Source organism: Oryx dammah, unplaced genomic scaffold (assembly GCF_014754425.2).
Source record: "Oryx dammah isolate SB20612 unplaced genomic scaffold, SCBI_Odam_1.1 HiC_scaffold_23, whole genome shotgun sequence".
NCBI lineage: Eukaryota > Metazoa > Chordata > Mammalia > Artiodactyla > Bovidae > Oryx > Oryx dammah.
Genome location: NW_024070207.1, coordinates 71,478,370 through 71,549,639, shown reverse-complemented (window position 1 = coordinate 71,549,639; position 71,270 = coordinate 71,478,370). Strand labels below are relative to the sequence as shown.

Below are 71,270 nucleotides of genomic sequence, written 5' to 3'. Positions count from 1 at the left end.
CAGTGTGTTTGGCCTCACGTGAAGATGGTAAGCTCCTTGAGGACAGGTACTATGGTTCTGGTGTCCCTCATCATACAGCACTGGCCTAAGCCCTTGGCATGTACTCACCACAAAACCTTTGGTTGACTGAGTAGCTGTCTTCCTTGATAAATGTCTTCTCAGAACACTGCTGACTTTCCCTCTGTCCCTTTAGTGTGCAGAGAAATGTTGAAAATGTACTCCCGGTCCTCCAGGGACTTATATTCTGGCTGGAAAAAACAAAATTAGGTGTTCTTGGTGAGTCCATCAAATGTAGCTTCCCCCTTGTCCATTGTCTACTTACGTTACCTTGAAGAAGAAACCTCCCTGCCCCTCAGTTTCCTCATCAATGAAATGAAAATAGCAATGATCATACCTGCTTTGCCTCCCTCATAGAATGGATGGGAGGCTCCAATGAAGTGATAGTCATGTAAGTGCTTTGTAAATAAGAACATGATATCTATATTTTAGTTGAATATTTCCATAAAGTTTCCATAACAATACAAGATGGCCAAATAAAAAATGCCATAAGGCAGTTTTCCAAGCTCCACAGGAGTCCCTCTGGTACTCGCTTAATAATGGGCAGAATGGTTCCAGAAGGCTTCTTGAGATGGGCCATGAAGCAAGAGCAGAAGGTCAGTAAGGAGTGGAGGTAAGGAAGGGGAGCAGAGATAGGTGTGGAGCATGAGGGAAGCCAATTGAATAAGGAAGAAAACCAGACACCTGCTTGGGGCTGATGAGGAGTGAGGAAGCCAGTTGGGATACACAGAGTAAAGTGTGAAGGGGCAGTGGGAGAATCAGGGAGGTGAGCCAGACCCGGAGGCCTCCAGTGCCAGGCTAAGGTGCTGGGCCTTCCGGCCATGAGGTCACTGGGCAGCTTTTGAACAGAGGAACAATCTAAATCAAGCTTTAGAATGCAGCTTTCTCTAAGATCAGATTTCTTGTTTTCCTCATGATTTATTTACCATTTATATGTTTTTATTATGAGATAAAATATAGTCATTATGCCAAAAAAATCACAAGTAAATCAACAAGTATTTAGGGGGTAAAAAAAAGTTCCCCTCATCTCTCCTCCCTCTCCCCCTAGCCACTCCCAGTCACTTTCAGAGACTACATCTGTTCTTTGCATGTTGTGAGTCATTCTAGATCTTTTCCTATGAATACGCCTGTGGATGTGTATCTTTTTACATAAGGGGGGTTCTTTTATACATCTTTTACAGAGCCTTGATATTTTTAGCCTAATATGTCTATGGACAATTTCTGTGGCAGAATCTCTTCTGAATGGCTGTGTAGCATTCCTTAGTAAGACTATATTGCAACTTGTTTAACCAACCCCTGTTGATGAAGACTTCTGCAATTAATGTTGCTTTTTCTTTTTACTTTCATGTCTTTAAGTAACATATGCATGTGGCAAAAGAAACTCAACAGTAAAAAGCAGGAAAAGTAGTTATCCTGACTATCCCTAACCCCCACCCCCACTTTAATAGCTCCCCTCTCAAGAGGCAACCACAGAGACCAGTAGTTTGTGTGTCCTTCCAGAAGTGATCTATGTACCTGGAGATGATTTATGCATATACATAGATCACTTCTATGTATGAGTGTGTGTGTGTGTGTGTAGAGAAGGAGGGACTTTCCAGGTGGCACTAGTTGTAAAGAATCTGTCTGCCAATGCAGGAAATGTAATAGATGTGGGTTTGATCTTTGGATCAGAAAGATCCCCTAGAGGAGGAAATGGCACCCCACCCCAGTATTCTTGCTTGGAGAATCCCGTGGACTGAGGAGCCTGGCGGGCCACAGTCCATAGGGTTGCAAAGAGTCGGACACGACTGAAGTGACTTAGCACATGGAGAAGGAGAGAGGGAGGGGGGCAGAGGAGAGAACATTCTATATCAGCACATATTTTAGCTGCATGATTCTTCTTAATGGCTGCAGAGTGTTTTATCATGTGGCTAAACCACTGTTTATCTAGCGTATCTTCTATTGAAGGGGTTATTGCTAGTAGTTTGCTATTGTACATAGTTTTATTTGTTTGTTCAGTCGTTAAGTCATGTCCGACTCTTCACAACCACATGGACTGCAGCACACCAGGCTCCTCTGCCCTCGATTGTCTCCCAAAGTCTGCTCAAAGTCATGTCCATCGAGTCCATGATGCTATCTAACCATCTCATCCTCTGCCGCCCCTTTCTCCTTTTGCTTTCAGTATTTACCTGTATCAGGGTCTTTTCCAATGAATCAGCCCTTCACATCAGCTGGTCAAAGTATTGGATCTTTAGCATCAGTCCTTCCAATGAATATTCAGGGTTGATTTCCTTTAGGATTGGATGGTTTGATCTCCTTGCTGTCCAAGGGACTCTCAAGACTCCTCCAGCAGCACAATTTGAAAGCATCAATTCTTTGGTGTTCAGTCTTGATTTTTGTCCAACTCTCACATCCATACATGACTACTGGAAAAACCATAGTTTTGACTATATGGACCTTTGTTGGCTAAGTAATGTCTCTGCTTTTTAATATGCTGTCGAGGTTTATCATAGCTTTCCTTCCAAGGAGCAAACGTCTTTTAATTTCATGGCTATAGTCACTGTCTGCAGTGATTTTGGAGCACCCCCCAAAAAAAAATCTGTACATAGTAGTATAATGTATGTCTTTGTTCACTTGCCTTCATGTGTACTTTGCCTCTAGTGTAAATTCCTAGAAGTGACATTGTTGGGTAAAGTTCAGTTCAGTTCAGTTCAGTCACTCAGTCATGTCCGACTCTGCGACCTAATGGACTGCAGCACACCAGGCTTCCCTGTCCATCACCAACTCCCAGAGGTTGCTCAAACTCATGTCCATTGAGTTAGTGATGCCATCCAACCATCTCATCCTCTGTTGTCCCCTTCTCCTTCCACCTTCAATCTTTGGGTACAAGGAACATGTATTTACACTTTTGACAGATAATGCCAAACTGTCCTCCCAAGAAGTTGTTCCAGTTAACCCTTCCACTAGCTGTTTGACTCCTGTCCCCATGTACCCTCTCCCCATCACAGTGGGTAATAAAAATTTCTTCATCTGTGCCAGAGGAACAGGACGAGAGCCTGAGATGGTGGGGTGGGAGTGTCATCAGGGAAGGCAGAGATGGCCCGGTTGTTCCCCATGTTCCCCATGGGTATGACTGAGACTCATAACAGCTCAACGGTGCTTGTAACTCAAATACATTGTGTCCCCAAGACCTTAGGTGTCTAGTGGCACCCAGAAATTACCCATGATCCACAAATCCATGTAATGCAGCCTTGGATTGCCCAAAGAGATCCTTTTTGGTTCTTGCCACCCTCTTACAGCTTCACACAGAACCTCTTCTGAACTTCTTCATGTGCGTCACCAGCCAGGACCGAGAAGCCCAGATGACATTCTGCTAGTGAGCAGAATTTTTCACCCCCTGTTCCCAAATTCACACACACACACACACAAGGACTAACTATAGAACTCAACACTCAGGTTCAGAATGCAAGCCTAGGCCTTGGGAAGCACAGCTCACGTGCGGTCTGGGTTCCAGACACTTGAGGTTAATCAGTTGCAAGAACAAGGGTGTGCCTCAGTTTCCTTGGGCAGCAGGCCATGAGTGTGAGGATTCATGCATAAGTGAAGGAGAGGAAGTCATCTCCAGCAGCCACTATTCTTCACACCTAACGCATCAGCAGTGCTTTGCAAGACAAGCAGCGTCTGCCACTTCTCCCACTCAGTTGCTCTCTGCCATTCCCTCTCCTGCTGCTCCCTGTGGCTTCTGCTTACTGCTGTCCTTGGGCTTCTGGACCACCCCCACAGCTTGTGCTCTCCTGTCTGAGTGTGTCACATCACATTCCCCAGGGAAGGAGTCTCATAGGGTCAGTGGTCACTCTGCATTCCGGAGTACCTGTCTGTCTGGGTCCTCACTGCAGAACCCTCACAGCCCAGTGTGTGCCCTCAGAGCCAGCTGGCAGATGACTTCCCTTGACTCAAGCACAGACTTCCTAAATTATTCAGTCACAACCAAAAGAACAGTGCCTGGCACAGAGTAGCCACTCAATAAAATATTTCTTGAAAGAATAAACAATAATCCAGAATCAAGAAATCACTACTGTACACTTTGTTCAGAAGGGGCTCTGGGTGAGGCAGGCACACAAAGCATTGTGGGACCCTTCTCTAAGGTCACATTCAGCAAATTAGTTACCTGGATTTCTGATATACTTCTGTCTCAAGTGTAGAGGTGCAATACTATAAGGAGAAGAATGCAGACAGACCTGAACTCAAATCCTGACTATCACCAACTCTGCAGCTTTGGGCAGGTTCCTTGACCTCTTCATGTCCTTACCAAGAAAATGAGCCTCATAATATATCTGGGGCTTCTCTGGTGGCTCAAATGGTAAAGAATCTGCTTTTAGTGCAGGAGACGTGGGTTTGATCCCTGAGTCAGAAGATCCCCTGGAGAAGGGATTGGCAACCCTTTCAGTATTTTTGCCTGGAGAATCCCATGGACAGAGGAGCCTGATGGGCTACAGTCCATGGGTCACAAAGAGTCGGACACGACTGAGCGACTAACACTTTCACTTTCATAATACATTTATCTTATGGTGTTATTAGGAAAACTAGTCTAGACAAAGAATGCAGTGCCTAGTACTTAAAGGTGTTTAAGAGGCATCATCTTTTGTGGTTATTAAAGTCATTTTAAAAAGTTAAACCTTCTGGCTTTATCCATTAAGCTCCCAGTAAATGAGAGCATGCTTGCAATTTTAGAGATATGTTTGAATGTCTCAAGTCAAATACTCCCAGGCACCACAAACATTTCCTCTTATTGATGTTTGTTACCAAAAGAAAAAGCCTTTTCTTCCTTTTCTTTCTGTTCGGCATTTAGCTTTGAAACAAGGCAAGTCATCTCATCAATTTGCAAATGTTCCTTTCAAATACTTATGAGTTCTGTCTCCTTCTGATAGTTCCACAACCTGAGTTCTAATTTATTCCTTGGACTACTTCCCTATTTATTTTAAATTGATTTCCAAGAAAGGCACCTTCCCAGCAGACTGGAACTCTAGTCAGGTCTCCATATGGCAGGAGTGAGGGTATCTCCATCTAATACATCAGCAGTTATGTCACCTCCCTGGTACCTGGCCCTGTGCTGTGAGCAACATTATTTCTTCAGTCCAGGAGTCAAGTAGTAGGTGAGAAAGGGACTGCTTAACATTGGTTTCTTGCAAACTCTATTCCCTTCCCACAAATTGTTAATCTGTACCGCCCTACACTGATGGACGCTGAGAATGTTTCTAGTTTCACCCAAGTACTAACAACGGGGTGATGAGCGTTCTCGTACATATATCTGTGTATATCCTGGGGTTTCCCAGGTGGCACCGTGGTAAAGAACCTGGCTGCCAATGCAGGAGATACAAGAGACTCGGGTTCGATCCCTGGGTCAGGAAGATCCCCTGAAGAAGGAAATGGCAACCCACTCCAGTATTCTTGCCTGGAAAATCCCATGGACAGAGGAGCCTGGCAGTATACAGTCCATGGGGTTGTAAACAATCAGAAATGACTGAGCAATTGAGCACGCACATGTGTGAATACTTACCTAGTCTAGCTTTATGAAAGTGCAGTTACTGGGTCAAATACAGTATGAATAGTTACTTTGGATAAATATCAGAATATTGCCTCAAAAAAAGCTTTTAAAATTTACACTTCCATAATTTACCTCAACTATTGCATTCCTAGGTGTATATCCTAGAGACACTCTCATACAGGTGGAAAATGACACATATGCCATGAATGTTCATGACAGTGTTGTTTACAAGAGTAAAGGCTTGAGAAACAACAGGAGGACAGATAAATAAAATCATTGATTATTGTGGATTCAAACAGTGGAATACTACACAGCATAAAAATGTCTGAACCAACATCAGTGTGACTATTTCTCACATATCTAATGTTGAACAAAGAAAGCACATTGTAGAAGGATATGTACAGTTCAGTAATAATTTGTATAAAGTTTAAGGATGTGCAAAACAATACTGTATATTGTGTATTGTTTATGAGCATATGCAGAGTATATTTTTAAACGTGCATGTGAATCATAGCCTGTCAATTCAGGGGATGGCTGCCTTTGGGAGGAGGGACACAAGAGGCTTCAACTGACCCTGTAATATTTTATTTCGTTAAAGAAAATATTCTAGGACAAATACTGGGAAATGTGTTGTTCCTAATACTTTTCTGTATGTTTGAAATAGTTCAACATCTTCAAAACAGAAGGAAAGAAAAGCAGGGTAAAGACTCCCTCTACTCTTTTTGTGAAGATGAGAAAACTGAGGCTGAGACAGGTTCGCAGCCCCTCTGGAGTTCACCCTTTTGTTCAGGGGCAACCAATACACCAGAGAGACCAGTAACCCCTATGAGAATGGAGCTCGCACCCTGATTCACTGAGAACCTCCTTCTGTTTCAGACTCCAGTACAAATCCTTGAAGTAGATTGCTTGGGTGATAACATTATGATGCTTGACTTGCCAACCTAAGAGGGTGACCACTGAATTTTTGCTGTTGTCACCCAAATGCTGGAGTCTGCCTGCCCACCCATCTAGGGATTCTAAGTGTACTCAAATCAAGTGTTTGGGGCAAATGTTAGATCCAATCCTGATTTGGTAACACCCTTTACCAACACCCTTTACCCTACCACTGCACCACAGATGCAAGGAAGCAGGAATATTGCCAAGCTTTTCCTAGAACTGAAGTTTTGCCACAATGCCTCCTGCAAGCAGCATTGCCCTGATTAGGTGACACAATGGAACCATTAGGCCTTATCAGCAGCACTTGGTCTAAAACAGAAACTAGGAGGAATAGGAAGGGCAGTCCTCGGTGCTTGGCCCTGTTGCCATGGCCACTGTTGCCATGGTTCCCAAGCACTTTTGCTTACTATTTCTTTCAACCATTCATGGCATCCATCAGCAAGCAGGACCTAGAAGCTCTCTGAGGCAGACCAGAGAGAAAGTGATTAACAGAAAAGGTAAGAGTGAGTAGAGAAGTAATTAAACAAATGAAAAGAATTTGGCGTATAGAAACATGAGGCCGAGAAAACAGTTTCTTTTAAGGACTCTTCTTGAGATGTGATGGATCGAGGTGGCTGGGTCAGAATTAGCTGAGAAGTGCCCATTATGCAGCTGCTTTGGGTTTCAAGTATAGCAACTCTGCGCCCTAGATTTTCCAGAAAAGTCCCAGTTTAAAGTATTGGGTTCTGTTTATCAGACCAAGGATCCTGATTTGAGATTCAGAAAAATAAGGTCACTGTAGTTATAGTAGCTCTCTAAATTATCCAGGAAAAGCTGACTTAGAATTCACTCTACCCCCACTGGGTGGCAGGGAATCCCCACAGTGCCTGCCCTGGGCACTAAAGACCTGAGTAAGGTGGCCTTTTATACTGCCAACAAGCATCAGAGTGCCTCCTTGCCCTCCACACCCCTGTAGCTCTCTATGGGGTGTGTAGCCAGAAAGGGATAGGTTTTGACCCCCATAAACCTAGGTTTCAATATTCTCTGCATTAATTCTGTCAGTTTGGGCAGTGCTCTGAGCCCCAATTTCCTCATCTGTAAAATGAGAACAACAATACCAGGTTTATTCCAAGCAAACATCAAATGAGATGTTTACCTTTAAAGCTCAAACAAAAGTTAGTTATTAAAATTAATCCCTTCATTCATCCAATAAGTGTCTACTACATGTCAGGCTCATATGAGGCCAGTCCTGGGGGTACAGACATGAGCAAAACAGACAAGATCCCTGCTGGCATGGAACTTTCAGCCCAGGGGAGATGGCAGACATTAGCCAAAGAATCACCTATTCAAAGTTCACACAGAGGAGAGATGAGGTAGAGCTGTTCTTTCTAAAAGCTGGCTCTGGCTGCTTTGTAGAGTGAGGCAGTGAGAGAAGGGGCTGGAGGCCACTTAGGAGGCTTCTGCCAGCCACAGTAGTGTGGGCTAGGGTGGTGGCAATGGTGGCAGTAATGGTGAAAAGGGGTCAGATTCTGGATCTATTTTGAAGGTAGAAGCAGCAGAACTGGATGATGGACTGACGTTTTGGAGCAAGGAAGAAGCAAGGAGGTATCTTAGCTAGCTGTGTCCCCAGGGCTGGGGCCACTGGAGCTGCAGAGACAGTCCCAAAGCTGCCGAGGGAGCCCATGTGTAGCTTGGGTTTCCTCTCTTCTCTGTAGCTCTGACGGTAAAGAATCCACCTGTAATGCGGGAGACATGGTTTTGATCCCTGGGATGGAAGATCCCCTGAAGGAGGGCATGGCAACCCACTCCAGTATTCTTGCCTGGAGAATCCCCATGGATAGAGGAACTTGGCGGGCTACAGTCCATGAGGTTGCAAAGAGTCGGGGCAACCACAATTGAGCATCTAAGCACAATCACCCTTCTGTAGAATGGTGCAGTTCCCATCAAATCTGTTTGCTAGACTTGATCTTAATCATTTAGTATTTAAAATTTTGCTTTATAGTTGATAATAAAGGCAAATATATGGCATTCTGTCTTTATAATAAAGGCAGACTTCCTCTTATTGGGAAATCCTTTGCTTCCAAATTTCAAATGGAAATTTTATTTCCAAATAAATTTTTTATTTATTTTTAATTGAAGGATAATTGCTTTACAATACTGTGTTGGTTTCTGCCATACATCAACATGAATCAGTCATAGTTATACATATGTCTGCTCCCTCTTGAACATCCCTTCCACCTCCCACTCCATCCCAGCCCTCTAGGTTGTCACAGAGCACTGGTTTGAGCTCCCTGAGTCATACAGCAAGTTCCCACTGGCTGTTTTACAAATGGTAATGTATATGTTTCCACGCTACTCTCTCCATTCGTCCCACTCTCTCCCTACCCTTTGCATCTGCAAGTCTTTTCTCTATGTCTCCATCAAATGGAATGTTACTTTAAAAACAACATAGTTTCCATTCATTTAGGATGCTGAAAAACTTCTTCAGTCTAGGTGATCTCAGGGCCAGCATATGTTCTTTAAATTGCATTCCTTTCAAAGCTCTGGCTTGGTATTTTTTGTTCTGAGAGGCTGGGAAAGGAGACGGCCTGAAAGGAGAGGGGGAAACAGGAAGGCCCAAAGACAAGGTTGAGTTTCATAACAATAATGGACCATACTTTATGGTTTTCAAAGGAATTTCATGCCAATTATTTGTTGTCATGTTTTGCAAATTCACCTATGTCCTGACTCCCAGTCTGGTGATTTTGCTACTTATAGCACTGCCAAATCCTTAACTTTGGGGGCTAGGTGGGGGAGGAGCAGAGCTCTCCATGAAAAACAAAAATGTTTCAGTAGATGTACAAGGCCCTTCTTGATCGAAGCAATTTATTTCATTTGCATTGAGAATGATTGTTAAAAGAAAATTTGGTATTTTCCCACACCACTTGTCCCCTGCACATATCAACAGGGCTTTCATTTCTCAATCCTTGCAGGCCCACCCTTCAGAAGCTATTATCTGCTTTACAACTGGCTGAGACCTCTTGTCTCTTTTCCTCTCTCAATTAAACACTAAGGATTAAGGTTCCCATCTGCCCTGGAGCAGACAAATCTTTTGTTATACCTGTTTCCAAGAAGCTGAATAGCTTTATTGCTTTCTCCAACTTCTGTAGTTCTCTTTTCAAAACACTTGACCCTCAACTGCAGATGGTACATGAAATTGGTTTCCCAAACTTTGAGCAAGGCTCTCCAAAGCCTCCTGCTTCAACTCTGCCTCCACCCATCCCTGAACCAGGAAAGAAAAAAACCACACACGTTTTCCTAAGTTGTTTTTTTTTTTTTTTTTTTTTTTTTAACAATCATATTTTTAAAAGGAGGTGGCAAACTCCTAGGGAGAAACGGTAGGATGTATCTCCACTGAGTAGGTTTTTCTCTCCGTAGTGGATGGGGCTGACCTGGCCATCTTTGATAATGCTGTGGGTAATTGTGCTTTATCCAGGATGGTGCCTTCCTCTTCTATGGGAAGACAGAGGGAGCCTCAGGTTCAAGCTGAGCAAGGAGCCAACAGATGTGGAATGGCTCCCCATGCACAGGGTTTTGAGGGTGAGAGGAAAGGGAAGGTGAGGAAAGAAAAGGGCAGAAAAGGAGGAATGAGAAAGAGTAAGGTGAGAGGGGTATTTGCAAGTAGAAATAAAGCTATGAGAAGAATAATAGAACCTCTAATTTTTTTGGTTGAAAAATATTAATACTTTTATATAAACTATTATAATAAATTATTTTCCAACATATAAAATTTAAATGAATGTAATGGTTTCATTTTTGTAAGAATATCACATTTGTCGTTAAAACTTCAAATAGCACTGAAGAGTTTAAAGTGAAAAATCTGGGTCAGAGTCCTTCCCCTTCCCTCTCAAAGCCTCCTCATGGCCCCCAGAGGCCTGTTAGTGGTAACAGTTTTTGTGTGTCCTTGGCAGACAGACTAGCTCTGTTCATATGCAAACTTAAGCGTGCTTTCTAGATGCATAAATGAGATCATACTATTTATTATGGCCCATTCCTAGCCCCTTTTTCCTTAAAATTAATAATAACTATCTGGAATTTTCCCATTTCATTTCTAATTTAATTTTTTTGGTAGTTTAACAAAGGTGTTTTTTTTTTAATTGAAGTGTAGTTGATTTACAATATCGTGTTAGTTTCTGATGTACAGTAAAGTGATTCCATTATACATATATATATTCTTTTTCATATTTTTTCATTATAGTTTATTACAAGATATTGAATATGGTTCCCTGTGTTATACAGTAGGACCTTGTTGTTTATCTATTTTATATATCCCAAACTCCTAATATATCCCTCCCCTACCATTTCCTCTTTGGTAATGTAAGTTTCTTTTCTATGTTTGTGAGTCTGTTTCTGTTTCATAAATAAGTTCATTTATATCATTTTTTACATTCCATGTATAAGTGATATACGATATTTCTTTTTCTGACTTACTTCACTTTTTATGATAATCTCTAGATCCATCCATGCTGCTGCAGATGGCATTATTTCATCCTTTTATGGCTGAGTCGGAGAAGGCAATGGCACCCCACTCCAGTACTCTTGCCTGGAAAATCCCATGGATGGAGGAGCCTGGTAGGCTGCAGTCCATGGGGTCGCTAAGAGTTGGACACGACTGAGTGACTTCCCTTTCACTTTTCCCTTTTCACTTTCATGCATTGGAGAAGGAAATGGCAACCCACTCCAGCGTTCTTGCCTGGAGAATCCCGGGAACGGGGAAGCCTGGTGGGCTTCCATCTATGGGGTTGCACAGAGTCAGACACGACTGAAGCGACTTAGCAGCAGCAGCAGCAGCATGGCTGAGTAGTATTCCATTGTACATATGTACCACATCTTCTCATTTATTTTCATTGAAGTATGGTTCATTTACCATATTTGACGTATTCCCATTTCTTCTCATAGAGATCTACTTCATTCTTATTAATGGTTGCATGACATCCCATTGTATATGTACCCTGTGCTGTGTGGGACCCTGCTGATGGACATTTAAATGAAATAGGGAGCCCAGAGCAGCACCACCCAATAGAAACAAAATGTGAACTACAAATGTGAGCTGCCTGTAGAATTTTGAAATTTCTAGTAGTAGCCATATTTTCTTCCTGCTGATTGAAGATGCCACTTTTATACATGAAATTGTTTTGGACTATTTTATTTCATTCACCAATTTGTCTATTTCTATACCATTTCCAGTAGCCACATTTTAAAAGTAAAAATATAAAAAAAACTTCTAGAAACAATTTTGAGCATAGTTGGTTTTTTCCATTATATATCTTGCTTCAGTTCATTTCCATACTCAAAAAAAGTAAAAAGAAAGAGATGAAATTTGTATGAAAATGGTTTAAATACTTTAGTATAATATAAGATTGTTTTTCATTGAGGCATAGTTGATTTACAGTATTGACTGTCAGGTGTACAGCAAAGTGAGTCAGTTACATATATGTGTGTGTGCATGTGTACATGTATATTGATTCTTTTTCAGATTCTTTTCCATTATAGGTTATTACAAGAGACTGAATATAGTTCCTTGTGCTATACAGTAGGTCCTTGTTTATCTGTTTTATATACATTAATGTGTATCTGTTAATCCTAAACTTCTAATCTATCCTCTCCCCACCCTTTCCTTTTTAGTAATCATAAGTTTATAAGAAAGAGATGAAAGTAATCTTAAGAATATATTTTATTGAATCCCATGTATCAAAAATATTATTTCAACATGAAATCAATATTAAATATTATTAGTAAGATATTTAACACTCTGTTTCATACTCAGTCTTTAAAATCAGGTGTGAATTTTACACTTCTAGCACATTTCAGTTCACACTAGCCAATTTCAAGTGCTCAAGAGCCACACAGGGCTGGTAGCTGTGGTCCTGGGCAATGGAGGTCACCCAGACAGAGGCCCAAAATGTCATGCAAGCTGTGTGTCTCTGTGGTGGTAGGAATGGCTTAGATGGCAGAAGCTGAGGATGAAAACCTCAGTGTCACCACTTGGGACAACTCCTGGGCCCTCTTGGGTCGTTTGTGTGTGGATCCCATAAATTTGCTGTATGCTGCCCTGGTGCAAGGCAAAATAGCTGACCTATGTACAAAAAGCCCAGTTCCTTACCCCCTGAGGGGCCCTAGCTGTGCTGGCCACAGAGATAAAGAAAGGACCTTGAGTGCTCAGGAAGTGATTATCTGGGGGCTGTCACAGGTTCCCCTTTCTTTGCTTCCAGAAGTGCATCTGTTTGCAGCTTCTCATTGTATTTAATGAGCATTGTACCCAGTGCTCCATTTCCTTTTTTCAAAAGTAGTGTGATGTGCCAATGGGGCTCTGAGGAAAGCCCTTCACTGGTGTCAGGGAGGGTGTGGTGGGAGGAACCCACACTGTGGCTTACTCAACTGTAAGGTCTTAACCCAGAAGCTCCCAGAGCTACTGTGTTCCCTGGTGGCAGTGGCAACAGCGATGGTGGCCCAGCCTAAAGCATGGAATGGTGAGCATGGGCATGATTCCATACTGCAAGGGGATTTGCAGTGGGGTTGGAGGTTGGCGCCTGGATGGGTGCTGGCAGTATGGGAGGAGGCAGGTGGCTGGAGGACACTGAGGACGGGGAGGCCATCTTTGGCCAGGTATGGGAAGCATTTGGACTTCCCAGCAGGCTTGAGGGCTTGCCCCCAAGTCGGCAGGAAACTGAGAAATATGATTATCTCCTGCAGCACAGCATGCTGTCCCTGGGCAAAGGCAGTGGCCCCATGCCCACTGCCTGACTGATTTCCAAACCAGCCCTACCCCAGCCTAGCCTTTCCCTGCTGGCCAGCCACAAGAATCCACGCATGGCGGTGAGCTGCTCCAAGGGCTCAGAGTGGACTCTGAAACAGGAGAAAGGGAGCTCTTCTTCACTGGCCCCACTCCCAGTTTCTAGTGACTGCCTTACATGGGGGTGCTCAGCCTTCTTTATGATCCAACTCTCACATCCGTACATGACCACTGGAAAAGCCATAGCCTTGACTAAACAGATATTTGTCGGCAAAGTGATGTCTCTGTTTTTTACTGTGCTGTTTCTAGGTTTGTCATAGCTTTTCTTTTTTTAATATAAATTTATTTATTTTAATTGGAGGGGGGTTCAGGATGGGGAACACGTGTCATAGCTTTACTTCCAAGGAGCAAATGTCTTTTAATTTCATGGCTGCAGTCACCATCCTCAGTGATTTTGGTGCCCAAGAAAATAAAATCTGTTACTGTTTCCACTTTTTCCCCATCTATTTGCCACAAAGTGGGACCAGATGCCATGATCTTAGTTTTTTAAGTGTTGAGTTTTAAGCCAACTTTTTCACTCCCCTCTTTCACCCTCATCAAGAGGCTCTTTAGTTCCTCTTCACTTTCTGCCATTAGAGTGGTATCATCTGCATACCTGAGGTTATTGATATTTCTCCCGGCAATCTTGATTCCAGCTTGTGATTCATCTAGCCTGGCATTTCTCATGATGTACTCTGCATATAAGTTAAATAAGCAGGGTGACAATATACAGCCTTGACATACTCCTTTCCCAATTTTGAACCAGTTTGTTGTTCCATGTCTGGTTCAAATTGTTGCTTCTTGTCCTGCATACAGTCTTCTCAGGAGACAAGTAAGGTGGTCTGGTATTCCCATCTCTTTAAGAATTTTCAACAGTTTGTTGTGATCCACACAGTCAATGGCTTTAGCATAGTCAATGAAGCAGCAGTAGGTGTTTTCTTGGAATTCTCTTGCTTTTTTGATGATCCAGTGGATGTTGAGAATTTGATCGCCGGTTCCTCTGCCTTTTCTAAATCCAGCTTGTATATCTGAACGTTCTCTGTTCACGTACTGTTGAAGCCTAGCTTGAAGGATTTTGAGCATTACCTTGCTAGCATGTTAAATGAGCATAATTATACAGTGATTTGAACATTCTTTAGCACTGTCTTTCTTTGGGATTGGAATGCAAACTGACCTTTTGCAGTCCTGTGGCCACTGCTGAGTTTTCCAAATTTGCTGACATATTGAGTGCAGCACTTTAACAGCATCTTTCAGAATTTGAAAAAGTTCAGCTGAAATTGCATCACCTCCACTAGCTTTGTTTGTAGTACTGCTTCCTAAGGCCCACTTGACTTCACACTCCAAGATGTCTGGCTCTAGGTGAGTGACCACATCATCATGGTTATCCAGGTTCTTGAGACCTTTTGTGTGCAGTTCCTCTGTGTATTCTTGCCACCTCTTCTTAATCTCTTCTGCTTCTGTTAGGTCCTTGCCATTTCTGTCCTTTATTGTGCCCATTTTTGCATGAAATATTCCCTTGGTATCTCTGATTTTCTTGAAGAGATCTCTAGTCTTTCCTGTTCTATTTTGTTCCTCTATTTCTTTGTATTGTTCACTTAAGAAGGCTTTCTTATTTCTCCTGGCTATTCTCTGGAACTCTGCTTTCAGTTGGGTATATCTTTCCCTTTCTCCTTTGCCTTTTGCTTCTCTTTTCTCAGCTATTTGTAAGATCTCCTCAGACAACTACTTTGGCTTTTTGCATTTCTTTTTCTTGGGGATGTTTTTGGTCAACATCTTCTGTGCAGTGTTATGAACCTCTGTCCATAGTTCTTCAGGCACTCTATCAGATTTAATTTGAATCCATTTGTCCCCTCCACTGTATAATCATAAGTGATTTGATTTACGTCATACCTGAATGGCCTAGTAGTTTTCCCTACTGTCTTCAATTTGTCTGAATTTTGCAATAAGGAGCTCATGATCAGAGCCACAGTCAGCTCCTGGTCTTGTTTTTACTGACTGTATAGAGCTTCTTCATCTTCAGTTGCAAAGAATATAATCAGTCTGATTTGGGTAGCTTTCTGCCTGATCCTCTAAGCTGAGGCCTCCCAACAAGTTGAGCCTGGGCCAGAGTAAAAGTACTAGGAAGACAGAGCAGCTTTACAGCAAATCAAAGTCCCATATGCATGCAGTGGCCTCATCCCAGTTCCACTGTGCCAGTCCCCTTCTCCAGCTGACCAAAGGGTGGAACCCTGCTAATTAAGACTCATCCCTGAATGTCAGTAGCTTAGCATAGAGCCTGGCACATACATGGGAGCTACCAGTAGAGTTTTCTTGGATCGATGGATGAATGATCATGTTCTAGATTTTGTCTTTGCTGTACCACTTACTCCCAAAGCCCTCAAACTAAAATCTCTCATATCACTTTTGCTCCTTCTACTCCAGGTACCTCAGCTGCCACTAATCTCTACTAAGAAAAAGTCATGAGTACAGCCAACCCACGGACTCCTGAGGGTAGGCTGGGAGAATGATCTCACTGCACATTATTGCTTCTCTCTCTTCACGTTATTGCTTTTAGGGTCTTCTGGGCTGAATCATCCTACTTTGAGAATCAAAAGCATGGGATTGGATTCTAGTCTCAAGCCTGCTTTTTCCTCTTAATATGACCTTAATCAAAAGTTACATAGCCTCTCCAAGACTTAATACTGTGCTTTGTAAAATGGAGCTGAAAATACCTATCTGGGATTGTGGTAAGGAATAAATGAGAAAATGTATTAGGATGAACCCTAAGAAATTGCCCCAAAACAGTTGAACACCAGCAGTTTTGTACAATTCAACCTAATATATAAAGTGCTTCCTCCTTTTCATCAGAATGCAGGTCAAATAGTAGCAGCTACTCCTCCACCAATCACAGCTGCAGGCATTTCCTGGAGTAGTTTGGCCTGGGAAATCGGGAGCAGGTATTTTTAAGAGACTAGACTGGTTCATGGAAAGCAAAGGAGGTGAGAAACAGGGTGACTTCTGGCAGCTCCTACCTGGGAATGATTTACCCAGAAGAGCACAGTAGGAGTTGGCAGCTTCTCCTGACCTGGGCAGGAGTGCCCACTTCATAAGTCAAGTTCCAAGGCAGAGATGGCTTAGGACAGGCTTCCCTTCCCAGGAGCAGAGCCACAGGGCTCCCAGACCATCAGGCATTTGGAAGAAATTGAAAGCAGCTGCCTGCCAGCTTTTTTCTGCCTAGCAGCAGCTGTCAAGCCCAGCTTCTCTTAATCCAGCAAAGATTAAGGCCTGACAAAGCTCCAATTTGGAACCAACAGCCATGATGATCACAGTAGGGAAAGCCCTCTCACCATTCTACATATCTGCTATTCAGTCCCAGCTCTATCTGTAAAATTCATGGGGTGTCAAGTTGGAGAGGGGTAGGAAAAGTCCAAAATAATGCCCATTGACTGGCTGCGCCTTGGATGCCAGTGCTCCAGGCCGATGGAGACCACAGGGGCACTAAGCAGATATTTATAGAGTGCCTACTCAGTGTTTCCCACTGAGGGCACAATTGTCATTTTGGTCAATACAGTTCATTGTACTGGACTGTCCCATGCATTGCAGGACAAGTAGCATCTGACAGCAAGATAAGGATAGGGTACACCTTGTAAGCCTAAGAGCCAAATGAGTCCCAGTCCCTGGAGCTCAGGAGAATGGCCCCAGCAGGGTGGTAGCCTCTCCGTCACTCTGAATGGCACCTTGGAGATGGCTTTTTAAAGCAGATGCTCCACAACTGCGTGTTGGCCTGATGACCATGAGCTATCCCACGAGCCCAGTGACTGGGTGGTCTTGACTGGGCCAGTGGAGACGCATAAAATCAGTCAGATGGGGCCTGGGACCTCAGGGTAGAGAAGCCAGGAAAGAGATTCCCCTAGGAGCTGCCCGAATGGGGGTTATACCCCTGGCAGGCAGTGAACCACTCTGCTCAGGGACCCAAGCCCTGGCCAGCCTGTGCCAAAGAGTCCACACAGAGGGTGGGGCCCACTCAACCCCAGGCCCAGGTGCCAGTTACCCAGCATCAGGCAGGATGGGAGTGGGATGTGTGAAACTTTTTCAGGGAAGTATGATGAGTCTCCAAGCTGAGCTACAGCGTTGACCCCGCCAGAGCACAGAGGTGGCTTGACCAGGAGTCCATGTACTTGGATGGGAAAAAAATTACAACTTTATCTTCACTAACCTCTAATTGAAATTTCGACTTCCCTTCCATTATTAATGCAGCAACACCCTGCAGTTATATTAGCACTACCAGCGACTTTGTCTCCAATTAAAACTGCGGAGATTTTTATATCTCATTACTCTTGCTGTGGGCTTCCCAGGCACAGTGGTAAAGAATCTGCCCGCTAGTACAGGAGACTCAAGCAACGTGGGTTCGATCCCTGGGTCAGGAAGATCCCCTGGAGTAGGAAATGGCAATTCACTCCAGTATTCTTGCCTGGAAAATCCCATGAATAGAGGAGCCTGGCGGGCTACAGTCCATGGGGTTGCAGAGTCAGACATGACTGAGCATACACACACCACCACATCACTCTTGCTGCAGATATCTTGAAATATCATTACACTCATAGCCATGAGTGTGGTAGTTACTGGACCTGCCACTAGATCATATTACTCTATATGCTAATAATGAAACGTCTATTACTATATCACAAATTTTAAAGCATACATGTTTATAATAATCTTTAAAAATAATTGACTTCCCTTGGTATCCTATGTATCTCATTTTATGCTCATAGAAACATTCCAAGAAAGGGTCTGTAGGTATCATCAGACTCCCCAAATGGTCCAAGCCATAAATGTGTTAAGAACGCCTGGGTTTGAGATTTGGCAGGAAATCAGGCCAATTGTGGTCAACAGGGGAGGCCTGGATGCCAGAAGAGGCAGCACAGGCTTTGCTCTGTAGGCACCAAGAGGATACTAAAGATTTCTAAGCAGGAGACTGCCCAAGATGGTGCTAAGGTTTCCAGCCTGGGATTCCAGAGATGGTGGTAGCATTAACAGAAATAGAGAAGTCAGGAGGAAAAGTCAATTAAGGTAGCGGGAGAGACTTTTGTTTTAAACATATTAAATTCAGGACTAAAAAATGGACATCTACGTGAAATTGTCCACCCAGCTCTGGAAAATGCAAGTGAGCAGACTGGGAGAGTGGCCATTGCAACAGAAAAGATTTGAGGGGGTCATCCTTCAAGATGGTCTTAGAAGAGTTTAGAGTAATTGTAGCCTTCAATAGAAAAAAGACAGTGGGAGAAGAGAGGCCAAGGCAAGAGGCTGTCATAGGCTGGATTCTCTGGGAAACAGATTCTGAGACAGAGATTTGCATGCAGGTATGCAAGGAGAATGGCTTCTAGAATGCACCTATGAAGAAGTAATTGAAGCAGGATTAGTCAAAGACAAGAGTTGAACTGCAAAACACAGTCACACTGGAGACCTTAGCTGATCCCATGAGGAGTTCTCAACTGGGATGTCCTTCATAGGGTCCCAAATGTGGCCGGGTGGCTGGGTCTTTCTCTTCCTACCACCCTCGCCCCTATATTTTGACTAGTCTTTGGATATAGGCTGCCCTCCCCCGGGGCATTTCCTTGGATAGGGACTCAACCATGAGCCACCAGCCAACATCCCTAGCAACTAGGGGGATGAGTTCCTTGCTCCTGAATGAGGGAAGGGAAAAACTTCAAGTCTGCTGTCCCAGCCCTGCAGAAAGTGCAGATAACTACCCCCAACCCTGCACAGGCCTTTGAGGAAGTCCCATCCTGCAGTCTACAGCCAATTTTAGGAATCTAGGGACAGGGAACAATGTCCTAAAAGGAATTTGACTCTTTTGTGCCTGTAATACAGAGTTCTCAGTATTTACTCCAACTTCTCCCATTTGGGGCTAAGCTGGGGGGAAGTTGGAGAGAGCTGAGCCATTGCTATCCTCCACTGTTTGTTTTTAAGAGGTTACCAAACTAAGCAAACCAACCACAGCAGAAACAAGTTCTGTGGCCTCTGGGTCCCTCCCTTCCCTTTGGGGTGACCCACATCTCAGAAAGGGGATGTCACCACAATTGAGGTGAGAACCCTGCTCACAAGGCCTGCAGTCTGTCCAAGAAATGATACTGATAGAGCTGCCAAGTAAAAGGAGGTTGGGCTTCATTTTGAAAGTGACACATGTACAAACTAGACTTTTGGTTTTGACATTTATGTCCTAAGACCAAAAAAAGCAAACTAAATAGCAACCAAACTTATTAGGCACAAGCTCTTCCCAAAATGCAAAATCCAGAAAAATTGATTCATTTGTTCATTCATTCCATAAAAAAATAACAGGCTTTGAGTTTGCAAAATGATAGGCCCACAGTTGGCCTGAAGGTCCATTTTTTCTTGTTATTGTACATAGTTTTTAAAATAATTTGTTAGTTGCCAACTCACTTTTTAAAAAATTCTAAGATCTGACCACAATGAACCTGTCAGTTAGAACTGAGAAGTCCTGTCCCCTTGTGAATGGGCATACCTCCTATCCCCTAGTTTACCTCCGGCCCCATTCAGCCCCCTGCTCTCCTGAGTAGAGGCCCTGCATGCCAGCATTCATGTTCATGAACGCTTGTTCAGTCGCTCAGTCCTGTCTGACTCTTTGCCACCCGATGGACTGCAGCACGCCAGGCTGCATTTGACTCCTGATTGATGCTGCTTCCCCTACAATACATTGCTCCAAAGTATGCATCCAAACAGGATCTCAACTGAGAAGGTCCAGGTTGTTCCATTTTTTCATTCTTGTTTATTTAAAAAACCTAATTTAGAGAAGGTAGATTTGCCCCTCAGAATGCAAAGCAGAGTTCCCAGTCAGTGAGAAAGTCATCCTACCCCCATGGGAGATGCAGCTGAAACCCAAAGGACTGAGCATCCCCTGGAGGATGCAGGAACAGAAGGGCGAAATGCCTCCCTCTGGCCCAGGTATCTTTTCTCAACCAACTTCTTGTTACTCAGAGTGTGATATGAGGAGCAGCAGCAATAGCAGCACCTGGCTCTCAGTTAGGAACACAGCATCTCGGCACATACCCCTCTCCACCTACTGATTCGAACCCTCATTTTAACAAGATCCTCAGGGGATTCTTATGCATGAAAAGTTGAGAAGCATTGACCTAGGGGGCAACCTTTGAGACTGACCTGACTCCTCACCAGATGGGAGCTCCCTGAGGGCAAAACTGTGTCATCTTGTGCCCCCAGGGTCCTTGCACAGTGCCAGGCACCTAGCAGTTACTCAGTGATGTGTGTTGAATGAGTAAATTTCTGAAGGAATCTAGCCACATACAGCCAGCTTAGGTACTGATAGAATCATGTACCAGGCACATTGTGCAGCCCTGCCTGCACTTGTCACCTGCTCTTGTAAACTGCCCAAGGCAGGGGGTCCAGCCCTGGGGCTCCCTTCCAGCCTATGGTCCCATCAGGGAGGCCCACCAACAGGAGGTTTGTCTCTATAGGCCTTAAACTTTGGATAGGATGCCAAACAGGCTTGCTTCTTCCATCCTCCCATCCCGAAAACCCCAAGGAGGAACTTTGGAGGCACCTACACTCTGTTTTTGCTCTCTTCAGAGGGCCTGGCCCCCTCAGCACAAGTGACCGCCGCCGTCCCCATGTTGTTTCTCAAAGGCATTCCCCTCCTGGAAATCCAGATCCCTTCCAAGGTGCAGAAGGTGCTGCCAGGTGCTGGCTACCAAGCCCTCCATGAGTGTGCAACCAAAATAAACCTCTGTTGATATGGAAACGGGTCGAATTATTTTAAGAAAAAAAAATTGCTCCTTCATTAAGTCACGTTGTTATGGCAACTGGGATGAGGAAAGTTACTTGGCCAAGGAGGTTATGTTCAGTGTTTTGGGACTGAGAGTTTTCAGAAGAGCAGAAAACAATTTGTGAGCTCATCTCTCCGTCTCCTGGCTCTGCCTAGAGTAGGAGGGAGAGAGGGAGGAAGAGGAGGGCCAACTGAGAATCAGGCTGTCCCACCTAGATGGGCTTGTGCAGGGGGACTGGGGGCCACTCTCAGAGCCCTGCCTGTGGTGATGCAGGCTGAGGTCATAAAGGATATGTGGGAAAGGAAACTGCCGGGGAAGAGGATATCCTGACCAGAGGTCCAGCACTGCATGTGCAAGCAAGCCAGCGAGGAGCGCTGCAACTTCCTGGAGTGAGGGAAAGGTGGGAGAGTTGGAGAAAAATCACAATAGCTACTCTTGATTGCTGGGCACTGAGCTAAGTCCTTGACACTCTCACATTCAATCCTTGCAACAACCCTGCCAGATAGTATTATTACCTCAGTTCTTCAAATAAGGAGATGGAGTATTAGGTCAATGGGGTGACTTGTCAAAGGTCACACAGGAAGTACAGAGCTGGGATTGGAATCTTAAATCACTGTTTGCAGCCTCTGCTGCAAAGTCAAAGGACTAATCACCTGAAACAAGAAACCAGGTATTATCTTAAGCCCACATTCTTTCATTCAGTTAAAAATCATTCATGGAGTACCTACTCTGTGCCAGGCCCTAAGAAGAGCATACACGTATTGCATCTGCTTCTTGCCTTCAAGGAGTCAGAAACCTTGTGGGGGAAGCCTTGCAATAAGGTGGGTACCAATACAGGCGGCCCCAGGCAAGATGCTAAGCAGTCAGGGAGCCCAACAGCCCTGAACAGAAGAAATGGCAAATCTGCCCTTCCTCAGAGGGGCCCTGCTCTCCCTTCCTGCTTCCCTCTCCCTTTCAGATATTCCAAAGTGCTCCTTAGACTCAGGAAACACTGTCCTTTGGCATGGAAAGCAGAGAGGTGGAGGGGCTCAGGCCAACAGAAGAGAGGGGCAAGAGCACCTGAGGCTCCAAGGGTCAGGAAGGGAGGCCAGTCAGAGGGCCCAGCCTTGGTCAAGTTTTCTGCTTCCTTCCCTACAAGTCTGGGGAATGCACCAGAAACCTCACAGTGATGGAGGTTAGGAGGCTGCTGTGAGGCGTCCTGGTCCCACTAGAAAAAGCGGGTTCCATTCGGCTAAACCGAGTCATGGCGCACCAAAGCTTAACACCTAGCGAAATTTGTTGCTGCTTTTTAAATTGCCAGTTAGTGTTATGTGAATAGTGCTGAGGCACTTTGCCCTCTTTTCTTTCTAGCCTCAAATAGGCTACTGTTGTGAGATTATCACCAGTGTGTTGTGTGCCAGTTTGCTGTCAGCGTAGGCTGGGGCCTGGCTGAATAACAACTTAAGCAAGAGCCCCTAACCCAGCCCAAGACAAAGCCTTCAGAGCCTGCCTGGAGGATAACCAACCTGGGACCCAGTGGGTACACCCTTATCCCAGCACAGCTTAGTCAGTGCTCAGCAGGGAATACAAAGGTGTTCCATCTGCACTCCAGAGACTCATTGAGGACCCTCACACACACACACGCTCACACCAGGTTTTGTGCAGTTTTGAGTGGGGGAATAAAATTTGCTAGAAATTAAACATCTCCATTCCCATTTACTCCTCACTGCAAGGTAGATGCTATTTTCCTCATTTTATAGAAGATAAAATGGAGACTCTCAGAAGGCTAGGGAAATGCCCATGGTCACACAGATGGAAAGTCACAGAGCTGGGACTAAGAACCACAGAGGTTCTCACCCCTTACTGCTTCCTGGGCTGAAGAACCCCCCCCAGAAAACTGCCTTATGACTCTGTTGACTGCCTCAGCAGCCCCAAGGAGTATTTACATTCTGCTCAGCGTTAGCAAAGCCACTGCCCACTGGAATCACTGGGATGTAACTGATTAAGAAATCATATCTGTTTCTGCAAACTGGGTTGGGAAATTAACTGTCAGAGAGACCCGAATTTAAGTGTAGGGCTATTGTTTACTAGCTACGTGATTTACAGAGCCTCTCAATCTCATTTTTAAATGAAAGTTTGTTGTAAGAATTAGAGATAATATATACACAGGGCTTACCTAATGCCTGATATACAATAGGAACCGAATAAAGGGATAAATAAAAGAATCATCTGGAGAGTTTTTGAAAACAGCCCATGTTGGAGCCCTACTCCAGACCAAGTAAATCAAAATCCCTGAAGGTGGAGCCCAGGGATTAGTATTGTTAAGTTCTGCAGATGGTTCTAAGGTACAAGTGGGGTTCCAGGAATGATGCCCATGGCCCCTGTCCACAAGGAGCTCCCAACAAATGGAGAAGACAGAGGCAAGCAACCACAGCCCATTGAAGCCAGGACTGCAACCCGGTACTGGGACAAGGATTGGGTTGCAGCTGACTTAGGCTATAAGCGCCATCTAAAGCTAAATTAAAGCATTACAGAGAATTCCCTGGTGGTCCAATGGTTAAGACTCTGTGATTCCACTGCCAAGGGTGCAGATTTGATCCCTGATTGGGGAACCAAGGTCCTGCAGGCCATGCCAGGCGGCCAAAAACAAAAAAATCCAGCAACAAGTAGCAGCTCCACAGTAGCATGTTAGCAGTGAGGAGGGGCTGCGCTGACCTTCTGCACACTCACACTCAGCCCCCCTCAGCATCAGGAGTGGATATTTGCAAGGACAGCTGGCTGGAGTGGGCTTCCCTGATAGCTCAGTTGGTAAAGAATCCACCTGCAATTCAGGAGACCCCGGTTCGATTCCTGGGTTGGGAAGATCCACTGGAGAAGGGATAGGCTACCCACTCCAGTATTCTTGGGCTTCCCTTGTGGCTCAGCTGGCTGGAGTGAGATTCACTCGTTTATTCATTCAACATGCATTTACCGAGCACCTACTGTATGCTAGGCATTGTGGATATACTGGTGACCAAGACAAAGTCCCTTGCCTTGGGGAGTTTACCTCCAATGAAAGGCAAACAGATAGGAAACAATAAAATCAATAAACCAGAAAAGTTTCAAGTGGTGAAAGCACTACGAAGGAAAGCAAGCAGAGATGTGGCCAGGATGACTAGGATCTGGGCACCATAGGACTGCAGGATCAAAGAAGGTCTACCTAAGAAGGTGATATTTGAGTGAAGACCCAGATGAAAGAAGAAAGCAAACCATGTGACTACCAGAAGAGTGTTCCCAGGCAGAGGGAGCAACCAGTACCAAGGCCTTGAAGTGGGAATGGGCTTGGCATATTTGAGAAGCAGCAAGAAGGCAGCAGTGACCAAAAAAGAGCTTGCAAGGAGAGTGGTAAGTGATGAGGCCAGAGAGGAAGCCAGAGGCCAGATGATGGTAGGGACTTTCCATCTTCATATAATGTGATGAGAAGCAATGGGAAGGTGTGCTGGGGAACAATAAGATATAATAAACATTTTTGTTTAGTTTAGTAACAGGTTTATTAAGATATTAATATAATTTATATGTATACAATTCACCCATTTATTTATTTATATTGAATATAGTTGATTTATTAATACAATGTTGTATTACTTTCAGGTATACAGTAGAGTGATTCAGTTATATCTATATATGTATGAAAATATATGCATATATCTTTTCTAGATTCTTTTCCATTATCATTTTTTAGATTCCACATATAAGTGACATCACATGATATTTGTCTTCCTCTGTCTGACTTCATTTAGTATGATAATCTCTATCTAGGTTCATCCATGTTGCTGAAATGGCATGATTTCATTCCTTTTTATGGCTGAGTAGTATTCCATTGTGTGTGTGTGTGTGTGTGTGTGTGTGTGTGTGTGTGTGTGTGTGTATACCACATCTTTTTATCCATTCATCTGTCAACAGACATCTAGGTTACTTCCGTTTCTTGGCTATTGTGAACATTGGGATGCATGTATTTGTTCACCCATTTAAAGCATATAATTCATTGGTTCTTAGTATATTCCCATATATGTACAACCATCAACAGTTTAATTCCAGAAAGTTTGCAACCCTTTACCCATTAGCAATCACGTCCTACTTTCACCTTCACCTACCCTGGCCATTGGTAATCACTAATCTACTGTCTCTTGGATTTGCCTAGTCTGGACATGTCACATGAATAGAATCATACAATGTGTTACCTTTTGTGACTAGCTTATTTCACTTAGCATAATGTCAACAAAGTTCATCCGTGTTATAACATGTATAAGAACTTCATTCCTTTTTACTGGCAAATAGTGTTTCATTGGTTTATCCAACCACATTTGGTTTATCCAACCACATTTGGTTTATCCATTCATCTGTTGATGGACATTTGGTTTGTTTCTACCTTTTGGCTATTGTGCATAGTATTGCTACAAGCATTCACGTACATGATTTTTTATGAACATATGTTTTCAATTTTCTCGGGTGATAACTATGAGTGGAACTGCTGGATCATGTCATAACTCTATGTTTAATCATTTGAGAAACTGCAGTCTGTTTTCCATTGTGGCTGCATAATTTTATATTTCCTCCAGCAATGTATTTGTGGCCAATTCCTCCACATCCTTGCCAACACTTGTGACTGTCTGATTCTAGCTATCTTAGTGAGTGTGAAGTGGGATCTCACTGTGGTTTCAGTGTGCATTTCCCTGATGACTAAAGACGTCAAGCATCTTTCCATGTGCTTACTGGCCATTTATGTATGTTCTTTGGAGAAATGTCTCCCCATTTGCACATTATGTTAGTATTTGTCTTTTTAGTATTGAGTTGTAAGAGTTCTTTATATATTCTATTGATAAATACAGGTTCCTTATCAGGTAGATGATTGGCAAATATTTTCAGTTCTGTGAGTTGTTCTTTTCACTTTCTTGATGGCGTTGTTTGAAGCACAAAAGGTTTTTTTTTTTTTAATGAAGTACAGTTTATCTTATTTTTTTCTTCCATTGCTTGTGCTCTTGGTGTCATATCTAAGAACCCATCCCCTTGTCCCTTAACTTCGAGAATGACTCTCCAGGCCACCACGCTGGGAACAGATGGCAGGCAGGGACGCAGAGTACCGAGCAGAGGCAGAATGAAAGTGGCCCTGAGGGGTCACTCTGAGCACTCAATGCAGAACCTCGACCTCCTGATTGAGGGCTGGGCTCCAAAGCCTGCAAAATGGCCCAGACCCGGACACAAGCATTTACATGCTGTCCTCATTTTCTTGCCTTTCTTTTATGCAAATCCTGCATGCACCTGTTGGACAACTCAAATGTCTGGAAAATAGGCTCCGATGTGGATGGCCTTGGGTGGCTGGGGAGGAGCCCCTCTCACACTAACTCAGTGTAGGACCTGAGAAGACACCTTTCCTCTTTCTGGGCCCCAGTTTCCACATCTCTGTGATGTGAGGGGCTGGACTTGGGTCTGCTGCCCACAGGCTTCTGGGTCTTCACTTTCCCAGTCTCACAGGGTAATTAAATGAGGCTGGCAGAAAAGATTTGTTGTGGGAGTGAGAGCAAACCACAAAGCAATATTTACAGTATGATCCCATGATTTGTTTGGCATAGGAAAACTTCCGGAAAGATACACCCAAAGTATCAGCAGTGCTTGTCTCTGGCATGTGGAAGATGATGTGTTTTTGTTTTTCCTCTTTCAGTGTGCTTGTATGTTCTGATTTTTCACTTTGATAAACATGTTTTGCTTTTGTAACAAGGAAAAAGAGAAAAGCATAAGAGAAAGAAAGTGAAATTGACATTTTAAAATTAAATTTTATTTATTTATTTTTGGCTGTGCTGGGTCTTCGTTGCTATGCGGTCTTTTCTCTAGTTGTGGCAAGTGGGGGCCACTCTCTCATTGCGGTACGCTGGCTTCTCATTGCAATGGCTTCTTGTGGAGCACGGGCTCTAGGAGTGGGGGCTTCAGCAGCTGCTGTGTGTGGGTTCTAGGGCATGGGCTTCAGTAGTGTGGCACACAGACTTGGTTGCTCTGCAGCGTATGGAATCTTCCCATGTCCCCAGCATTGGTAGGTGGATTCTTAATCACTGGACCACCAGGGAAATGCTAAAATTGACATTTTTTAAAGAGAGAGATTGCCTAGAGGTCATCAACAGGGAAAGGGAGCAAAAAAGATAGTCTCTACCAGAACCATAGGAGCACGTGTCAACACACCTTTCAAAACATGAGGTGCGCTCTCCACCAAGGGAGGTTGGGTGTCCCAGAAATTGGACTCTGAGATGGAGATGAGTGTGCAGGAAGTTTATTAGGGAGGATCTCAGGATCTGCAGCTTTGGAAAGAGAGTGAAGAAGCAGAGTTGTGCAGGTGGGACAAAGCGCACTGCTGTCCTAAGGCCTTGCTCAGTCAACCTAAGTGGGAGTCTCTGGCTCTGAGCCGGCAATTCAGAGTTGGCCTGACTGGGGATGAAAGAGCCACCCTAGGAAGAAGGTATGACATTTGACAAGGAATCCCCACAGATTCCCCAAAGCAAAGGGCTCCCCAAGGAAAGCAAAGGAATCCCCAAAGCAGTACAATGCTGCCTAAGGCAGCTCTGTAAACACTTAGGAGACTAAATTGTTTGTCCCTGAGGTGAGATCTGGGCAGCACATCAGTGTCTGCTATCAGGAGACTGCCTGGCAAAGGAGACCTCCATAGGCAGATGTCAGAGGGGTTTTCAAAGAGGAAAGCATCATTTTTAAATTCAGATGCCTGGCTGCCCTCCCATTCTGAGCTCTAATCTCTATTCCAATTTGTCTCCTCAGGCAGTGACCTTTGAGGGCCACTGATGGGCCAGCCTTTAGTTTAGGTGCTTTCCACGATCCACAACACTACTCCCAACTTTATCTCCTAGGATACTTTCATTGCTCTGGAATACAGACAGAATGGAAATATTCTGAGCACATTTTATCAATGAGGAATCCTAGGTTCAGAGAGGAGACCCAGCTAAGTTGTGATGATATAGGCTCAGAGCCAGCTCTGTCCAGCCCCAGGTCCCACCCTCTGTGTCCCTGGTAACACAGCTGCCCAGACTTTCAAGTGATTTGTTTTGTGATCAAATGGACAAATCTGTTCCTTCTCATTATTGCCAAACCAGTTTGTTCCCCATGCCCACCAATCAGTTTCCAGGTGAGCCCATCTCAATCCTGCAAATCACAAAGTGCACTTTTACTTAGTTGATGCAACATGAAATCGCCCTTCCTCTCCTGGAAAGCTGCTGTCTTTGGAGGGGAGCAGAGCTCTCTTGCACCTGAGCCTCCTCAGTTTGGGGGGACATGGGAGGCTGAAGCCAGTCTGGCTGAGTTAAGCTTGAGTTAATCTTATTAACCTGTGAGATCAATTGGCTGAAGGCACCAGGCAAGTGACAGTACAGGCATTAATTCAGTAGTGACCAGAGCAGCCTGACAGCCAGGGACTGATTTATCAGTCCTTTTAATGGATGGGATTGCATTTAGCTAGTTGAGTCTGAGACTGGCATGAATATGCCCTCTCTTCGGGCAACCCCCTTGTGACAAGGTGCTCCTGCGTGGATGTCCTACAGAGGGAATAGTGAGGGAAGAAGAAGCAGGTAGCAAGTAATGCCCCCTTCCTGTCAGCACGCTGTAAGGGCTGGTTTGGGGACCCAGGTACCTAACTTGCATGCTGCTCTCAGGAGGCAGTGGTTCCCAAATGTGATTCTCACACCAGCAGGGTCAGCATCCCTTGGCGACTTGTGAGAAATGCAGAATTTTGGACTCTACTCCAAACCTACTCGATTATAAACTCTGGGAGTGGGGCCCAGCGATTTGTGTTTTAAGAGGCCCTCCATGGAATTCTGATTCTCAGTAAAGTCTGAGACTCACTGAAGGAGATGTGAGCACAAACTCTGGCACCAGGCAGCCTGCGTTACTAGCTATGACTTTGGACAAAAGACCTAACTTTTCAGTATCTCAGTTTCTTCATCTGTAAAATGGGGGCTATGATAGTACCTGCCTTACAGGGTTCACAACAATCCTACAAGATTAAACTTGCAAAGTGCCTAGACCAATGTCTGGGACATGGTAAGGAGCTATATTTATAAATGTTGTCTTTGTGTTGTTCAGTCACTAAGTCATGTCCAGCTCTTTGTGACCACGTGGACTGCAGCACACCAGGCCTCCCTGTCCCTCATCATCTCTCAGAGTTTGCCCAAGTTTGTGTCCATTGAATTGGTGATGCTGTCCACCCATCTCATCCTCTGCCACCCTCTTCTCCTTTTGCCTGGTGTAACATTTATATATGTTAACAACTGTTATTGTTGGAAATAATGGAGCCTAGGGCTTCTGTCTGCTCCTTCAGCATGACCGTGATTCTAAGTAAAAAACAGGGTCGTAAAGTTTCTATGATTTGATAAGTAAAAAAAAAAAGTACAAAATTGTATCTTTACTGTTATTGTACTTATGTAAAACTGTGCATGCACATGAACAGGGTAAAATCATGGGCGATTTCTTTCTCTAATCACAAACATTTGCATGTGATTAAATATATCTTTGGAATCAAAATATTAAATAAATCAGATTAGACAAGAAAAATGTATTGCATCATAGACAACCAATGGGTGGAGTTGAAGAAAAGACTGCTCTAGAGCACTCAAGGTATAGGACTGCCGTATGTTGTCCCTGTCTCCATTCAGGTACAGGAGGGCAAAACTAAAGTCCCTCAAGGTTAAAATGGAAGAGATGTGAGCCAGAGTCTGGTCCAAATAAAGAACCTCAATAGTGGCACCAAAGATGGCTGAGAGGTGGGCATGAGGGCTGGACAGTGAACTCATCCTCAGAAAGGGAGAAACATTCCAGCTGAGACAGCATGGTCTTGGGAGCTCAGACCTTGCTGATTTCTTGGAAACATCTGAATATTTGGTGAGAGTTTCAACTAGATCTCCATCTCTAAAGGGAATAAGTCCAGCTAGCTGGCACATCTATATCCCCATCTTTCCACCTACATATATATTTAGGTACCAGGGGACTCCTGATTTGACTGTAAAATCCTAGCATAAGGTCAAAATAGCTGACTTTAGGATCAAGGTCTAGGTCAGATTACTGGGGTAGGTATGTAGTAAGTTTGAAACTTCAGGCATGTGTGCTACTCTCAGCTCTGCTGCTGCTGCTAAGTCGCTTCAGTCGTGTCTGACTCTGTGCGACCCCAGAGAAGGCAGCCCACCAGGCTCCCCCATCCCTGGGATTCTCCAGGCAAGAACACTGGAGTGGGTTGCCATTTCCTTCTCCAATGCAGGAAAGTGAAAAGTGAGAGTGAAGTTGCCCAGTCGTGTCCGACTCTTAGTGACCCCATGGACTGTACCTACCAGGCTCCTCCGTCCATGGGATTTTCCAGGCAAGAGTACTGGAGTGGGGTGCCATTGCCTTCTACTCTCAGCTCTACTTTCCTCTTTTAAACTCTGCTACTTAGAACAACGACTCTCCAGATAGAGTTTACTAAGATCTCTACAAGCAGTATTTCTTTGTACCTTGGTAACCAGTTTACTTTTAAATGGTAGCATATCTGTTGATACATGGTCACTATGGAATCTAAGACATACTAGAATTTCTGCAGTTTATCAATTAGCTACCATGATCTTGGGCTTCCCTCGTGGCTCAAAGGTAAAAAATCCACAAGAGACACAGTTGATCCCTGGGTTGGGAAGATCCCCTGAAGAAGGAAATGGCAACCCACTCCAGTATTCTTGCCTGGAGAATCTCATGGACAGAGGGACCTGGCACAGAAGGGCTGCAAAGAGTCAGACAAGACTTAGTCACTAAACAACAACAACGCTGATCTCATCTTGTGGCCTTTGTTTTGACACTTGAGTACGATATTGTGGTACACTTCTGACTTACCAAGGTTCTTTTTCATGTATATAACAGCTTTATTGAGACATAATGCATGCATTTACCATACAGTTCACACATTTTAAAATGTACAATTCAGCAGGTTTTAGTATATTTAAAGAGTTGTGCGACTGAACAACAAGAGTTCTGCAGCGATCACCCCAATCTTGGAACATTTTCAGTACCCTGAAAGAAACCTTACACCCCCTTCCCAGCCCTAGATAACCACTAATCTACTTACTATCTCTATGGATTTGCCTATTCTGAGCATGCTATGTAAATAGAATCATTCACTATGTGGCCTTTTGTGTCTGGCTTCTTTGGTGTGGCATAATGTTTTCAAGGTTTATTGATGTTGTAGTATGTCTCATTACTTCATTCCCTTTTATGACTGGATCAGTTCAGTTCAATTCAGTTACTCAGTTCTGTCTCACTTTTTGTGATCCCATGGACTGCAACATGCCAGGTTTCCCTGTCCTTCACCAGCTCTCGGAGCTTGCTCAAACTCATATCCTTTGAGTTGGTGATGCCATCCAACCATCTCGTCTTCTGTCATCCCCTTCTCTTCCCGCCTTCAATCTTTCCCAGCATCAGGATCTTTTCCAATGAGTCAGCTCTTCTCATCAGGTAGCCTAAGTATTAGAGTTTCAGCTTCAGCATCAGTCCTTCCAAATGAATATTCAGGGTTGATTCCCTTTAGGATTAACTGGTTTAATCTCCTTGTTGTGCAAGGGACTCTCAAGAGTCTTCTCCAACACCACAGTTCAAAAGCATCAATTCTTCAGTGCTCAGCCTTCTTTTTGGTCCAACTCTCACATCTGTACATGACTACTGGAAAAACCATAGCCCTGGCTATATGGACCTTTGTCAGCAAAGTAATGTCTTTGCTTTTTAATGTGCTATTTAGGTTTGTCACAGCTTTTCTTCCAATGAGCAAGCATCTTTTAATTTCATGGCTGCAGTCACCATCTGCAGTGATTTTAGAGCCCAAGAAAATAAAGTCTCTCTCTGTTTCCTTCGTTTCTCCATCTATTTGCCATGAAGTGATGATGCCTTGATGTTAGTTTTTTGAATATTGAGTTTTAATCCAGCCTTTTCAATCTCCTCTTTCACCTTCATCAAGAAGCTTTTTAGTTCCTCTTTGATTTCTGCCATAAGAGTGGTGTCATCTGCATATCTGAGGTTATTGATATTTTTCCTGGCAATCTTGACTCCAGCTTGTGCTTCATCCAGCCTGGCATTTCACATGGTATACACTACATATAATCTAAATAAGCAGAGTGACAATATACAGCCTTGACAACAACAACCAGTCTGTTGTTCCATGTCCAGTTCTATTGATTCTTGACCTATATACAGGTTTCTCAGGAGGCAGGTAAGGTAGTCTGGTATTCCCATCTCTTTAAGAATTTTCTACAGTTTGTGATCCACACAGTCAAAGGCTTTAGCATATGACTGGATAGTATTCCATTGTATGACTACACCATATTTTGTTTATTTTTTTATCTATTCATCAGTTGATGCACACAGGTTGCTTCCTCTTTTGGCTATTGTAAATAATGTGGCTATAAATATTCATTTACGAGTTTTTGTGTGGATGTGTATTTTCATTTCACTTGGGTGTATGCCTAGTAATGAAAGTACTGGATTGTATGATGACCCCATATTTAACATTTTGAGGGACTGACCATTTTCCAAAGCAGCTGCACTATGTTACATTCCCACCAGCAATGTGTAAGAGTACCACTTTTTTCACATCCTCATCAACATTTGTCTGACTTTTTGATTCTAGCCATCCTAGTGGGTGTGGAGTGGGATCTCACCGGTTTTATCTGTATTCTCCTAATGACTAATGATGTTGAACATCTTTTATGTGCTCATTGGCCATTTGTATATCTTGGAGAAATGTCTAATCAGATCTTTTACCCATTTTTGAATTCAGTTATTTGTCTTTTTATTACTGATTTGTAAGAGATGTTTATATATTCTGGGTACAAGTCTGTTATTAGATACATGATTTGCAAATATTTTCTGGCTTCTGGAGGCTATTTACTTTTATGTTTTTATTTATTTATTTTTGTCTGCCTTAAGCCTTTGTTGCAGTGCATGGGCTTTCTCCAGCTGTGGCAAGTGGGGGCTGCTCTTTCGTTGTGGTGTGTGGGCTTCTCGTGATGGTGGGCTCTCTTTGTTGTGGGGCACAGGCTCTAGAGTGTGCCGGCTTTAGTAGTTGTGGTGTGTGGGGCACACAGTTAGCTGCCTCATGATACGTGGGGTCTTCCTGGACCAGGGATGGAGCCTGCGCCCCCTGAACTGGCAGGTGGATTCTTAACCACTGGGTGGCCAGAGAAGGCCAGGGTTTTTTACTCGCTCAATGGCATTATTTATAACACATTTTTTAAATTTTAATAAATTCCACTTTATTTTTTCTTTTGTTATTTGTGCAACGTGTCACAACTAAGCAACTGTTATATAATCCAGGGTCTCAAAAATTTATGTCTATATTTCCTTCTCAGTTTTATAGTTTTAGTTGTTATGTGTAAGTCTTTGATCTAATTTGAGTTTAATTTTGTGTCAATGTGAGAAAGAATTCCACGCTTCTACATGTGGAGATCCAGTTGTCCTAATACCACTTGTTGAAAAGACTGTTTGCTCTTTCCCCACTGAATGAATTTGGCACCCTTGTCAAAAATCAGTTGGCCATGAGTATTATTTCTGGATTCTCAATTCTGTTCCATTGATCTATATGCTATCCTTATACTGCTACTAAGTCACTTCAGTCGTGTCTGACTCTGTGCGACCCCACAGATGGCAGCCCACCAGGCTCCCCCGTCCCTGGGATTCTCCAGGCAAGAACACTGGAGTGGGTTGCAAGTGGAAGTGAAGTCGCTCAGTCATGTCTGACCCTCAGCGACCCCATGGACTGCAGCCTTCCAGGCTCCTCCGTCCATGGGATTTTCCAGGCAAGAGTACTGGAGTGGGGTGCCATTGCCTTCTCCAATCCTTATACTAGTAGCACATTATTTTAATTACTGTGCATGTGTGCTCAGTTGTATCCGACTCTTTGCAACCCCATGGGTTGCCCACCAGGGTCCTCTGTCCGTGAAATTCTGCAGGCAAGAATACTGGGGTGGGTTTCCATTTCCTACTCCCAGTAGCTTTGCATAAAGTTTTGAAATTGGTGGGAAGTGTGAGTCCTCCAACTGTGTTCTTTTTAAAGTTTGTTTGGGTCCCTGGAATTTCCATATGAATTTTAACCTCAGCCTGTCAATTTCTACAAGGAATTCAGCTGGACTTCTGATCCAAATTGCATTCAATCTGTAGATCATTTTGGAGAGTATTGCCATGTTAACAATGTTAAGTATTTGGTCTTTCCATCTCTTTCAGTCTTCTTTCTTTTGTAAGTTTTCAGTGTACAACTCTGGCACCACTTTTGTTTAATTTTTTCTAAGTGTTTTATTCTTTTGATGATATTGTAAATGGAATTATTTTCTTAATTTTACTTCAGATTGTTCATTACACGTATATAGCAATACAATTTTTATATTGATTTCATATCTTACAACTTTGTTGAATTCATCCATTACTGTGAATAGTTTTTAGTGGATTCCTTAGAATGTCTATATACAGGATCATGTCAGCTGTCCTTTTTCCTTTCCAGTCTTTCCAGATCCTTTTATTTCTTTTTCCTATCAAATTGCTCTGGCTAGAACCTCCAGTACAATGTCAAGCAGAAGTGGCAAGAGAAGATACCCTTGTCCGTTCCTGGTCTTGAGGGAAAACTTCTAGCATTTCACTATTTTGATGTTCTTGTGGGTTTTTCACAGATGCCCTTTGTCAACTTGGAAAACTTTCTTTCTATTTCCATTGGTTGAGGGTAATTTTTTTAATCATGAAAGGGTGTTGGATTTTGTCAAGTACTTTCTCTGTGCCTTTTGAAATAATTATGTTTTTGCTTTTTATTCTATTGATATGCTGTATTTCATAAAATGATTTTCAAACATTACAACAACTGCATTCCTAGGATAAATCCTACTTGGCCATGGTGTGTGATCCTTCTTTTTTTAATTTATTTATTTTTAATTGAAGGATAATTGCTTTACAATATTCTGTTGGTTTCTGCCATATGTCAACATAAATCAGCCATAGATATACATATGTCCCCTCCCTCTTCAACCTCCCTCCCACTTCCCACCCCATCCCACCCCTCTAGGTTGTCACAGAGACCCAGGTTGAGTTTCCTGAGTCATACAGCAAATTCCCACTGGCTATCTATTTTACATATGGTAATGTGTATGTTGCTGGATTTGGTTTACTCATATCTTGTTGAGGATTTTTGAGTCCATAATAATAAGAGATGTCAGTCTGTAGTTTTCTTGTTATGTTTTGTGTCAGTTTTTTTTGTTATCAGGATAATACTGGCCTCATAGAATGAGTTGAGAAGTATTACCTCTTCTACATTTTGAAAGAGTTTTTTAAGAATTGACATTAATTCTTCTTTAATTATTTGGTAGAATTCATCAAAGAAGCCATCTGTGTCTGGGCTTTTCTTCATGGGTAGTTTTGATTATTAATTCAATCTCTTTACTTACAACAAATTTATTTGGAGCTTTTGTTTCTTCTTTGTGTCTTTTCAATAGTTTGTATCTTTCTAAGAATTTATGCATTTCCTCTAACTTGTATAATTTATTGTCATACAATTGTTCATAGTATTCTTTTATAATCTTTTTTATTTCTGTAAGGTGGATTGTAATGTCCCCTTTTTAATTTCTGATTCAAGTAATTGGGATCTTCTCACTTTTATTCTTGGTCAATCTAGCTAATCAAAGTTCTTTTGAATTCTCATTTGATCCTCGGTTTCTTTCTGCCTATGTTTGGGAGACTTGGCCAACCTAAGAACATACATATATTTCTTTTATAGTCAAAAGAATAAGTCCTCTTCACATTCCAGCACATGAAGCTCTCAATCTAAACCCCCAAAGCATACTATTCTGTTCCCTTGGCTAACTGAGGCAGATTCATTGTGAACCAGCCTCTTTATTAGCCCCGGCTATAGTTCATAAGACTGTCACAATCTCAGCCACTCATTTTAGAAATTAAGCTGCAGCCCTTTTAGCACACTGGCCATCAGCCAAGTATTGCTTATTTCTGAATAAATATGGGGACCTGGGGAAGAGAAGAAGGCAGCAGACCCTGGCTAGCTAGAAGCCCCAAGCAAAGCATTGTGAGTAGACCTGAGGCCTGGTCTTGATAAACAGTGCTCTTTGAGTTTTGAATGGGAACAGAGGCAAGTTAGAAAGGCCAGAGGCCTCCTGCTGTTCTGACCATTTGTCTCCTTAGCCATGGCACCCAGACTGTGCTGCCCTGGTTGGCAGGGATTCAGCTGACAGGTGGCAAAGTCAGGAAGTCAGGAAAAGGCATTTGGTGTTTTGGGAAAGTGCCAATTTTGACTGGTGGTCTGGGGTGCATAGCACAGCTGGTGATCTTTTCCCTCTCTGCAAGCCTTAAGTCTGGCTGGGGTGTTGGGGTTAGAAGCATCTATTATCTCAGAAAATGTCTTTGAACCAATAAAATGTTCACTTAAAGATTATTTCCAGACTAATAGGAAATCTGTATGTGCAAGCAAGTCCAAATTTTAAAAGGGAGCAAAACCCACTGAGATTTCACTGGAAAGGAAGTGGCAACAAATCAACTCTTAGGGATGAGTGTGTGGTGAGCTTGAAATTCAAACCAAGTGTGACAGCCTCAGCCCCACCCTGGGCTGCTGACTCAGGACCAAGAGGAAGAAGGAGCTGCCAGACTTCATGATTTCTGTAAACAGTTCTTGAAAGAGAAACCACACAGTTGTCTTTCTGCCAGCCCCTAGCTTCTCCTTAGAGCTTAAAATGCAGCTATTGTCTTTTCTGTGACACTGTAGGGCAGGGCTTCTCAACTTGAGCTCTGTGGACCTCCAAGCAGTTTGTGGAAAGAATTTAGGGGGTCTATGAACTTGGATGGGAAAACTATTTGATCCTTTTCCACTAATCTCTAACAGAAATTTAGCATTTCCTCAAATTTGGAATGTAGGCAGCAAGCCATAATAGTATTAACAGTATCTGTGACTTTATCTGCAATGGAAATCACAAATATTTTCATATCAGATTACAGTTATTGTATCTCCAAAAAGTTATTTATGCTCATCATCACTTCAAAACTCCTAATCTATAGACTTGCCACTCAGTCTTGTAACTTAATGCATTATTAAAGTAATATAACTAGATCACAATTTCTTAAAAGTATTCTTATAACCCTTTCAATATGATTCATTTCCTTTGTAATTCTACGCATTATATTTTATGGTCTGAAACCCATATTCTGAGGTCCAGAGGTTAGACCAAACTGCTAGAGGGACCGATGACCAAAAAGAGGCTGAGACCCTTGCCCTATATCCCGGTGCTCTCCTGCTCCACTGACTTAATTTCTGATCTACAAAACTTTCCTTATCTTACTGGAGGGCTCAAAAACACTTGTGTGCTAGTGCTGTGACATTAGGCAAATTCAAATTTCCCTGCTGCTTCTCAATCTGCAAAGTGGGGAATAACACTACCGACTTACCTACTTTTATAGGGTTGTTGCAATGACTCAATGAGTTAATACATGTAAAGCACTTGAAAGTGAAAGTGAAGTCACTCAGTCGTGTCCGACTCTGCGACCCCATGGACTGTAGCCTATCAGGCTCCTCCGTCCATGGGATTTTCCAGGCAAGAGTGATGGAGTGGGTTGCCATTTCCTTCTCTAGGGGGTCTTAATAGTAGCTCCTCATAAGTATTAGTTATTTTTATTATTGTTGTTCATATCGATTATCTCACTAATATATATATATATCTCCTAATATATATATGTATATATATATATGTATGTATGTGTATGTATGTATATATATATATATATACTATTACTATCTCTGATTTTAGAAAAAGGAAACTGGAGCTTAGAGAGGTGAAATGACTGACCCAAGGATACACACAAGGAAATGGTAGAGCCAGAGTTCAAAGCCAGGTCTGTGTGACTCTCAAGGCCAGCAGAGGTCTCTCCTCACCACATGGCTGATTAGAAGCAACTGCCCGTCTCCCCCAAACAGATGGGGACCATGAAGGGGGGAGTCGTTTGGGGATGAACAACAAGCTCTGCACACTCTTCCCCAACTTGTTCCTACTGTCCACACCTCCAGCTTAATGGGGGGAGAGGCTGCTCCCAGCTCCACTTATATACCGTCAGCCCTCAGCCAGATCTCACGAGGCCAGTCCTCCCATCCTCCCAAAGTCTACTGCCAGTGCAGCCCTACACGTGAAGGGGACAAATGAATACCAAGCTCATTTGGGGTCATGAACCAGCCTCTCAGTTCAGTTCAGTCACTCAGTCGTGTCCGACTCTTTGCAACCCCATGAATCACAGGACTCCAGGCCTCCCTGGTCCATCACCAACTCCCAGAGTTCACTCAGACTCACATTCATCGAGTCAGTGATGCCATCCAGCCATCTCATCCTTGGTCGTCCCCTTCTTCTCCTGCCCCCAATCCCTCCCAGCATCAAAGTCTTTTCCAATGAGTCAACTCTTCGCATGAGGTGGCCAAAGTACTGGAGTTTCAGCTTTAGCATCATTCCTTCCAAAGAAATCTACTCAAGCCTTATAGAGCATTGGAGTTTGGGGTAGGGGAGTAACTGGGGACTAAGAAATGGATGAGCTTGTCTGGGCAGTGAAAGCGGCATTGAGAAGGAAGTGGTCTGGGAGCAGAGGAGATCACCAGTTGGAGTGGGGCCAGGAATGCTTATGAATTTTTAAGGCAGAGGGAATAGGCCATGCAAAGGGCCAGAGGCATAAAAGAGTCTGGTATGTAAGGAAAGAAGAAAATAATTCAGGATGTCTAGGGTTTGGATTGAATGAAAGAGGGAAGAAGGTTGGCATGGGCAGATGAGATGGCAGTTTATTTATAACCAGATAGTGAGGAAGGCTGCAGCCATGAAATTAAAAGATGCTTGCTCCTTGGAAGAAAAGTTATGACCAACCTAGACAGCATATTAAAAAGCAGAGACATTCATTACTTTGCCTACAAAGGTCTGTATAGTCAAAGCTATGGTTTTTCCAATAGTCATGTATGATGTGAGAGTTGGATGATAAAGAAGGCTAAGTGCTGAAGAACTGATGCTTTTGAACTGTGGTGTTGGAGAAGACTCTTGAGAGTCTCTTGGACTACAAGATCAAACCAGTCAATCCTAAAGGAAATCAGTCCTGAATATTCATTGGAAGGACTGATGCTGAAGCTGAAACTCCAATACTTTGGCCACCTGACTCATTGGAAAAGATCCTGATGCTGGGAAAGATTGAAGGTGGGAGGAGAAGGGGATGACAGAAGATGAGATGGTTGGATGGCATCACCGACTCAATGGACATGAGTTTGAGTAAACTCCATGAGTTGGTGATGGACAGGGAGGCCTGACGTGCTGCAGTCCATGAGGTCACAAAGAGTTGGACACAACTGAGTGACTGAACTGAACTGAGTGAGGAAGGTCAGAACCTGGTCCACAAATGTTCCAATAGAGGAAGGAGAGCCGTTGAAAGGTTTTTATATAGCAGCAACAGGACCAGATTTGCCTGTTCAAAGAACCATGCCCACCCACCCCACAAGCAAGCTTGCAGAAGGTGGATTGCTTAGAAGGGGTAGAGACTAGAGGCTGGTTAGACCAACAGGTAGCGCTACTATAAAGAACCTGCCTGCCAATGCAGGAGACAAAAGAGACTAGGGTCGGGAATATCCTCTGGAAAAGGAAATGGCAACCCACTCCACTATTCTTGCCTGGAGAATCCCATGGACAGAAGAGCCTGGTGAGCTGTTGTCTATGGAGTTGCAAAAGAGTCGGACATGACTGAGCAACTAAACCACAGCAAACAAGCCCAATAGGGAGGCTACTTCAGCAGTCGGCAGAGAGATGAGGCGGGGCTAAACTGGGAAGGGAGGAGTCTGGAGCTTCTGACATTCCCTCTGGCTCAGCCTCTGCACTAAGTGGTGAGGAGGAGGTGGGATCAGGACCACAGTTGCTGGGGGTGCTTGCCCTCCTCAAGTTTCATTGTGTTTGGAAAGTCTTCTTCACGCCAAAAGAGAATCGCCATGAATTCACAGGCTAACACTTCCAAGAACAGAATAAATAGCCAGGGCCCTACTTTCTGGCCCTGCCCTTCTAGGAGAGTAGCTGAGATGAGGGGCCCCAGCTCTACCCCTCTGCGTGGTAGGCAGGAAGGAGAGAGGGGGCCTCAAAGAGCAGGTCAGAGCCTGCCCTCAGTCAAAGGAAATATCCACCCTCCTAAGCCTTTCAGAGACTGTTTTCTTCCAAGTAGGTCTTGCTGTTACCAGGGCAACGAAGAACCCTGGGCTTTGTGTTTCTGTCTGTGGAGTCCCTGGGGAGAAGTGATCTGTGGAGCTTTCCCTAGTCTAGGCAGGAAGCAGGAAGTGCTAGCTGGAGGTGGAGCCACTACTCCCACTTACAGATAATCTCTTGCCTTGTTAATGCCTTTCTTCATCCCCTGGGAGGGGCCAAGGCCCCAGGGAAGTCAGTTCTGGCAGCCTAGGCTCTGGTGGACCTGGTTTCTCAAGGCCAGGCCCATCTTATGGCACACCTCTCTCAGGAAGTGCAATCTGAGCAAGTGTCCTGGAGGGGTAAGCTCATACCAGGCCATGCTACATGCTGGGGGATCACTGCACAAATATTTCTTGATCCCATACTACATGCTAGTGCAGGATTTCCAGGCTGGCTCCTGCCCCAGGGAGCTCTATGGGAAGGCTCAGAACCAAACTGGCCACTAAATGTCTCCTGAGCTGGTTGGTCTCCAAGGCTCTTTTCTGCACTGGGCTGGGCTAGTCATTAGAATTGCCTAGGGAGCTTTTTAGAAATACAAATTCCTGGAGATTCTGATTCCACCAGTGTGGGTGTGAGTGGAGGGTGGAGGCTAAGTTCTGGATGTCTAATTGCTAGACCTCACAGTTGAACTCTGCAGACGGAGCAAGTGACCTTAAGCTGCCTCTTTTGGACTTTTGTTCTATTTCCTTGCTTTGGGCATGCAAATGGGCTTCTGTGAGATACAACCTGCTCACTTCCATTGGGCAGCCAGGATCCCAGGTACGGCCTGCCATCTCCTGAGCCCTGCATGCACTCTGTTGCAGCAGCCCTGAAAAGTATTAGCATTTCTGGCACCCATGGCACTCTGCTGATTAATCCTGAGCTCCCATCACCTCAGGCCCCCATCAACTTTCAGTTTTTTTTTTCCACAACTTTCTTCTCATCCACATCTTCCCCACTCAGGCTTCTGCAGATGGTTTTGTGAACTTAACTGCAAGATCTCACAGGTGCACCTAGTAAAGGTCATTTCAGCACATCCTTCCAAGTTAGATTGGGAGGGGGTGGCTCCTGATTCCATTTTGGAGGGGGTCCTCTAGTCCTCCAACTTAATGCCATCTGCTAATGCCCTTGGCAGCCTACCTCTAGGTCTCCATCCAGCAGCCCATATATTCTTTGTTTATGTACTAAACTAGGGTTGTGATCCTACTGTGTGGATCATGAAATGCTAATACCTGTGCTGGATAGCTGTGTGCTGGGTCCAGGGGACTATATGGATGAGGAAACTATTTTCTAAGCAGGATTGGGAGTCACACAGGGTCCCAAATCCAGTCAGTGGTGTGACCAGACTGGAATACAGGGCTCTTTTTCCTATACTCACAGGGCTCCCCACTGCAAGGGTTGGCAAGGCTGAGCCTGCTCTTACTTGCCCCCACCTCCTTTGACAGGCCATCACATATACAATCTGGGATCACCTAGCTCTCCCTGAAATGGCATGAGAAACTCCATTGGGTGCTGGAGACTTAATCTGATCCCCTAAAGCAGAAAGGGGAGCTCCAGTACTCACTGATGCTTCTCATGGCCCCACAGCCTTGTTCCTCCCTAAAAGGGGGCAGCTGTCAGCCACACACTCATGCATACTCATCTCCATAAAATCAGCCCTGCCGCTGGCCTGCCTTGCTCTTCAGGCCCTTCGCTGAAGGACAGAACTGGCTGGTTCTGGAACTTCCAGAGATCGGGCACCTGGTTGCTTTGGCAAAGACCCAGAATCTGGTCAGGTTAAGGCTTGAGCATGTCAGCGGGCTTTCTTGGGAAAAGGCTTGGAGTATCAGAATTGAGAGAGTATAAATCTGGGAGTCACAATGACCCAAGTCCACCATGCAGCCTAGTATCTCTGAAATTCAGGTCCCTCAGTTCTAAAAGAAGACACCATTACCTTCTTCACTGAGTGTGGGAATGAAATGTGGTAAAAGCGCCTGGCACATGGTCAGAAACACACTAGTTTCCGCCCTCTTTTCTCCCTCTTTCCCTTTGTTCCTTCCCCATAGAGGCAACGCAAGTGCACATCTGATGCCGGGCTTTGTTTCTCACAGCATGTCTGTACGGTGGTGGGCAGGGCAGGACAGACCCTGTTGGAGGGCCAGTAGAGGGAGGCGGAGAGGGGTAAAGCATCCCTAGAGCTGAGGAATGGGCAGCTGTAGTGCTATGATAGCACCACTTAGCAGCTGTAAACCTTGGGCCAGGCTTTCTCCTTTCTAAGCCTCAGTTTCCTCATCTGTAAGAGGAGAGTGAGATGAATGAGGTAACGGGTGTGAAGTCCCTGGCAGAGCCACTGGTAGGGACTCCATAAGCATTCTCACCCACTATCCCAGGTGGGGGAAATTCAGCTCATGGCTGGGAAACTTGAGCAAATCCAAGAATGGGATTCAGTTTCTTCTGAGCCCACAGTCTGTGAGGAGCAGTGGTTACTTGCTGGACAGTGTCGGTGTGGACTTGCTCTGAGAGAGGGTATTTGAAAATCTTCACCAGCTTTCTCACTGATGCCCCATAGCGCCATCTAGTGCCAAGAAGTGGAAGGGCCTTCCCTCCTTCCCCTCTCCCTCCAAAGTCGTGTGTGCATGTGTGTGTTGTGTTTGGAGGCCAGGGGGACTGCACTGTTACAGGATGGTAAGGCTAGGACGCTCATATCTTTATATTAGTGGAGAACTAATGCTGTTTTTTAATATGCCTAGTCCCTCCACTTCCCTCCTGATAGCTTCTGCCATTCACAGATTCAGTAGGCTGGAGCCCTTAGTTTGAAGGACTTCAAGGCTTCAGGCTAGGGTTGATCCAGGCGAAGTGCCTAGGAAGTACCTAATGCCTCCTAGGTGGTCTTCTGTGCTTGCTCAATAACCCAGAGTCTTTACACACCCTTTATCTTTTTATTGAGGAGAAAGCTTTAGCATACAGAACAATTTCTCATCTTCACAACACAGTAAAACAACAATAACACATTGGTTTCAAACGATTTCTCCCCGGGTCTCTGGGAATCCCTGGGCTGCCCTCATACCCCTGCATGCATACGCCCACCCCCACCCACCCCTCTTTAAACCCAAGAAATAGCCCAAAGCCCATAGTTCCTCTTACAGCTATTGTGGCTGTTAGATCACAATATTCAAGATCTGGGAAAGGAGGGGAAGAGGGTCAAAGGGGAGCCCAAGCTCCTTGCCACCAGAGGGCCACAAACCAGCTCACTGCTCAACTGTTCTTTTCCTGGCCGAGGCTACATGGGCTCAGGATGAAAAGCACCATGGGAACAGGCAGGGCCTGTGATGAGGGGTCCCTGGAAGCGTGGGTGAAAGGCACCTGTCCTTTGGACTTCTCTGACAGGGACATGGGCAGCAGGGCCAGAATGTTGACCATCAGCAAACAAGAGTCCACAGCTTTGAAGAATGGCAGGCCTCCTTCTGGAACTCTCTCCTGAGAAAATAGCTGAAAAACAGACAAAATTTTCTTTACAAGCTTATTTACTTCTGAACTGGTGGGGATGGGGAAAACCAGGCAATTGACATGTCCAACACATTAGGAGAAAGCTCAAATGTTATTCAGTCTGTGTGATTACATAGGTGGCAGCCATTTTAAATCCTCTTGATCAAGAGCTCACAAATCTCAGCTTTGAAAAGACATGGCAAGAACACATTAGAAAGAAAGGCAGCAAAGCATTAAGAGTGTGGCTCATCTGTGTGGTGGGATTCTGAATGTGGCTTTTGGATCCCCATCATTTTCTCTATTTGCCAAATTTTCTATAATGATTATGTATTACTTTTCTATTTGGAGAAGGGAGTACCCTTTTTAAAATATAGCAACAGGTTATAGGAACCTGGCTCCACCAATCCCCACGCTGAGAAATGTGTGAGCAACAGAAGTGCTTCTTACCTCCCACTGATGAATAGAGACCTCACCGGAAACCAGTCGGAGGACTGGGTTTCTGTGACTCCTCTTCCTCCTGCTCCTTTTTCTTGCCTCTGAGCTCAAACTCCTAAGGCTGGGCTGAGGTTATCTGTCAGACTCCAGTGAGGAACAGAGGTTTAATTTACTATGTTTTCTCCCCTCTGGCCACAGACACTTTGGCTGCACTTGCCCAGCTACCAGGCCCTGTGCAGGAAGGCCGGTGTGGAGGGCAGTTCAGGCCACCGTGGATCTGGCTGCCATTCTGTGGCCAGAGTAACATAGTACGTACTTTTCACTTCAGAACCGTGTCTTCTGGACCCAAGGCCAGCAGCAGGTCTCTGTGAAGGCCCCTAGGTTAGGACCCAGAAGCCCCAGGAGTTACTAGGAGGCAGTCAACCTCTGAAACCTCACCATCTGCTCAATGCCCAGCATCAGGCTATGGCTTGCCCCTCATGTGAGAGACATGAGGTCATCCCGGTTGCAAAGCTGCAGGAGGCAGTCTCTGTAGAGAGAACCTTCCTCTCTCCTCTCAGAACTAAGGAGTCCTTCACATTGGAGTTGAAGAGCAGGCTTTGGACCTCTCTCTCTCTCTGGCATTCTGGGGAGGAAAGGCCAATTAACCCACCTCTGGAACCCCAAGAATGGCAAATCTTCTGCCAAGACCTGCGGGCTGGAGACTGCAGTCCAAGGCCTGGCCAGGGGAGGAGACCACCATCCCTAAGGAAAGAGTCACTCCTTACAAGGTCAAATTGAGTTGTTGCTGCTGCTTTCTCCTCCTCCTCCCCGGCCTAACTGCCTACCCTTTAGGCAATGTCAAGGAAAGGAGTAGGGCATGGAATATTGGGCTGTGTCCACTAGAGATGCCCAGGAGAGCAGTGAAGTAAGAGGAAAGGGTCCCAGATCTGGCAAGCTCTCAGGCCCTAAGCCCATGGTCTGTGGGAAGGTGGAACCAGCTTGGTCAGTCAGTTGAAGACAGGTCTCAGCTGGGTGATCCACTGGACATGTGGCTTTGCATTCTCTCACTGGGCTAATTGGAGGGGCCTCTTCAGGGCCCTCCTGCTGGAGGGGTGACCTGAAGCAAGTGTAGGCTTCCAGGTACGTTTCTTGATAGCATCCTGCTGTCCACCAATTATACCTAGTAAGTGGCTTCAGTGGCTTTAGAAGTTCAGTGGAGCCTGTCCGGGGCAGAGCAGTGAGCCATTGTGTGAAGTCCAGGTTAGCCAGCCAGAGGATGAAACCATAGAATACAGTGTGAATTAACACAGGAGAGGTGAGGGCTTGGAACTAGAGGGGAAATACAAGAGGGTGACCAGTTCATTTATGGGAACAGGCCCATAAACCTGCTCTCTAGATCCTGGCAGGTATGAGTAGAGTGCACACCGAGAGGAGAGCTATCACTGCGCCCTCCTTTCCCGAGTGTCACTCCCCAGTCAAGGTCATGGGATGGTCTGGAGTCCTCCAGGTCTTCGGGTTCTGCAGGTCTGGAACTCCCTTAAGTACTGGTCAGTGAATGAGGCCGGTGTGGCAGCAAAAGCAGGGGCAGGGAACACAGTGGAAGGGTGTGTTGTGGGGGAGGGGGCAGCTCACTCCAGCTCTCACACGCGAATACGGCCCCGTGCAGCCCGGTGGCCCCCCTGCCTCGGAGTGAGGCGAAATAGCACTGGGGGACGGCGTCGAGTTTGGCGTTGCCCCAGGCGACCTGCGCGGCGAATTAGCGGCGGCGAACTGTAGAATGGTGAATTGGTACCTGGAAGGCCCTCCAGAAGTGGGAGTCGATTCTGGTTCCTCCGTCTGCTGGGCTGTATGATGGGAGGCGACACATCTAGGAAGTTTTCATGATAGTAGCCAGAAGTCTGGGATGAAGCGTTGGCATAAGTGGGCTCCATCTCCATCAGCTCATCCAGGTCATCGTCTTGGGTCTCATCCTCTGTCTCCTGCTCCTGCTCGGGCTCTTGCTCAGGCTCTTGCTCTGGTTCCTGGCGGCCACCCTCATCCTCCGCTTCTTTCTTATCTTTACTCTGATCTTCCTCCTCCTTCTTCCTCTTCTTCCTCATCCCCTCCTCTTCCTCCTCTTCTTTCTCCTCCTCTTCTTCCACCTCCTCTTCTTCCTCCTCCTCCTCCCCGTCCTCCTCCCCTTTCTGTTTCAGCTCCTTCCTCATCTCTTCCTCCCTCTTCCTCCTCTTCTCCTCCTCCTCCCCCCTGGTCTCTTGCTGGATTGCTCTCACGCGCCTCCGCTGGTCCTTGTTGAGAATCCTGCGCCTGCGTGCCTCTTCATCTTGATCCCCACTGTGGCACTCTTCTCCCTCTTCACCTTCGAGATTACGGTCTGCTGCAAAAGGGAAGAAGATATTGCGAACCCCAGGGAGTGGCATTGGCTTGGGGACACGCACTTTTCTTTCTATCTCCACACACTCGAGAATCAGCTCGTCCAGGTCGGCCATTTCAGTTGACCATAAGAGCTCCTTGCGGAAGAACTCTGATAAGCCTTTGAGGAACTGGTTTTGAAGGCGGCAGTCATCCCAAGACAAGAACTGAGCCAGGAACTGAAAAGCATCTGCATAGCTACCCAGGGTACAGTCTCCCTGCTTGAGCTTGCGGATGGCTTTTTTTGCCACGCTTGGGGGAATGGGGCCACAGAATTGCTTACGGATTTCATCTAGGAAGCGCGGAAAGTTGGCATGCAGGGGGCTTCCTTCCTGGGTGACTGAGACGGCCCAGTCCTTGGCTTCACCAGCGAAAAAGGAGATCAGAAAGGCCACCCGCTCAGCGCCCCCGGGGAAATGATCCTCATGGTCGGCTATGAAAGTCTCTAGCTGCATCAAGAATTCAGCCAGGTAGACTGGGTCGCCCGAGAAGGGCTCTATCTCAGGCCGCTCCAGCGGCGGCAGAAGAGGCTGCGGGGGCAGCTCCTTGGCCGGAGATGGGGGCAGCGCCGGCGGGGGCGGACTGGGCATCGGGGGTGGGTCGGTGGGTGCGCCGGAAGTACCACAATCCTGGATCACGCTAATCAACAGCTCGTCCGGGGCATACTCGGGCTCGGTGCGCGGGGGAGGCCAGCACAGGAAGGGCAGTTCTCCCTCGGGAGCGGCGTCGATCTCACTGAGCGGGAACTCAAAGTTCTCCTCAGAAAGGGCGGGCACCCCGGGGACCGGCCAGCGCATGTAGCTTGAGACATTGCCCCGCAAGGAATTGACCTCGGCCAGGGCTCTGCCGAGCTGAAGGCCCAGATTGGCATTCTCCCCGCGAAGGGCATTTAATTCTTCTCGCAGGGCCACGTTCGCCATGCGGAGGCTATTGAGATTCCCTGCCGCCTCGGACATTAGGACTAGCCGGAGCCCTGGGGCTGCGGGCAGGGGTGGGATGGGGAGATAGGGCCGTGAGAGGAGCCGGGGGCCGCGGCGGGGCGCGCGGGGGGCCGAGCCACACCCACTGGAGCGAGCTCGGAGGGCCTGGCGGCTCCGCCCGGGGCGCGTTACCTCGTCCCGGGGATCGCAAAGGGCGGGCGGCGGCGGGAGCCGGGAGGCGCCAGGCGGAGGAGGCGGGCGGCGAGGCAGCGAGGCGGCAGTCGGGCGGGCGGAGGCTGGCGGCGAGATAGGGAACTGACTGCGGCACGATCTGTCGAGGAAAAATCTTGCGGCTGGCGCGTCCCCGCCTTTTAAGCGCGGCCCGCGCCACCGCCCCCCACCCCCGGCAGGGGCGGGTCTTAGGGAACCGCGGGAGCCCACTGGCCGCTGCGTGCCGCCCCCCTCAAGCCCCCCCGCCCCCCCGCTCGGCGGCGCCTCTCACTGCCTCTCTCCTTCCCTAGCTGCAGCTAACTCGGGTCGGGAAAATGCGACAGCGACTGCCCACTCGAGGTCGTCATGGCGACAGCCAGTGAACGTGTTCCTCTCCTCGGGCAGGCCCCCGAGTGTAGAGGAGCTGCTTCGCGAGGCGCAGCTCAATCTCCAGAGCCTGTTGCAAGGTACTGAGAGGGAGGGGGGCTGCGGCCAGAGGCCACGGGCCCAGCAGCGGCTAGAGGGAGGCGACGAAGAAAGGACAGGGACCCGCGAGAGAAAAAGCGAGAATAGTAGAAAACCTATTAAAAAACAAAAGACACACTTGCTCTCTTTCACCTTCTAAACTACTGACTCTAAAAGACCCTAATTTTAAGGCTGTTTACACCCCTTGCTCCCCCCTTACTTTTATTCAGTTCACTTGTCTCTGGGGGAAAAGGGACAGAGGTCAAGACAGAGCCATGAGTCAAGTCATTTACAAAGAAAATGTGGGTCCACATACCCTCAGGTCTTCTCTTGCCACATCACCCAAGCCTTTGGAATTCTGGCACCTGGAGACAAATGAAGCATCAACAGGGTCTCCCTCTCTGGGCTTCACTCTCTGCTTTTGAAATAACCTTGTTCATGTGTTTCCTGGGTCACTCCTGCCTCACCAAGTAAGCCCAATACACAGCACTCAGACTTCATCTCATTCCCAATTCCCAACTCAGTGTCTTTGAGGTATACTGATGAGCACCTTGCACACAAAGCTGGGTCCACACAACCGGAGAAACAGCCCAGTCATAACACCTGAGCAGTCAGACTGCTCACACCAGGTGGAGTGAGAAAACCCATACTTTAAAATCAGACAGAGCCAGAATCTGGTTTGAATCCCACATCTAACTAGCTGTGTGACTTTATGCATATCACCCAACCTCTCTGAGCTTCAGATTAGTTAGTCATCTTCAAAATGGGGATTCCAGTTCCCCACATGGCAGAATTTTGTGAGAACTAAAAATAGGGTGTTCCTAAACCAATTAGCAACAGTATCTGGCAGCTGGGTAAACTGATACTGATAAAATGCAACATCAGCTCCTGATTGGTGTCCTTTGGAACACAGGCTGATCTAGACACAATGTTAAAATTAAGGTAAAAGGAAAAAACAATGTGGTCCCTAATAGATCTTACAATATGAAAAACATACACATTGACCAGTGGGATTTATCCACTGTAAGTGGCAAGAGGATTAAAACTCAATGCTATGAGAGAAACTCAGGGTGCTGCAAATATCTGGATGGAGATTACAAGGGGCATGCATATATCAGAATTCACTGAACTGCACACTGAAGATTTGTGTACTTTAGGTAAATTAGATCTCAAGAAAAAAGTACAAATAAAACCCCAGTGCTAGTCACAAGCTCCTTATACCCTCCAGGCACTCATTGTCCCACTCGAGGCTCTTTTCCAAGCAGAGAAGCCCTTCCTCCCTCTTTCTCACTCCAATCCTTAGACTTTCTTCCAAGTTCTATGCTTGCTGACTCCAAGAAGACCTTTAACGCTAGTTCTTCACTTTGTATCATTTCCTCCCTAAGCAGTCATACAAGGCCCTTTGTACCATCTAGCTTAAAAGGACTTGTATAGTTCTGAACTGATTTTCCTTTCACTTACTCATTTGTTCATTTACTCATTCTTCTGCTAATCCCAGGTATATATTTTGTCCACCTAACCAGACTGGGCTTCTCAATGTAAAAGATCACATCTCTTAGAACTCTCAGGTTTCTGGGAGCACCTGGCTTAGGGCTGCATCTGCAAGAGGGCATTTGTTGAATGAACATTAAAAGCGAAAAGAGGTCTTACCAGCTGTCATTTATGCATTACCAACAAAGGCTAACTTTTATGGAGAATAGAAAACTTCAGAGTGGCCACCCAACTGGACAACAGCCATGACCCCCACCTCCCTGCCAGGGCAGTGGCAAGCTTAGAGAAGCAAGATTCCAAGGGACACCGTGAGCCTTGTGTTCTGATGAGAGGAGCTGCCATGCAGAAAGAGTCAGTGTGCTCTGTGTTACCGCCATGGGCAGAATGAGGACAGGTGGGTGGAAACCTAGGGGGAGGTGGATTTCACCTCAAGATAAGGAAGAACTTTCCATATGCCTGCCAGCCCCAACTGTCCTTGGATGGAATGAGCCACCTTGGGAGGAAGGCTGCTTCCCTTCTCTGCAGGCAGGTGTGTGCGGAGGCTGACGAAACACCTGGAAGGGCTGCTGAGGAGGAAACGGGAGCCTAGAAAGAAACATTGGACCAAAGAAACCTCGAGGCCCCTCCTGACTCCAAGTTTCTATGATTCTTCAAGTCTCTGTTCAAATGTGCAAGCTCTGACTGTTGGTTCTTTAGCCTCACTTCCTTCCTTCATTCACTGAATCCATCACTTAAATAAAACCCATTCAAACCTTCTGCATCCTTCTTATTCCCTGACAATGTCCTAAACTTCTCTTTCTCCTCTGCCACTACCTCTGCCTTCCCTCTCTTTCACCTTAGCCCCACTGGAACTGACATCGCCCCCCACCACAGTGGGGCTAAGGTGCAGGGAACCAAGCCCTTAGAGGCTGAGGTAAGAGTTCTCGGCATCCAAGGGAAACTTCTACATTGGATTTTCCAAGGCATATTTCTTCGTGCTTCACACAGGTCATGTCCCTGGTAGGGTTGCGTAAAAACCTAGAGAGCTGCAGGGCTTCAAAGAGAGGGCCTTGGAGCAAAGAGTGGCCAAAGGCATCTGCATCCTGAGCTTCTTCCCTGAGTTGAACACTTACCATGGGGGCCATGGAGACAAAGGCTTAGTCCCTGAACCAGCACAACTCAAATCCATTGACTCTTTTCTCCTCGTAGGAAGTAGGTATTTTTCCATTCCTGAATCCAGAGGCTCAGACGCTGGGAACTAACTTAAACAATGCGAGTCAGACCTGGCAGCTAGAGCAGGAGCCTCCAGCTTGTGGTCCTTCCCTAGCCCGGCGCTTGGCCGTGGCTCCCTAGAGTGTGTATCCACTGTGCTGTTTTTCAGAAGAATATGAGGAACAGTACTCGGAGGCCAGACTTCTGGGGCAGACCTTCCGCTCTGCTGATGAGGCCCCTGAGCCCACCCCCAGTCCAAGGCTCCAGTCTGCCAGGCGTCTAGAGTTTGTACTGATGGTGAGTTGCCTCTTCCCCCACCTGGGAGAGCCAGCATGCAGAGCTTGCCCCACGCCCTTTGACAGGGGACCTGAAACAACTTTCATTACCCACTGGAAGCTGCTACTTACCTCTGCTCACCAGCAGAGCCATCCCGAGGCCCCACTGAGGTGGGCCCTGCACAGCAGGCATCTGGCCTGGCAGCCTATCCATGCTTTCCTGCCTCCCAGATGAAGCCTCTGACCACCCTGCCTAGACAGCCATCCTGTGGGCACAGCTCATCTCCAGTTGGAAGCACACCCTTCCCATCACCTTCTTTCCCAACAGCCCACAAAATGGCAGCTGAGCAAGGATGAGACTACCATGCAGGGTGTGAGGGCCCCTGAGGCCTCCCTGAGCCTGCCTACTACAGCCGACAAGCAAGCTGCCTGGAATAGCCCCTTTTCTCTGCCCATCCTAGAGGAGAAGCGGTGGCTTCAGTCTTGTCCCACACACTCTGACATCGTGCCCATCAACGTCTCCGGTAGAGTTGCTTAGCATCACCTCTGTTCGCTTCCCTCCATGCCAACTATAGATCATCCTGTCCAAATGCACTGGGTGCTGGGGGAGGGAGCAAGACTTTCTTTGCTACTGGCTCACCCCGCACTGTCAAGGTCGTGTATCTCACCAGGGAATGGAGGCATGCTCTTTCTTCACTTTCTACTGGCCCTGCCACACTAACTGAGACCATTTGATGGCAAAGGAAACTCTCTTACCAGAAAATTCTAAAACTTTATGTATTTGTGTGCTCTTTGGAGCATTGTGGAAACTTAGAGTGTATGAGTTACGTTTGGTTTGGGGAAAGAAAACTTGTGCCAGAAGCTGGGTTTTGAGCACACAGATAGGAGTTTCAGGGGACATGTGGGGTTCAGGGTGCTGGTGGTAAATAGTAAATAGTAAGATCAGACACAGAGCACAGACAAGGGCCTTGCAGCACTTTGAGTCGACACTGCATCTCCTAGTGGGGGTGGGCTGCCTCCTATTGTGTGAGATCAAAGAGGAACCCGGTACTACCTTGAGATGGGAAAAATACTGTACACAGCTCAGCTGGCTTTTTCTCTGGGGACATGTGGAACCCTCTGCCATGCCCATTATTAATTCATTCACCACACTTCACCAGCTATAAGTGGAAGAGGAGAAAGGTCAACCATTTCAGGAGATAGGGCCAACAACTTGATGAGATCAAGACCTCCTAAACCCAAGGGGACCAGAGGCACCCTGTGAGCCAGCATTGGCCTGTGGTGTGTTGGAAAAAGTTGATGAAGATGATAAGGACAGCTCTGGCCACAGGTGGTGATACTCCCTGGATATGAGGTCATCCGATGCCACTGGTGTCATCTCAGGAAATCAGAGGCAGGAAACAGCTCAGAGCCTGAGGAGATATACCCAGAAGTGTGAGGGCCGAGAGGAAAAGCTCACAAAGTGATGGTGGGCACTTTGTTTTTGAACTTCTACCTTGCCCTCAGTGAGGCTGGCCCTGTGTTTTGTCCACAGAGCCACTTACTGCAGAGGTGGGTACCTATGTGTCCATGGGACTGAGAGGGGAGGGTTTGGTTAGCCAGCCACTGAAAGAGAGACAGTGGTGGGAAGCAGCAAACTTCACTCCACTGCCGTCACCCTGTCCCTGCCCTAGCAACTCCATAGAAGCAAAGACTGAGCCGGTGCTTTGAGAAAAGTAGATCTCAGTCACCACGCAGGGTGAACTTTGATCAAACCTGATCAGGGGGCTGGAGGGCAGGTTATCTGACTGCTTCCTGGATGCCGGGATGGGGCAATTTCTTGGAGATACTCATTGGCCCAAGTTAAAGCATTCTCTGAGAAAAGATTGCAATCAAACAACATCTAGTCTCAACCTGTCTCTCCACTTCAGGGGTTCTCACCCCAGGTTGTACATCTGAACAATCACCTGGGGAGTCTAAGAAAATGCTTCTACCTGGGCCGTATTCCCAGAGTGTTAAGTGTTCTGCGATGGGGTCCAGTTGTTAGAGTTTGAAAAGCCACCCAGTTTATTTCGATATAAAACCAGGATTGAAAACCACAGCTCTCCGCCACCTAAGACTCACAGGTGACCCCAGGGTGGACCTCTGAAATTCAGCATGCATGCTTTGGAGCTGCGGGTGCCCAGGGCCTAGATGGGAGGGATGGGGAAGAAGGGTCACCTGCCTGAATGCTATTCATTTTCATCGCTACTGCCATCATCCCTTCTGTCTACCTCAGGCCAGTTTCTACCATACTGTGAACAGAAACCAGGATGCACCCAAGTGTCTTTATTTTGGCTACAGGGCAGCAGTTTGATAAACATGCAAGTTTGCGACACTCGTTGTTTAACACAGAGACAGCCGTGAACCCCAAGTCCACCCTGAGGCGGAGGAGGACCATTATTGGAATCTCTAACTATTCCCAGCGAGACCAAGGTGACCCCACCATAGCTGATCCCCCAAACCTTTTCCCTTGCTCACTCTTAACCATTTCTGCAACCCAAGTGTTATTGCTGTGACAGAGAACAGGAGTAATTGAGGGAGAGGGGGACTTTGGACATCTTGAAAAAGGCAATATATTAATAGTAATTAAGGATAACCAAAAGCCTTTTGTAAAGGGCAGCAACTGAAAATGGACAGGAGATCTCCAGGCTAATAAATTTGTTATGTTATTGTTTCCCATTATAAGTAGACTATAGCTATATATATCAACTTTAGGCAGATAAAGAAGGAAATCATCACTAAAAGTAGCATCTTCATAAAACCATTACTGCCATTAAATGAATGCCATCCAAAGAGCACAGACCAGAGAAATGTGAATACAAATTCTGGCCTCTCCACTTACTAACTGTGAGGCCTTAGCCAAGTTCCCTAACCTCTTTGAGCCTCGGCTTCTTCATTTGTGAATGGGGATGATGGTTCCAACCCATGGAGTGGTCGTGAGGATTAGAGTTATTGTATGTAATTTTCCTACCATGTGCCCGGTACATAGTATGTGTTCAGCAAACAGTGGCAGTTATTATACATTATCATAAGAGTGGTCATCTTCATCGTCATCCTCATAACAGTAATAATTGTTATGTATATGAGAAAACCTTTGGGGGTTTTCAACATCTGAATGGTTTCCTCACATTGTAAGTTATCCTCACTTTCTCCTGTTGCCAATCTAAAAAGCCAAGAATGCAACCAAACTGAACTTTTCAGCTGTGGCATACTCCCACTGTGCTGCTGGAACTGAAGGTCACACTGCTGTCCTTTATCAGTTTGAAAGCCTCTGCTCTCATCTCTGGGGAGGTGAATGCTGAGGGCTGTGGTGGCTTCCTGAGCCTGGGGTGAAAACCTGGGGGGAAAAAACCATGGCTGTCCCACATGCTACTTCAGCTCTGAAAGGCATATTCAAAGCTGGAAAGTCAGAGATGTACATATGTCCCCTCCGTCTTGAACCTCCCTCCTATGGCTGATTCATGTTGATGTATGGCAAAAATCAAACCAATGTTGTAAAGCAATCATCCTTCAATTTAATATATATATATATATATATTTTAAAAAGCTGGAAAGTCTTTGGCAGCCCTCTGGACAATTCAAGGGCACCCTGTGACTCACTGTGTGGTGATGGGTAAGGACTCAACTTCCCCAGCATCCTCAACTATGGAAAGGAAGAACCAAGGAATTCTGACCAAGCTATTGGCAAATGCTTCTTGATGAAAAATCGGTGATTCCGTCTCTTTGGTGACAGCTGCTGCTGGGGGATCCCTAACCACACCACTAACATTCTATGTTTACCTCCTCCAGGTCACAGCAGCAGCCCAGCAGGCAGTGTGGCCCGCTCTACCACCTCAGACATCAGGCCCAGCCATTCAGTTCCAGAAAGTGTTCATGGAAGAGTTGCACTTGGTCAGGAAGCTCGGTTCCCAAATCTCACCTCACCAGTACTAAGAAATCCTTCTAGTCATTCAGAAGAACCTCTCCAGGCATGGGGTGCCACAAAACCCCCTGGAATGGAGAGCATGGGGATGGTGTACAGCATTCCTGGTTCTTGCAATGGACCAACAGAATCGACATTCTCTGCTTCCTGGAAGGGAGATGCTTTTACCTATGTGACTCCAAGTGCCACTGCTCAGAGCAGTCAAGTCAATGAAAATGGAAAAAATCCTTCCTCTGGGAATTCTTGGGTCTCTCTGCACACACTGCCACCTCTTGTTCCTAAGGAGGCTGCTACCCTCTTTGTCACTCGTGATATCCCAGCAGGGTGCAGTGGGCCTGCTGGCTACTCTCAGCATCCTACTCAACGAAGCCAAGTATCAGAACGACCCTTCAAGATTGGCCTTCTGACCAGTGGTACCTCAAGGCTGGAGACAGGCCCAGGTGGGGCCAGCAGGTTCCGGGAGCGGTCACTGTCTGTACCCACAGATACAGGTACCATGGATGTGGACTATGAGGAGGAGCAGAAGGCCAGTGAAGCCTGTGCCCTACCTTATGCCAGTACGAGTTCTGAGGGCAGTAACAGTGCTGACAACATTGCCTCCCTCAGTGCCCAACAGGAGGCCCATCACAGAAGGCAGAGGTCCAAGAGCATCTCACTCAAAAAGGCCAAGAAGAAGCCTTCCCCTCCGACTCGCAGTGTCTCACTGGTCAAAGATGAACCAGTCCTCTTGCCGGAAGGTGGGTCAGTACTACCCAAGGACCAGAGGCCCAGGAGCCTTTGTCTCTCCTTGGAACACCAAGGACATCACTCATCCCACCCAGATACTCAGGGTCACCCAGCTGTGCCAACCTTCAAAGACCCAGAAGGTACACAATTCGCCCATCACTGGTATCTTACTGACTGGAAGTCTGGTGACACCTACCAATCCTTGTCCAGCTCCAGCACTGCCACTGGCACCACAGTCATTGAGTGCACCCAAGTTCAGGGCAGCTCAGAGTCTCTTGCCTCCCCTTCCACTTCCAGAGCCACGACGCCTTCTCAACTTTCCATCGAGGTGGAGGCCAGGGAGGTATCCTCTCCAGGGAGGCCTGCTGGGCTGATGTCACCCTCCAGTGGATACTCCAGCCAGTCAGAGACACCAACACCCACTGTCTCCATGTCCTTGACCCTGGGCCACTTGCCCCCTCCAAGCAGCAGTGTCCGGGTGCGGCCAGTGGTACCTGAGAGGAAGTCATCACTACCCCCAACATCACCAATGGAGAAAATGTCCAAGTCACGGCTATCGTTTGACCTACCACTGACCTCTTCAACCAACCTGGATCTGTCTGGGATGAGTATCTCAATCCGAAGCAAAAACAAGGTGAGCCAGCATCATTCAGATACAAATTTGGGGGCCAAGCTGGCCCAGAAAACTAGCCCCAACCAGCCAATCATGCCCATGGTTACTCAGTCTGACTTACGTTCTGTTCGCCTGAGGTCAGTCAGTAGGTCTGAGCTGGAAGATGACATTGAGAGCCCTGACTATGCTGAGGAGTCAGGAGCTGAAGTCTTCACCTTGCCAGAGAGGAAGATGAAACCTCCCATAGCCGAGAAGCCCCCTCTGGCCCGAAGGCCTCCAAGCTTAGTCCACAAGCCACCATCTGTCCCCGAAGAGTACCCACTAACTTCGCCTACCTTGGCTATGACTCCTAAGAGCTCAATTCAGCACATAAGGCCACTCCCTCAAGATATCTACACAGTGGTGCGGAAATCAAAGTCCTCCAGCTTCCCTGAGAGCAGAAGCCCGGGGGAGTCCACAGCACCCTCATCTCTTGTTTTCATGCCTTTTTCCAGTTCCTCTGGTGCTTTCTTCTCAGGAACACAGCAACCTCCCCAGGGAAGTATGGAGGATGAGGGCCCTAAGGGGAGAGCCCTGCCTGAAAGAATTAGCCTCCAGAGCCAAGAAGAAGCTGAGAAAAAGAAAGGCAAGATTCCACCTCCGGTACCAAAAAAGCCCAGCGTGCTGTACCTGCCTCTCACTTCACCCACGGCTCAAGCGGAGGCCTGTGTGACTGAACCAAGACTGCCCCTCAGCCCCATCATCACCCTGGAGGAAGATGCCAAGTGTCTCCCAACTGATGACCACCTGCCATCTGCTGGTACAAGGATGACTTCAATGCCACAGTCCAACAGTGAAAGGGAAGCAAGTCCTCCAGGTTAGTAAAATGTCTGTGGGCTTTTCCTTTCAATCCCAGAAGAGACAAGAGTGAGGATGGAGTGCCAGAGGCAGAAGCAAATGCCCCCAGATAATGAGCCTGATCCCAGGGCAACCAAATCAAGAGTGGACACCTCTTGAGGTTTGAGTTACTCTAAATTGGTCTCACTGCCCTTGGGGTCAGGACTGATCCGGGGGTTGGGCAGATCTCCACAGCAATCAGTGGAGTGTGGGACAGTATGAAATAGTCTACACTGGAACCCCCAGTGGTGAGCCAATGAAATCAAACTAGGTCTCAGCACCCTAAGACCTTAGGAACCCATCTTCCTCCTCAGGCAGGCATCTCCTGCCCTAGGAACCGTCTTTCCATCTCACTAGACAGCACTTTTCACCAGCTTCCACTAAATTTCGTTTCATGCATGGGACTAAGTACCCTCCCAGTCTGAGTTCAAGTGCCATGGCAGACTGGCGGGCTTCAAGCAGTGTAATATATTACCACCAGCAGCTTCTCAGTGTTTTCTAGAGGAAAGGGGGCTCACTTTCTTGGATGGTTTGAGCCTATCTCCGCCTGGAACCATAAGACCAAGCTAGATGATATTTCATATCCTTTCAGTTTTTTTTTTCCTTGTCTCTTTTTGCTTTAACTGTGGTAAAATACATATAATGTAAAATTTACCATCTTAACCATTTTGAGGGCTTCCCAGGTGGCACTAATGGTAAAGAACCTGCCTGCCAATGCAGGAGACATAAGAGATATGCGTTCAATGACTGGATCAGTAAGATCCCCTGGAGGTGGAAATGGCAAGCCACTCCCAGTATTCTTGCCTGGAGAATTCCATGGACAGAGGAGCCTGGTGTGCTCTAGTCCATAGGGTTGCAAACAGTTGGACATGACTGAAGCAACTTAGCATGCATGCAACCATTTTTAAGTGCACAGTTCAGTAGGTGTTAAGCACATGTATAGTGTTGTGCAACCATCACCACCATCCATCTCCAGAACTCTCTACATCTTGCAAAATTGAAGTCAGTACCCACAACAATAACTCCCCATCATCCTCTCCCCCCAGCCCCTGGCAGCCACTCTTCTACTTTCTGTCTCTATGAATTTGACTCCTATAGGGACCACATATAAGTGGAATTATATAGTATTTGTCTTTTGATGACTGGCTATTTCATTTAACATAATGTCCTCCAGGCTCATCTGTGTTTCTCATCCTTTCTGAAACCCTTAACACAAACATCAAAATCTTATGGCCTTCCTTAAGCTGATTTGGATTTTCAACATAAGTTAAATCATTGTAACTAAAACAAGCAAACAAGTCAAAGCCACAGGTAATTTTAGAATCTGCTTCCTCAACTTCACAGGCTCCCTCTGAGATTCAGATAGGTCCCACTTCCACCCACTGGTTGAGTCATTGCTTTAGATTGTTCTCAACGCCTTGAGTTTTAAAAATGATACATTTAAAACAAGAGAATGCTCAGGCAACCTAAGCATTGTTGTAATGGAAAAGGCATGAGAAAACAGGGAGCCAGGCTGGTCTTCATCACTCCGTCCACATTGTGCAGGCCAAATCACTAACCTTGGGAACATCTTGTTCTCTGCAGAATGGAGACAACAAGTTTTTGCCCTGCTTCCCTCCCAGAGTTGCTCTGAACATCAGATGAAATACATCTGAGAATGTGCTTTGTCCTAATGATTGTTTGTGGTCAAAGTAATTCTTTCTGGTTTTTATGCCTAGGGAGTTCAATGGAACCAAGCACTGAAGAAAAAAGTGTAATCAGTGATAAAACAGCCGAGTGGATTGCAGAAGATGATGATGATGTGTTTGTGGCTTCACGTACAACTGAAGATTTATTTACTGTGATCCACAGGTCTGGACCAATTTCTTTAATTCCCATTATAATTGCCTTCCCTCCTTATACCAGAAGAAAAACTGCTACCTCTAAGCATTAGATTGGAAACTGGAGACTAAGTTCAGATGTCCACGTATGTGAACACAGTCCAGGGCCTCACATCTTTGATTCACTGACATCTTCGGGTGAAGTGGAGGAGGGGCAGGCAGGGAAGGGAGGACCAGGTGCGGAATGAGAGGCCCCTCGTCTCTTAGCAACCACATGGCCTATTGTGGCTCCATCTGCTCTCACAGCTCTGCCTACAGCCAGAGACATTTAACCCTTCATAGAATTCCTGTACCAAAAACAAAAAAATCAAAAAGTGAAGTGGGTCACCAGGCTGAGCATCAAAGCAGAAACTTAGCCAAAGGATGACCACACGGGGACCCAGTTATAGGCAAAGAATGACCACATGGGGACCCAGTTATTGGACTGGGGCACAAAGTAGGGATTCAATAGTGAGGAAACTGGAAAGAGCCCAGTTATTGGAGTTGGAGCACAAGTTCAGAACAGGATCAGCTCCCGGGCCATCTTGATTCAGAGTCACTAGCCTTGACTCCTTAAATTCTTCCTTGGTCCCAGAACCTGGGCAGGACTGAGCCTGCAGGCACAGGCCCAGTGACTCCAGATGTGGGCATTGAAAGGAGTATAGGGACAGGGGACCAGACGAGGAACTCTGAGGACTCAGCAGAGAGAGAGAAAGCTGGTAGGTACAACTGCTCGCAAAGCTGTTGCATGGAAGTTCCCAGATCATGTCACTGACACTTGTGACACTATATGAAGCATTAGGAAATGTTTGCACATGAATTCACTGAAAGCACACTTTCTCTTATTTAGGTCCAAAAGAAAGCTGCTTGGCTGGAAGGAACCTGGTGAGACCTTTGCTGGCAGCAGCAGACCAAGCTCCCACTCACCAGTAAGGAACCCACCTGAGTCTCCAGTCAGTGAGTTGGCTGCCTCTGCAGGGTCAAGCGGCAGTGCCAACCTAGATGCTGGCAGAAATGATGATTTCAAGGCCTTGCTACAGAAGAAGGGAAGCAAGGCAACTCCAAGGTCCCGCCCCTCAGCAGCCGAACTGCTGAAGACCACTAACCCACTGGCTCGGCGAATTATTGCACAATTTTCAAAAGACTACAAAACCCCTGATAACCCCAGTATCTAAGCCCTGTGTTCAGCAAACAAGGTTTAGTTACTAAACTTTAGTAGAGAGGGGGGAAGAGGAAAAGAAGGTTTTGAAAAAGAACATAACAAAAAAGCCTGCATTTCTTTGACGTTAACTTACACTCTGGACAGCAGGAGAGAGGTCACATCTAGAACTAAATTTATCAGGCACTTTAATCATCTTCAGACATTTTACATTTTCATACTTAAAATCTTGCCGTTACTGAGTACAGATTTTCTCCTTATTTCCCCCAGTGGTATGCACTTAGAAGAAATTCTCAGATGCAAGGGCACATGTGCCATGTTTTCAATCAATCACCAGGCTGCTCCATCCCTGGCTCCTGTCACTGAGGGGCACAGTGAGAGAGCAGTTTGAGGGCTGCCAATCCCAGGGGATATAGGGTGCCAGTGCTGATTATTCACTTTCTCATCAAGGCCCTGATGACCTTGTATGGAGAAACAGAAGGACTCTAATGCCTCTTCAACCACAGTATAACTCTCTCCCATGAGAGGTTTGCAGGTGTGTGCTTATTTCGGCATGGGGTTGATTGGATGGCTTTTGTAGTGCAAAATATGAATGTGACTCTGTCCTGAACTTCATGCCTTTTTCAGTTTGATTGTCTACACGGAGATCAGGGTGATGAGTTTCAGTAAACATATAGACCTCCCCCTCCTCACTCCTCTGCTAGAAAAGGTCAGAACTGGCTTGCTTTGGATGAACCAATCTCAGTCAACAAACAAGGCAGCCATTTGTTCACTCACATCTACCCAAGGTAACTCACACATGCGTTTTGAGATCCTTCAAGTGTCTGCCACCAACGATAGCTAGTGTCTGTGCCCAGCTCATGCTGCATTCGAAGAACTCTGGTTTCATTTGCATATAGCATTCATTACAGGAAGTCATTAGCTGAAGGAAGAGCATCCTCAGAGGCTCAAGGAGGAGAGAAGTAAGTGTAACTTGCCCACCACCATTCAGTTCAGGTTGTGGTTGGTTTTATTTTGTTTGAAGGAGATCTTCCTCTGTTCCCAAGCTGAGAACATACACACTAAAAGGATAGAGCGAAAATCTGAAAGGCAGCCTTGCAAGTTACTGTGGTCCATAACCCCCCAAAAAGGGCTACTTTTTGCCATTTAGGTTCTGCTGTTTGACCAATTTTCAATTAACCATGCTAGGGGAGAAAGTAAGAACTTTGTTAAATGGGATGCTGACAGAGCACCAGAACAATCATTGTGACCCCTTCCCCCCACCCTCTGCCAAAGCTTATAGACACTAACTATTCTTGTCAGTTCAATTTTGTAAGCAAAGCAAGAGCCATGATTCATTTGATTTTCATATGTCTGGTTTCTGAGAGGTTGAGGGGAAAAATAGACAGCTTTGAACAAAGAAAACTAGCTGACCAGTAATAGAAAATTAATTGTCCACCATTCCCAAGAGGGAAAAAAGAGTCAAATGAAATTCACAAAGAGGGTATCCTGACCTCTTCCTCCTTCACCCCCGACCCAACAGATTCATTGGTCAACCTCTTGGAGGATATGGAAACATCCCCCCAGAGACAAGCAGATCTTGATTTTGATAGGTCTCAATAAGAAGCAGACCCTTTAGCCCAGCTGCCCACACAGCGGACAGAGCAGCTGGAAGACCACACTAAGCGCTGATGGGACTTGGGCCTTTCGCACAGAAGGCCTAGGCCTGGGCCCTTGGTTGGTACAGTTTTGAACCCTAGACTTCTGAGTACAGACCAGGCCCATCCACTCCCTTGCCATCAGCACCTCCCCCTGATTTAGACAGAAGCTACTTCAAATAATAGACAGTTACCAAAAGCTCAGTTGCTTTTGAAAGCATTCCAACTAGTTGGTGCAAAGGCCCTGACTAGATTTCAGAGGTTTTGCCTAAAGTAAAAGAAGATTCATTCCTAGCCTTAATTTATATACAAATACCACACTTGTCTGCCCTCGACTCAGAATTTCAAAGGACAGAAACATTTTCCTCTGTGGGGAAATGGAGTGTTCGTTCTTTTGCCTAACAAAAGTGAAAGACTGCCGGGGCCCTCTACTCTTGAACCATTATGAGCTATAAAACAGAGTATGAGACTCTCGTCATATAAGACTTGTTACTTCTGCTGACCTTTTGGAAGCTTCTTGTTTGCAACTTTTGTCTCTCCCCTCATTTTGCCGCCTCTGGTGGTTTTCCCCAAAGATTCTAAAGCTGAATACCCAGACATCTTGACATTTTTCAATTACCCTAAGTCTTGCTTTCCTCTGCAATATTCTGCATGCCTGCAATTTCTAGAAAGTCTTATACATCTTCACTATGGCCCTCCAATATCCAGTGTTGTTCCCATTAGCAGAAAAGGATTCGGGGCAGAGATGGCGTGGTCAGAGGTAACACTGAGGACTGGTAATAATCATTTAATATTGCAACAGGTGGACCTAGTCTTAAACAAACAACCAAACTATAGAATTTCTATCAATCTTTGATGAACATTATACCAGACAGCTCTCTTAGTCCTAGCACTCAACATTTTGCTTCCCCTTGTTTATCATAACACCAACTCTGTCTCCCACCCAGGCACAAGCCGTAGTGTTTGCTGCCTTCTGCACCTACTCTGCCAAGATGAGAAGAGAGGCAGAAAGCCCCTTCCAGTCAGACTTTCAGAAAACCCACTGTTGCCACTATTACTAGTGTGAATAAAAATAATAATTTTTGAAGGTGGAATACAGAAGGGATTCAGATGAAATGAAGTTAGCCCCAGGAAATCAACTTCCAATTCAAGTTGTTTCTGTCCCTTTGTTTCCTCTGATTCCAACTAATAGCAGCAGGGTTCTCCGCTGGACTGACTCCTGTCTAGTCAGAAGTAGAGGGAGTCATCCCCAGGGGAGGAGGCTAATCGATAGCTAAGAGCACTTTGCCCTTGGTGAGTATTCATTATGTGTTTGTGGTTCAAAGGTTGAGGGTGGAAAACAAGTCATTTTCAGCACAACAGGAATCTTTGCTGCTGTCTCTTGTCCTTTGCCTGCCTCAGTCTCTCACCTGGGCCTCCCACCTGGCCCCAACATGTCCCTCAGTACGTATTCCTGTGAACTACATCCCTAGCCAACAGCTCACCTTTTAAAGAGGCAAGATCATAGGAAGCAAAAAAGCTCATGCTAGCTTACTGACCACAAATCAACCAGTTGATCTGGAAACATTACCTTGAATGTACAAAGACAGAGGAGAGTCTGCAAGGCTCTTATAACACAAGTGTCACCAAAGACCCATTTTAATTCTCCAGTGACACAGGTCAGATTGTGATCCCACAAGACCCAGCAGTTTGAGCAGATCTGTCCATGCACCTACCCTCTTCCTCATCAACAAACTATTCCCTAAAAGGACAAGTTCATAGTCAGTGCTCTGTTCCTCCAGTGCAGCCTTCGATTATCACCAAGTATGTAACGCAATGGCCAGCCTTCATTTTAATATGATTTGCCAGGGCCAGGGCTAGAGTGGGGTGAGTGAGGCACCTGGGGTGCAGAATTTAAGGAGGCACCCACTCTCAGGGCCATGTAAGTGCCTTACCCTAATCCCGGCCTTGCAATTTGCACTCTGTAAAGTAATATCAATTTAACTTCTTCCTATGGACATGTACGGTTCTTCTGATTTGAAGGGGGAGGGTAACTCCCTATCTGTTGTTGCACCAAATGTTTCATTGCCATCAATTTTTCCATGGTTCTAAACCTTTGTATGCCTATACATCAAAGACTCTTCAATATTATCAGAAAACGTGGCTGATTTCTAAGTAACCTGCTCCAAGCGGCAAGTTAGCACTCATTTCAGTATGAATACTGACAGAGACAGCCCTGCAGCAAAACAGTGAATGAGTTGGAGGTCTGTCATTGGCATCCTCTGTCTCCTCTTTCTGCTCCATTCCCCTCAGACCTTGCTTCTTGGTAAAAACTCTCCTGAATGCCTCATTTGTCCTCCTCCTTGCTAAGGAAAGCATGCTCTCAGGAAAGGAAGAAATTCCTTTACTTTGAGATTATAAGGCTTATTGAAACCTCTTTGGAGGGTCACTTGCATTTTAACAGGGAAAAAGCCTTAAGCCAAAGGAATGATGTTCTACTTGTAGAATTTTAGGCATCTGTCAGTTACAGAAGTATATTTTTCACCATGGAAAGGTCAAATTCACTGATAACTCATTCCTAGATATAGAAAATACCTTAATCTCCTGGAACTATCTGAGTAAATTTCTGATGGTCAATTAAATTCTCCTGATTCTCAGTGCTGTTCAGTATGGTTTCTACCAAGGGAGTCTCAGAAATGGCTACTCAAGACACTTAGAAGGCCTAGGTAATTCTTGTTGTACCTTAACATTTTTACACAAATGCAATCAGTACTACTTATCATTTGAGTAAAAAACACAAGGATTTAAAGAGTTTGTGAAAATGTGTCTTGTTTATGAAAGGTGAAACTGTCCAGTAAGTGCCAGATCAGTGTCAGCCATCTGGTATCAGTGGTGATTATTAAACTTCTTCAAGGTGCAGCTTTACTGCACGCAGCCTCGGCCCCAACCCTTACCTGTTTTTTGTGCTACCACTTCCTCTTGGTGTGAGAATGAGACCAGATCTATTCCAGAGTATGGTCCCTCCAAAGCCTTTGTGTGTATTTCAGCTATAAGTGACTAACTATTACGGATTTAAAATGATGAGAGTGAGAAAGAGATGCAAAGAGCTAACTTTGTGAAAGGGCGGCAAAAATGATAAGGATTTTAACGAGGATACGAAATAAATTTTTTAATAATCTGAAACATTTTGTAGAGGAATATAGTAGGAAATGGTCATAGGCACACATTTGAGGCACTTTTAATAAGTTTAGCAAAAAAATTTGCATAAGTAATGAGTTATGTGAAATAGGTATCTACTTCTGTTCAGTAAAGCCCAAAATCTAGGCCAGTGGTTCTCAAAGCATGGTCCCAGGACCAGCAGCAGCAGTATCCGAATAGTGTGTGTCTGTGTGTGTGTGTGTGTGTGTGTGTGTGTGTGTGTGCGCGCGCGCTAGTGCTGTTACTTCAAGCTCCTGAGTCACTATAGCCACGACTCCAAATGATTCTAGCCTTTCCTATCTTTTCTGCTGTCATTACATTACGTGATCAATCTCCGGCCATGTGACTTATGTTATCATGTTCGTCAGATAATATGTTTATTTGGTGTTAAGTAATTATCATATTAAATCAACTACTTGCTCAACCTGCAGAAACTTTTGATTTGACTTAGCCAGCACATCTGGCCTGTTTTTGGTTTAAAAACAATTTTTTAATCCACAAATAGGAAAAAGAAAAGGTGTTACATTTGTTTGATACTGCCAACCCTTAAATGTCTATCTTCCCTGTGGTGGCTATTCTCTAGGGAGGTTCTTATAGAAGTAGATTTGATTTTTAAGATTTTGCATATTTGTGGAATTTGGTATCAACAAATCTGCAAAAAAATCTGAACTGCAGCAACTAGTTAACTACTTTTTCTTTATTCCTTATGTGGTGTTGAGCTCTTTTTAATGTCCAATTTTACAAAATGTTCTGCATGCAAACGCAGCATTGTGCTCATTGTACAAGTCACCAGACACTCATCTCCTCCTCCATATGTATGATGGTGAAGAAATAGCAACATGTATGTTCTTACCTCTCCTAATCAATTGTAAATTACAAATCTTTTCATTAATTTTTAAATGAGATATATTTACTCTGGCTAGTAGTTAAAATTTAATTCTTTTTATTATATTTCATTGCTACTTTTTTCTACTGACTCCAGAGCTTACTTTGGGGATTATTTCTTATTTTTAGATTGTTGTATTGATCTTATTTCTATATTTATCTGTAGTCATGGAATGTTAGTGCTGAAAGGGACCAACCTCTCCTCTTACAGATGAGGAAACTGAGGCCCAGAAAGTTAAATAACTTACTCAAGGTCATGCAGTGGCAGGGCCCAGCCTCAATCCCAGTTCTCCTGCCTCTGGGCCCAGTGTTTTTTCATCCAAATCACTGCATTTATGGAAGACCCACAGCTGGCTTCTACTATTATGACACATGAATTTCCCAGGTATGTCAGTGAATAATACATATGCTTTAAGGAAAATGTTCATGAATCCAAAGACAAATCTGATTTTCAGTATAGAAACATTCATTTCCCTCCAAATTAAATATATATGCTCTACTCTTTATAGTGGATGTTTTCTTTAAGAGTTATTTGAAAAACTGAATTTTTGTAGATCAAATTCCATGTTTTAAGAGAGAAGCTTCTTACAGAAGGGCATCTTCTGGTGACTTTTTTTGAAAAATGAAAAATGGTCTTGTCCATATCCCTCATGCCTCTATTTTCTTTTTCAGTGTGAACTTTTGTAACTGGTGTTTATTTAAAGTAGGGCAAACCAATATAGACTTTCCTAGAATCTACTTTATTCTTCCCTTATTAAACTTTACAAGATAGTTTCAGACTGTTAGATGCTCATGAGATACTTACTTGTGTTCTAGAAACTTCTTGATATTTTATCAATCCCTGGGCTCAAACTCTATCTCAATTTTATCAAACAATAACTGAATTTTCTCATCAGTACTGAGCTCTGCATGCTGTTTGTTTTCCAGAACATGCTTTGCCTAATGTTCCTTATTATGACTCTCTCTTTAGCTATTCTCAGGCTTCCTTCCAAAGTTCATGTGTACCTCACTAGTGTGGTTTAGTGGAGTTGCAGGCAGTACTCATCAGATGGAGTGGTGTTTTCAGTTATCCCATTGTTCCGGTCCTTCTCCTGAACCTGCTCTGGTTTCCCTTTTCAGGAATACTCAGAGATTGGTGGGATTTTCCTCTTCATCTAGACCAAGGTTTGACAAACTGTTACTATAAAGGTCCAGATAGTAACTCTTTCAGGCTTTGTGGGCAAGAACAGATGGTCTCTGTAGTATAGTCTTCTTTGTTAGTGTTTGTTTGCTTGCTTTACAACACTTTAAAAATGTAAATACTCTTCTTAGCTCTTGGGCGGTACAAAGCTGCAGACTGAAATTGTCATAGCGTCCTGACCCCCCAGGTCGGGCACTTCTGTGACCCACGTGATGACCGGGTTGTGTGCCGGGTGATGTGCACGCTGCCCTTCCACGTACCACAGTGTCAGACTCAGCTGCACAGAGGTGGCTGGAAAGGCGTTGCACACGCCAACCAGTACTCTCTGACAGATGCCCTTCCTAGACTCTCCCAGTCTGTCTCTGCCCCTCTCTCTCTCTGACTACCTCAGTGTAGAACCCTCATTCTTTTCTCCAGATCTCCTGTATTAGTTATCTAATGTGCCTCTGCTTCCTCGAGTGTGGGTTAAGCTGGCAGGAAAGAATGGTTTTCTGAGTTTTCTTATTTCATTCATTCCAAACTGTGATCAGGGACCCCTGGCCCCGGTCATCAGTCCCACTCTGCCCAGTACTTCCATCACATGTTCAGGGCCATCTCTAGAAGGGCTGGTGGCCCGGGCCATGAGATTCCAGTTCCGTCTACAGTTTCCTAGGAAAATCACCAGCTTTCTTGGTTCCAGTGGCTGGTTTTAAAATCTGAAATGTCCATGTGCCCATTTTAATGTGATTTGGAGTTGTTCTAGACTCAGCCCCAGCAATGAAACCAGTGAGGTACGGAAGGTGTTCTATGTCCACAGTTTTCCCCTGCCTAAACCGCCTGTATCCCTGACCCCCAGCCCCAGGAATAGGCTCCTTGGGATGCCCCATGCAGCACCACAGCCAGCAGGCATTCAGCACACTGCCACCTCCTGTTTTCTGAACCTCTAAAAGGATTCCTTAAAGCTCCTCCACATCTCTCTTCATCTCACTCCTGTCTCTACCTCTCATGCTGCTTGGGAGTGTAAAGCTCAGTTTCACATTTTCACATTTGCTCGTATAAATATTGGAGGATACCAGTGAATAACAAGTTATGTGCCTGTGTGTGAGAACAACATGGTTTCTCCACCTGGACTGTGAAGGTCCCATTTGCTAGTGTATCTTACAGGCACACACACACACACACTGTCCAGTTCTCTCATCAGTTCTCTGGTACAGTTCCAGGTCTGATGGGGCTGGTCAAGGAGTAGGGGATAGTAGGGGCTCCGGAGACATTTCCCTTTTTTTGTCTTTTGAAACCTTCTTTCCGCTGGCTTATGCTCACTTCTCCCAGGAAGCCATTTGAAGATACTCCTCTGGGGCAGTTTTGGACAGCCAACATACAGAGAGCTAGGACTTTAATCCCATATGAATTCTGTCACTTAGACATATTTCTCAGGCTGCAAGATTTTTTAAATCTAAGAACTTTGTTTCTGGGGACCTTTAGTTTGCTTTCTGTCATTTGAGCCCAGGGATTTACCCACTTACTGAAATCCACATTTTTAAAAGATCAGAGACACTAGTAACTTTAGGATTTCCCTATTTAAAAACATTCATGAAACAATTCCTTTCTGCATTTTGATTAGGATTTCCAGCCTTGAGGGAACCAGGCTTGTACCCTGGACTCTAAAGCAGCAAAAGTAGCACACTTGCCAAAAACAAAATGATGAAGGAGGATTGGCTAGTTGTACTCTGCAGTCAGGAGGACTTTTGTTAAGTTCGTGCTTACCATTCAGTGCTTACTGAGTGGGTGTGATGCGCTCTAGAAAAATAAGGGAGATAGGAACTTGCAGACCAATATCCTAAACTGAAAGACAGTGATGAGGCAATTCCCCCAGGGATGAGAATGTATCCCTGGATTGAAATTTCAAGAAGCAACATAAACTAGGAGAAGAGTGTCATCCCAGTCTTTTTGGAATTACAACACAGAATGGAAGGGGGCCCTCTGTGGGGTGATATTACAAAGGGTCTTGTTTGTCTTTCTTTCTTTTTCTTTTTTCCTTAAAAAAAAAAAGCATTCCTTACTGGCTTGCTACCAGCAATTGAACTGTATTCTTTATATAGCTAGAGCTGTTTGTGTCTTCTTAAAATAAATTTTTTCTGTTAAAATCATTTTCTGTTTCATCCTCTGGTTCTCATTGTAGCAATGATTCGTTTATCCAGATACTAAGCCTAGTTTGTGAGTACCTTTTCCCAACAACACAAGTATGGGGCCCACAAACATGAGCTTTGATTCTCACAGACCCCCGAGAGCCCAAAACAGATATGCAGCACAGTATCTTACAGAAACATAACCCATCCATCTGTGAATCTACGTTATATGGGCAGGGAATCCATGCTTGAGGACTTTGTCTCAGGGATTCTCATTCAACTAGTCCTGGAAGCAACAAGGGGACTCAGACAAACACAGCTCTGCTGAAGTGGGCAGCAGTCACCAGGCTCCTAAGGGGAGGAGGTTGCCATAGCAACTGTGCTCGGGGGCACGCACTCCCTCTTTGTTCTTTGGCTCAATGAAGCCACCCGGCAGGGGCAGATTAGAGTGAGTCAGGACTGGGAGCGAAAAACGCAGACCAGATGTGACTCAGATTACCTCCTCCCTCAAGAAGGGAATGGTCCCACCATACTAGTGGTGACAGCTATATTCATGGGTCAAGTCCCATCCAAAACTTTGTTCTCGTCCCAGTTGGCCCAGGCCTCTAAGGGTGAGGCCCTTGCAACCAACCTTCTTGTCTTCCCAGTCCCCGTGCTAGCTCACCTCCCCTGATACCACTGGACTGATCTTCCAAAAAGACACTGCAGAGCTGGAAACAACCTAGAAAGTTTACAGGGGAAGAGAGAAGGGCCAGGGCTACTCTCAGACAATAGCAGGTATCAAGACTTAAGACCAAGGTCGGAGAAGGAGGTTGTCTTGATGTGGGCCTCATGGCATGCAGTACCTCAATGAGACCCTGTGTTGATCCCAGCAGGGTCTGGGCCTCCTTTCACCCCCCCACCATGAGCTGGGGAAGCGTTGAGGGATTGATCCACATTGACCAAAATCACAAAGTACATGTTAAAGGCAAAGAGATACTTTGCCTTCAAATACTTTAAATATACCAGTATATTTAACCAAAGAGAGAGCATACCTTTAAAGCACAGGTCATACAGGTCAACAGGAAGCCCACAGACTGAATGAGTTCTTATACATTGCCCAGAGTACTTAATGTTGGTTTTTAATTTTTCAAAATGTATATGGGGCACAAAGTCTTCACTTTACCCAGTTCCCCACCACTCCCTGTTATATGAAGTCCAACTAGCTTCATTCATTTATATCACCTGCCAGGCTCCTGAAGGCATTTGAGCCTGTGACACCTTGTTGTGGTTGGGTTCCCTGGGAAGCAGACAAGATGGAGTTTGGTGTGTGGGATGTTTGTTAGGAAATGTCCAAGGGATTGACATCTGTGAGAGAGAAGGGAAGGAAACAGGCTTAGGCCGAAGGAGAAAAGAGCAGCAATGCAGGCGCCAGATAGCCTTGGCTGCCTACAGAGAGCTCCAGCACTAATATGACCCATCAGAATTGTCCTGCACAAGCCAAAGGCAGGCTTTCACACCCCTGCTTCAGTCAGTCCCTGGCTACGGGCCATCCCACCAAGGGCCTGACCTTGGGTGAGGTGACTTTCTCCAGCAGAGGCAGTCCCCAAAGGCGGGGGACAGCTCAAGAAAGTTCTTGGCTGACAGCACTCCCAGCAGCTGGAGCAACATCTGCCCTTGAAGGGGGATCTGGCCAACACAGTTCTGTGTCCATCACAGGTGTCTTTCTCCCAAGCACAGTGCAGGTTAAACACTTACAAATTCTGGGACTTCCCTAATGGTCCAGTGGTTAAGAATCCACCTGCCAATGCAGGGGACACAGGTTCAATCCCTGGTCCAAGAAGATCCCACATGCCATGGAGCAACTAACCCCCTATACCACAACTACTGAAGCCTGTGTGCCTAGAGCCCATGCACTACAACAAGAGAAGTCACCACAATGAGAGGCCTGAGCACTAGAGTAGACTCTGCTCACCACAA

General features: G+C 45.6%; 2 protein-coding genes across 3 annotated transcripts; one reads left to right on the top strand and one right to left on the bottom strand.

Annotated features, from left to right (window-relative positions):
- Positions 1 to 43,206: 43,206 nt before the first annotated feature.
- On the bottom strand, positions 43,207 to 47,694 carry RTL5 (retrotransposon Gag like 5). 2 transcript variants are annotated; one of them, XM_040265701.1, is made up of 2 exons: positions 44,221 to 47,694; positions 43,207 to 43,776 (listed from the first exon to the last, which is right to left on the bottom strand). In XM_040265701.1, exon 1 carries the CDS (start codon positions 47,553 to 47,555, stop codon positions 45,831 to 45,833), a length of 1,725 nt encoding a protein of 574 aa, XP_040121635.1. In that variant the 5' UTR covers positions 47,556 to 47,694; the 3' UTR covers positions 43,207 to 43,776; positions 44,221 to 45,830. The 2 variants fall into 2 exon arrangements, with proteins under 2 accessions (XP_040121635.1, XP_040121634.1); XM_040265700.1 differs by having other exon boundaries at positions 45,983 to 47,694.
- A 365-nt stretch (positions 47,695 to 48,059) lies between these two features.
- Positions 48,060 to 69,332, top strand: NHSL2 (NHS like 2). The gene is made up of 7 exons (XM_040265699.1): positions 48,060 to 48,196; positions 51,046 to 51,173; positions 51,480 to 51,675; positions 53,474 to 53,605; positions 54,962 to 57,289; positions 59,028 to 59,160; positions 60,019 to 69,332. Exons 2-7 carry the CDS (start codon positions 51,171 to 51,173, stop codon positions 60,341 to 60,343), a joined length of 3,117 nt encoding a protein of 1,038 aa, XP_040121633.1. The 5' UTR covers positions 48,060 to 48,196; positions 51,046 to 51,170; the 3' UTR covers positions 60,344 to 69,332.
- The last annotated feature ends 1,938 nt before the right edge of the window (positions 69,333 to 71,270 follow it).

What these genes read in the sequence shown, in the direction of transcription:
- RTL5 (XM_040265700.1), bottom strand. Translation starts at nt 47,555, where the DNA reads ATGTCCGAGGCGGCAGGGAATCTCAATAGCCTCCGCATGGCGAACGTG. An exon ending in ACTTCTGGAGGGCCTTCCAG is followed by an intron (nt 43,777 to 45,982) that starts GTACCAATTCAC and finishes TCTGTTTTTCAG; the next exon opens with CTATTTTCTCAGGAGAGAGT.
- NHSL2 (XM_040265699.1), top strand. An exon ending in AAGGGAAGCAAGTCCTCCAG is followed by an intron (nt 57,290 to 59,027) that starts GTTAGTAAAATG and finishes TTTTATGCCTAG; the next exon opens with GGAGTTCAATGGAACCAAGC. An exon ending in TTATTTACTGTGATCCACAG is followed by an intron (nt 59,161 to 60,018) that starts GTCTGGACCAAT and finishes TCTCTTATTTAG; the next exon opens with GTCCAAAAGAAAGCTGCTTG.